Source organism: Chionomys nivalis, chromosome 11 (genome assembly GCF_950005125.1).
Source record: "Chionomys nivalis chromosome 11, mChiNiv1.1, whole genome shotgun sequence".
In the NCBI taxonomy this organism is placed as follows: domain Eukaryota; kingdom Metazoa; phylum Chordata; class Mammalia; order Rodentia; family Cricetidae; genus Chionomys; species Chionomys nivalis.
Genome location: NC_080096.1, coordinates 77,067,452 through 77,139,540, shown reverse-complemented (window position 1 = coordinate 77,139,540; position 72,089 = coordinate 77,067,452).

The window sequence follows — 72,089 nt, the reverse complement described above, 5'->3', positions numbered from 1 at the left end:
CTTTAAAGTAGGTACCACTGGGAGCAGAGAGCTGGCTTACAGCGAAAATTGTGAATTGGTCTTTTCACAGGACTCAAATTTCCCAGCACCCATGTGACTCAGCTCTTTTTATTTCCAGCCTGAGGCTTCTGAGACCACCTTCTGTCCTCTATGACACTGCATTCAAATGTGCAAAGTCATTATTCAGATACAAATAATTTTAAATGTTTTTAAAAAACCAACAGTTCTAGGTGGTGGTAGTGGTGCACACCTTGAATTCCAGCACTCTGGAGACAAAGGCAGTTGGATCTCTGAGTTTATGGCCAGCCCAGTCTACAGAAAGAGTTCTACAACAGCCAGGGATACACAAGAAATCCTATCTTGAAACTCCATCGCCCCCAAATGACCCAACTTTAGCACCACTTGAAAATGACTTTACAACATTAAGTTCTTTGTGTTTTTTTGTTCATTCTTGCACATTGACAATTTTGAAGCAGTTAAGAGTTATATAAAGTTTTTTTTTTTCTTTAAGAAAATTTACCTTAGCCGGGCGGTGGTGGCGCACGCCTTTAATCCCAGCACTTGGGAGGCAGAGGCAGGTGGATCTCTGTGAGTTCGAGACCAGCCTGGTCTACAAGAGCTAGTTCCAGGACAGGATCCAAAACCACAGAGAAACCCTGTCTCGAAAAACCAAAAAAAAAAAAAAAGAAAATTTACCTTAAAAAAACATGGGATTTGTCTTTTGGAACATACCTGTGTAATGTCGATAATAATAACCTAATGCTTGTAGCTACACACTCAAATCCAACTCCAGAACATACATCCTAAAAGACCTTGAGCAAGACATGGCTTTCATACCTCCATCTCACCATCATCTACAGTAAGTATGTGGAGAACAATATCAATTTTACAAGGTTATTTTGATGACTAAATGTGTTATGAAATAAACTTGGTAAAACTCAGCAGTGCAAAAAGCTCTTCAAGAATCTGATAACCACCATTTTTCATAGCCCATTCCTGTTAGAGATAGTATTTGATGAGTGTAATATATATGGTTATACATTTGCATTAGTCAATATGTTTCACTTTTAAACTAATATGTATTGCTTCTCGTATATCACATTAAATGTTCTCATTAGTTTTGATATTAAATGATCTAGCAAGCTTGAATTTCATTGATGAGTATATAACTATCTTTGCAAAACCTAGATTGGACCAAGAAATTCTTGATTTATAGTTGATGAAAATAATGCATACATTAACTAATTCAAAAGTTGGTGAAGCATCATCATAAAGGACTGGCTATCAATACCATTGCAAAGATGTAATGCTGCCTGAGTGGTATATTTTATTTTAATATCTGATTGTTTTCCTCAAAAGTCACCTCCTATTAAATCAGACTGGAAATACAAGTACATTTAACTTGAGGAGCTCAGAAAATTCTCTACTTGCATGCAGGAAAACATCACATTAATATATGAAGATGCAAATTCTGAAAACTTTTGCCACTCCAAGAACTTATTCACTACTGGTGTGAAAGGTCCTTCTGTCGATGTGTTGCTTTTATTGGCTAATGAATAAATAAACTGCTTTGGCTTGTTGATAGGGCAGAACTTAGGTAGGCAGGGGGAAAAAACTAAACTGAATGCTGGGAGGAAGAAGGGCAGAGTCAGGGGAGATGCCATGGAGCCGCTGGAGATAAATGTGCTAAAACTTTGCTGGTAGACCACGACCTTGTGGTGTAGTAGGAGCTGCGGGCCTCTTCCCACAGCCCGGCTCGTGGTTGCCTGGCTAGCTTATGCCCCAAAATAATGACACACAAACTGTATTCTTTTAAACACTGCTTGGCCCATTTCTGTTCATGTATGTAGCACCCCAAGGAGCGCTTACCGGGAAGATTCTAGCCTACATCCATCCTGGGTCGGAGCTTTATCGCATCTGCCGGGGAGAGGGGAGCATGGTGTCTGCTCCAGAGAGCAGAGCTGTCGAGTCTGAGCTCACTTCCTCTTCCTCCCAGCATTCTGTTCTGTTTACTCCACCTATCTAAATTCTGTCCTATCAGATGGGCCAAGGCAGTTTATTTATTAGCCAATGACCTTCCTCCATCATTTCCCCTTTTTCTGTTTAAACAAAAAGGAAAGGCTCTAACATAGCAAAATTACATATAGCAAAACAGTTATCAAGTAAGAATTACAGTTACAATATTTACATCTATTTTATCTTCATCATAACTAAAGAAAACTATAACTATCTATCTATTCTTCAACTCTATCAAAGACTCCAGAAGGATATAATATTACCTAAGCAAACAAGAAATAAGCAACTTCTAAACTCTAGAAATGACAGAGACATCTCGCTGCCTTGACAGTCACCCAAAGTTTCTCTATACGGTTGGGGCATCCATCTTCGGCCCACAGGCCCATAGTATCCAGAGACATTTCCATGAAGCAGGAAATTTCAAAGGCAGTTCAGTCACTATCTGCTGTGTCCTGCAGAATGTCTCGCAGACTCCATGAATCAGGAACCCCAAAAGATAATCTCACCTTTAGGCAAGTTCAGTAGTCCTCTCTCTGCGGGTTCTCTGTGTCCAGTTTATGCAATAGCCCAGGCAAGAGCAGTTTCTTGCCCACATGGCTATCAAACTCCATAAGGATCCTCTTCGATGCCCACCTTCTTCTTGAAGTAGATTGGTGCTGCCAGGAGCAGAGTGTCTCATTGTCTTGAAAAACCCTAAGTTATTAAAACATTTAAAATGCCATATTCTGTAATCTTTGAAAGATATGATGAATGCCCATCTGAAATATATCCATGCACATCTAGAAAATCTAACTAACATGACTACAAACTTGACTATTATAGATAACTATTCATTAACAACTTATATACATTACATTTTTAAGTGAACTACACAATCACAATACCTTAATCAATATCAGAAATACATATACATATAATAAAATTGACCTTAAATTAATATCAGTAAACCAAGATTCATATCAATGCAAATTATTCACATCTATATTATCTCCCCCTTTAAATGTAAAAGAACATTTATAAACAATATATGGGAACATGGGCGCAGTTTTTTCTCTCCAAACTGCTTCCTGCTGAATGGGGGCGCTGTTATTTGGGTCTTTTATGGGATAACCTGTCTGCTAGGTTCATCTCAGTTGGCAGTTGAGCGAAGCAATTTTTTAAGGGTGTTCACAGCAACCCTTCAGGAGGGCGTGGTCTATCATACCATATTGGGATCAAAGAAGCAATCGATAGAGTCTCATCCTCTGTGAAAACAAAAGAAGAAACTCTTTTCCAAAGTATCATATCCTTAGGTCCAAATTCTGAAGTCAAGGTATTTTGAAAATATCTATCTTGGATTAATTCAGTAGCATTTATAAACAAATATCTTTTAGCATCTGTTGCTCCTTCCTCAGCATTAAAACAATTCAAAGAGAGCATAATAGCATACAGTATCAAGATTCTCTGTGTATTTTCCATCTTTGTGCAGCTTTATTTTAACTCTATTTTGTTTACTTTTACTTTTATTTTATATTTTCTGTATATCTTCGTCCTGGAATAACTCTTTAAACCAGGCTGTCCTTGAACTCACAGAGATCTGTCTGTCTCTGCTTCCCAGGCAGTGGGATTAAAGGTATGTGCTACCACACCTTGAAGTCTCAGAGGTCAATCTCCCTCTGTCTCCCAAGTGTTGGGATTAAAGGTGTGCACTACCACACCCAACTACTCTCTTTCTTCCTTATTTTACTTTTAAGAACTTTAATTTTCAGCCTGTATATATTTTTAAACGCACTGTAAATCATTTAAAGTTTTCTTTGTCTTTGAATCTCTCTTTACTGTATCTCTCTCTTTTTCTGACCACACGAGCCTTTAAATTACTGAGCAATATCAGTAGGACAAAAGCCGTGGCTTTGATGGCTGGATCCAGCACATTCCTTAGCTTTCCAGCCTCACGGCGGAGATACCAGCTGTAGCCATGTTTATCACCACAATTCTGTGGCGTTTCAAGGTCCTTGCCAGCAAACAAGCTACAACACTCAAATGCTCTCTCTGTAGCTGACCTCCTGCCTCAAACAGTCAGAGTTTGCCCTGGCAGGATGGCCCACAAAGCCGGCATTTAAAAACAGCACAACTTTTTTCCTGCTATGGCTGAAAACCGAAAAGTATGCCTTCAGCTTTTCACCAACACCGTTTTAAGTGTTTTGTGGCAGGACCTCTTAAATGAGCTGCAAGGTTTCACAGCTGAAGCTGAGTCAGGAAGCCTCTCTTAGATGAGAGCACTTGCTTGCCTCTAGCAAGCAGAGCAGACCCGAGAAATTGTTGCTACCAAGAAAACATGCTTTACTCTATTCTTTCCCAAGCTTTCTCAGGCTTTCTGTAGATTCAGTGCCCCATGTCTGGGCGCCATCTGTAGTAGGAGCTGCGGGCCTCTTCCCACAGCCCGGCTCGTGGTCGCCTGGCTAGCTTATGCCCCAAAATAATGACACACAAACTGTATTCTTTTAAACACTGCTTGGCCCATTTCTGTTCATGTATGTAGCACCCCAAGGAGCGCTTACCGGGAAGATTCTAGCCTACGTCCATCCTGGGTCGGAGCTTTATCGCATCTGCCGGGGAGAGGGGAGCATGGCGTCTGCTCCAGAGAGCAGAGCTGTCGAGTCTGAGCTCACTTCCTCTTCCTCCCAGCATTCTATTCTGTTTACTCCACCTATCTAAATTCTGCCCTATCAGATGGGCCAAGGCAGTTTCTTTATTAGCCAATGACCTTCCTCCATCATTGTGGTGATGCACAGACTAATAGAAATTGGTTAAATTAAGATGGAAGAGTTAACCAATATGAAGCTAGAACTAAGGGGGCAAACAGTGATTTAATTAATAGAGTTTCTGTGTGATCATTTCAGGTCTAAGCTAGCCAGGCAGACAGGAAAAACATTGCCCCCTCCTCCAACACACTATTTTGTAAAGGTTCTGCAGAAGTCCTGGTTTTACTTTGCTGTTCCAAGATTAGAGCTCCCTGTGTTAGCTATAGGTGTTAAGACTTAATTACAACTTCCTTGCTCCTCCTAAGAATTCCATTTCTTGCCAACTTTTACTTTTCTTTGCTCTATCCCATAAACCTTTCATTTGATATCCTAGTCTGTTAGAGCTTCTCTCTCTGTTCTTCTCATATGAACACTACATTTTTTCTTAAGGAGATTAATGTCACAGCACTGTACTTATCTCCCGCTTTGCTTCTGGTTTATTTATTCGGAGCCTTACTGTTTGTTTAAAACATATAGCATTTAGTCTCAAAGAGACTAGTTACTTTCACAGAATCCATCTAAGTAAACAATAGGAAGAATTTCTTAAAGGCTTTTAAATATTCTTACTGAGATCCACTGAGAAGTTTTGGTATAGAATGGGGATTGTGAACACTTCAGATGAAAACCGGGGTTTATTTTCTGCCCATTGTCTGCTCACTGTTTTATTGTTTGCTTCAGTGCATGTAGCAGAATTTCCACACCACATGCCCTGGCTGCCTCTACTTGCATAAAACATGATGCTCTACCTTGAACAATGCTAGAATATATTACATAAATTTTCTTTTGATACCCAGCATGTTCTCTGCTCTAATGGAAACTGAGAAGAATCACATCTTCTTTCCTTCAGTGTTCCCGTTGTGTTTCATAACTCTCTCTTCTGTGAATCCAATAACCATCTTGAAGCTATTAGAAAGGATACTTCTCAATGAAGGGTGAAAGTTGCTCAGAGGGACAAAGACAAAGATGATCTAGCATGCAGTTAAGTGGTGGCAAAACAGAACACATTCTGAAGGCTTAGGGAGCTATGTACCCAAATTTTTCCATTAAAATTATTACAGGATGGAGATGCCTGATTAAAATGCAGGGAAACTCCCAAACTGATCATATTTCAGACCTGGTTGTAAACACTTGTAACTTGTTGGAGTTCCTTTCTGTAGAAGCTATTACAATGTGATTCACCTCCCATCACTCTCAAATATCATGCCTTTCAACCCTCAATGGAGGCACAAAGTCTTCATTCACTTTTTTGCCACTAAACAAAGCTAGTTAAGACCAAGAAGATGAAAGTAGACCTCTGCATTGAACATCTTGTAAATATTTTGTTACTCTGATACAAAGGAATAAAAAAACACCAGAGTACTACTCTTCAACATTTGGATGCTTCTGTGATGTCAGAAGTCAGAATCTATAAAATGTCCATTATTGACAATCAAAGAAGAATTGAAATTTTTACAAAAACTCCAGCACTAATAGTTTTGAGATGGCAGTCCAATTTTGCCTTCACATAATTTTTGTGCAATGACTAATAAATGAATGAAACACCTATGTTTAAGTGTTGGAAAACATTTCTGGCTGGTAGAGGCTGAAGTCTTCCTAAGGCCTTGCAGGTTGCCTCAGTAGCTTGGCATAACTTCTTGCCTCTACATGCCCTTATAAGTCCCTAGGACTAAAGAAATGACCTTATCTGAAAGCTGTCTCTAAACCCAAGATATCTGTCTCTAAAACAAATGTGACTTATTTTTTAGCTTGAAACCTGACATAGATCCCTGCTAGAAGGTTCTCTTGCTGCACATATGATAAATAAGACTTACGTTAGGAGCCTTATGATAAGAGTATGCCACTCAACACAAATTATGGTTTGTTCCCAGGTTCCTCAATCCTATATATTCCTTATACTCTGGAATAATGTTGGGCTGATTCTCGTTGTCTCTGTTCAGGAGAACTGCCTCCATTCATGCTGACGGACCATGTACAAAGTATGTTTTTACTGCTACTGCCTCATGTCCTCTGGACCCAGTAGCCAACAGACCAAGAGAGAAAGAAAACAGCCCCACATTTACGCTAGATGTATAATTTATTTGATTTGCTTTTATTAATTGCAATAAAAAGTATTATGCCTCCCAAAACACCACTAACCTGAAGTAACCTGTTTAAAAACCTGAGGATTTTTATGTTTTGAAAAAATATTGTAATAAATACCATAATTTGTTATAAAACCTGAAAATGACAATTATCAGTCCCAGTTTCTTGAAAAAAATCACATTAGAAATAGTATTATCCCAAAGTATCCTCTGTTCTCATCACTAATCATGTGATATCAGAGAAGCCAACAAAATAGTTAAATATTGAGTTTGAAATTGAGTTACTGCCTCTTTTTGAAGTTTGAGAAGTTCATCTCAATATCTATAGTGTGGAATATTCCTGTATACTGTGTGAATATATGTCACTGTTGTTGGTTTAATAAAGAAGCTAACTGGTTGATAGATGGACAGTTAGAGGATAGGTGGGATTTTCAGACAAAAAGAGAGCAAAATGAAGGAGAGTAGTTTCAGGGTTTTCAGGAGACACGAAGAGAAGCAAACTGAACTTGCCACACTGAGAAAAGGTACCAAGTCATGTGACAGAGCATAGATTAAAAAAAATGAGTTAACTTAAAATATAAGAGCTAGCTAGTAATAACACTGGGCTATTGGTTAAGCATTTATAAGTAAGAATATCTCCCTGTGGTTATTTGAGAAGTGGCTGGCCATACAGAAAAGTCCACCTACACCATATTGTACCTCCCAAGACTTAGCAGCACTCTGGTAAGGTGGTATGTGACGTTCACATTTCAGTGCTGCTGAGCCATCCATTCTATTCATTTTCTTGAGTTTTAACCACAAAGTTACAATTCCTAAAGGTTTCTTGAATCTCAATTTTCTTATGAGATCATGAGTAAATTAATAGTAACCCACATGGCTTTTACATAAATTCCTTTATAGTCACATTCCTTTTAAAGTAGTTTGACTTTCATTGTTTTGCTTCTGCTGTGTTAAAAATTAATGCAAATAATTCCAACTACATTTTTGAGCTATATTCTGCAAAAGTTATAATCATTCTATATAAAAGTACTGGGTTCGCATGCTTCATAAAGATATTCCATTGGATAGAAATTATATAACTTCACTTTATGCCAGCCTCTTTTCTGTAGTCTCCACATTGTCTGCCATCACCACTGCACTTGCTCAGGTTATGTATTTGACAACTAGTTTTATGAATGCCTTTTTATTTTTTATTGAAGATAGACTCTCATCCCAATTATAGTTTCCTATCTCTCTACTCCTCTTAGAAACTGCCCACCTTCCATTTTCACCAGATCCACTGAGAGTATTCCTAAGTCACAAATTGACCCCAGAGACATTTAACTTGTAAACTGTGTATTACATCATCAGAGGAACTGGCTTATAGCTACAGAAGTTGGTGTCTTAAGTCCATTCCAGTTTTACTATTCTAGTATTACATGACAAGCTATGTTGTTTTTGAGACTTTAAGGTATTACTTGACAAATCATTGAGTGAGCTGCCTTGAGTTGGTCTTAGAAGCCACTAAAGAGAGCAGCACTTTGCTTGTCACAGTTGATCAGAGATGAAAACATTGACAGGTTAGAATTGGGTTGCAGGGAGGCCCTTCCCTACAGATCTGAATAAACACAATCAGTCTAGCCAGTGTTAAAGCAAGAGTTTCTCAAGGCATGTTTGTGAATGTGTTTATAAAGCAAGAATTTTGAATCCATCAGCTCTCAAAGAGCTAATCAATATATTCCAAATTGATCTCAGTGAAATTTTGCTCCTGGGAAGTATAATTTATTTCAATACATGGTGATGAAAAACCGAGCATCTAAGACATTTTGACAAAAGTGAAAAAGTGGACAATGTTGTATCCAGCACCAATTCCATTTTTAATTGTCTCTTTTATCAGAACAGGTCACCCTACCCAGTGGAATGACTAGGTGTTAGTCAGGCTTGGGGTAAGTGAATTGGTGAAGATGGAAGGGAGCAAGCATCATAGTTTCAAGAGGCACTGCTACTCATAACCTCCTCTACTTTCTGTCAAAATATTTGTTCTAGAAAGGGAATATGAAGTCAGTGAAGGAATTTTGTATATAATCTACTGTATAAATTTTCTTTTAATGGTTCCTGTATCTGGAAATAATCACTTCTCATAGATAGGGTGTTTGCCCCCCACAAAATAAATTTCCAAAATGTCTCTAAAGGATGGATATCAAGTGCCATTTTCCTTTTAGAATCTGGCACAGTAATGGCATCAGCAATTCCCAGGAGAATACTTCTTATTTTTATGCACCTGAAATAGAATTCAGGTCTATCATCCACTGAAAGACAGCAACGCTTGCTAGCTGGTCCCAAGGGAAATATGCAGAGTGATAGAAATGGAAATGTGCTATCTTGGGAACCCTGCTATATTACACACAGCATCAGTGGCATGTGTTTGCATAAGTGATACACCAGTCTGTATTCTTTTTAAAAATGTGGTTTAAGTAAATAACAGTGTCTACTGTCCTTAAAAACTCAGAGATAGTATTGGAAAAGCAATACTAACTTGGATTAAGGAAGAATTTTAATGAAGAAAAGACATTTTGGAGGAATTGTCCAAGCTTCTTTATCTTAGAAATGGATACTGGAGTTAAAGAAGTCCAGATAGAGTAGTTGTCCATAAGCACTAAAAAAAGCAGATCACATTCATTCCAGAGGCAGGCATTAAGAAGTGAGTTATCCCAATTTTCTGTGGATCCTACTCAGACAACTGCTGTACTTGCAAATCTGGAGATAAAAGCTATCACCATGAAAAGCTGTTAGATGTCATTTGGTGATTCCATGGATTTAAGTTCACAACAGCAAAGACAACTTTATGGGTATTACTAAAGAGATGAGACATGGAAGACGAGATGCTAGAATTAAAGCAATACAATGTTTATGCTAGATTGTAAGGTGCCATGCACTCACAATAGTAATTACCTTTTATGCAACTGTGCCCCTTGCTTTGTTAAATAAGTCCTTGCACTGACATATTTCCAGCATCATATCTAGCTCAAAAATATCAGTTTTCACAAGTGATCTCCTCCTATTACATATCTCTTCTTTACAAATATAGAAGTAGGACAGATTACATATATATTAATTTTAGAATGACAAATACATGGGCTCACGATCATTTTATACATTTAGATCCTCATAATTCACATGTAGAGATATCTATTGTCAAAATCATGATGTACAGTCAGTTGGTACACAATGGACTTGTGACATTTGCATTTCTCACTATTGGATCATTTCATTCATAAATTCCTAAACATTTCCAACTTCATTCATAAACTGTCCAATATTAGTGGAACATGACCAGAATTGTAGGAAGAAATAAATTGCCATTGGTATAATTACAAGGTGAATGACAGTTGCCTCCTTACTTGTTTCCAAAGTCACAATTATGCTTGCCTGCTTATTATGAGAATACTGCATTGATTGTTCTGTAATTTATAGGTCCACCAGGTTTCATACAGTTAAATTATCACAAAATTCATACCACATTACAATGATACCCTGGATGGGTAAAAATAGTTAATATGACACTAAAATTTTGCACATAATGATATTTAAACATAGAGAATTACAGTCATCATTTACATTGAATCACTAAATTGTTATTCAGTAGTTTTAGTTGCTTATTGTCTCTATTCTCAAAGGAATGGTACGAAATAGAGAAGGTGAGGGATATGGAACATAATTTGGTGACTCCTGACAGACTATATTACACAAGGAAACAGTGTTAAAAAATAATAATGATAAAATCAACATAGAGTGAAAAGCAGAATGGAAAGTGTGTGCATAATCTCAAGGGCAAAAAGTAAGTAATGCTAAGATTCTGTTAAGCCAAAGAAACTTAAGATTTCTATTGTTACAGATATATAAATAAATATATACATATATATTTATATACATATATTTATTTATATATATAAATATTTATATATATACAGATATATAAATAAATCTGTATATAAATACAGATTTATTATTAGCATTTATGTGTGAGAACATCAAAGGAGGAAATATGTGAGTAGGGTGGTAGTAAACTTTAGCTCTTTTGAGCAATTCAGAGAATAATTTCATAAAACATGTACTAAGAAAGCTATTAAAGTTTTTTATTAATATATTTATTTATTTATTTATTTAAAATTTTCACCTTCTCCCATCCTCCCATTTCCCTCCCCCTCCCCCCCCTCCCCCTCCCCCTCCCCCTCACTCTTCAGTCCTAAGAGAAGTCAGGGTGCCCTGCCTTGTGGGAAGTCCAAGGCCTCCCCCTCAATCCTAGGAAGGTGTGCATCCAAACAGACTAGACTCCCAAAAAGCCAGTATATGCAGTAGAATCAAAATCCAGTGTCATTATTATTGGCTTCTCAGTCAGCTTTCATTGTCAGCAACATTCAGAGAGTTCAGTTTGATCATATGCTTGTTGAAACCCAGTCCAGTTGGAAACTATTAAAGTTTTGCAACACCATCCATAGTACAGTGGGGAGCAAGTCTGATGTAACAAATTTCAGTCACTCATCTTTTGGAGGTAAAAGACATTCTTGTAGGTGTATAAATGAATAAAAAAAAGCAAACTAACTACTAGAGACTACTTCACAAACTTATATTTTAACATACTTAAATTTAGAATAAGTAAATTGCTAGTTGCCTGTGATTTATTAAATTCAAATCCAGGAAATTAAAAAAATATGAATTTAAAGGAGTAATGAATGACTGCCAAAAGAGAAAATTTCACAACTGCATAGCCTTGTTGATGAGTTCCCCAATCATCAAATGATGACATACACCATTGCTTCTTACATTACACCATAAAGTAGAAAGGTCCCCAACATTACAAAACTCTTTCTAGGAAACCATTATTACTTTGTTCTTCATAACAGAAAAGATGCCAGAACTTTACCAGAACTATAGACCACAGTCTCATGCTGATACACAGATTAAGAGAAATGGGGTTAAAATAATACATAAAAGTTACTCAATAAGAAACTAGAGCTAGCCAGGCGCTGGTGGTGCACACCTTTAATCCCAGCACTCAAGATGCAGAGGCAGGTGGACTTTTGTGAGTTCAAGGCCAGTCTGGGCTACAAGAGCTAGTTCCAGGAAAGGCTCCAAAGCTACAAAGAAACCCTATCTCAAAAAAAAAAGAAAAGAAAAGAAAGAAAAAAAGAAAAAAGAAAAAAAAAACTAGAACTAATGGGCCAAGCAGTGATTTAATAATATAGTTTCTATGTGATTACTTTGGGTCTGAGCTGCTGGGCAACCGGGAAATAAACTAGCAGCATCCCAAACCAAATTGGCATGCCAACATGGTGTACTAAATCTATGTAAAACATGGGAAAGCTTAAAAAGAAATCCTAGACACAAAAGAACAGAGTTAAGCATATTATGGTAGTCGCATTTTCTTGGGTGGGTTTTGTTTGTTAGAAGCAAGGAGATGTGTGTCTTCATTAAGAAAGGTTTTCCTTATTCAGCAGTAGCTGTGCCATTTTGAAATCCCAGCCTTTTGGGCCATGCTGCTAGTGCAAACTCTGGTGAGGTCTGGCTATGATGCATTTAAATGAGGTTGTGACCTTCTGTAGCAATGGAATACCAAGATTAACATTCCTACAATCCCCAAAATTCATAATTCTGGGAAGGATAATATAAGGTACTATACACAAAGGTCACCAGACATTCAGGATGTATAAGAACACAAAGCAACTAGCAAATATTTAGAGGTACAAGTGACCCCACCTTTAAAATTAACTGAGAAACCAATATGGATTGAACAGTGGCCATTATCAGAAGACAAACTGTGGGCTTTAAAACAGTTAGTACAGGAGAAACTAGATGTGCACGATATAGAAGAATCAACCAGCCCTTGGAATTCTTCTATATTTGTTGCTAAAAAGAAATCTGGTTAATCCAACATATATATTTAGAATATTCCTTGACTTCAAAATTCAAGTCAAAAGGTATGTTACTTTAGAGAAGAGGTTTTGCTTCTGTTTCCACAGGAAATAAGAGGCTGTAGATTCATTCTGGGCTAAGAAAAATCAGGTTCGACCAAGGAAAGCCCACTGAAGAATCTCCAATAGGAGTAAATGGTCCAGATGATCCAACATTTCAGAGGGCCTTTGTTGGAGTTTTCTCTGAGTTCTGCATCCAGAAATCAAGCTTCATAGAATATTCCACTCAGGACATTTCCATAACACAAAATTTTCTTTAGGTTTCCATAAGATTATCAGCTCCCCTAATCAACAGGAAGTAGCCTGGAAAACTATGCCCACATTCCCAAAAAAATAAATTACGGATATTTATCTTTTATTTTATATGTTAGAGTGTTGGTTACAAGATGTTATGGATAAAGTTCTGAACAAAAAGCTAAACAAAGTTTATTAGATTCAGAGTTCTTGTTTTTCATTTTTAAAGGGGGGAAGTGCTATGGTACAATGGTTTTACCCTGTAAAGATTTGTTTCTTGTACTTGTTTAATAAAATGCTGATTGGTCAGTAGCCAGGCAGAATGTAAATGTAGGGCAACCAGGCAGAGAGTAGAGGTGGGGCAATGAGAACAGAAAAATTCTGGGAAGAGAAAGAGTCAGCCTGCAGTCATCACCCAGACACAGAGGAAGCCAAACACAGAACAAGCAAGACACAACTACCTCACCAAAAAAGATAGCAAGTTACATGGATAACACAGACAAGAATAACAAGTTAATGAAATATGTAAGAATTAATAGGAAGTCTGAGCTACTAGGCCAATCAGTTTATAATAAATGTAGGCCTCTGTGTGTTTATTTGAGACTGAATGACTGTGGGATCAGGCAGGACAGAAACCTTGGTATCAAAAATCCCACATTACCTCCCTTTTCTGTTTAAATACAAAGGAAGGTTTTAACTTTAACATAGTAAAATTACATACAAAAAACAAGTATGAAGCAATAATTATAATATGTATATCTATTTTATTTTTCATCATAATGAAAGAAAACTATAACTATATATTTTTCAACTCCATCAAAGACTCCAGACGGATATAATATTACCTAAGCCAATAGGAAGCACATTGTAAGCAACTTCTAAAACTCTAAAATTGACAGAGACATTTTGCTACCTGGACAGTTACCCAAAATCTTCTGTATCATTGCGGCACCCATAGTATCCAGCAGACTTTTGCATGAAGCAGGAAATTTCATAGACATTTCCGCCTATTTGGCAATTTGTCAGTCACATTTTCTGTGTCCTGAAGAATGTCTAGCAGAATTTTTCATGAAGAAGGATCCCCAAAGGATCATCTTACCTTAATACAAACTCAACAGTCATTTGTCCATGAGTCTTGCATGTCCAGTTAACACAGCATACCATCAAGAAGTCCAGGAAAGAGCAGCTACATGCCCAAATGAGTAGAACAGAAAATTTTCCTTAGTTATGATAAGAGATAAAGTAGATATAAATATTGTAACTGTAATTATTGCTTGATAATTGTTTTATGTAATATTGCTATGTAAAAGTTAAAACCTTCCCTTTTATTTAAACAGAAAAGGGGAGGTAATGTGGAATTTTTTCTCTGTATGCTGTGAATACCATTGGTTGATAAAGAAGCTGTGGGACCTGGGATAGGGTAGAACAGAGCTAGTCAGGGAAAACTAAACTGAATTCTGAAAGAAAGGAGGCATAGTTAAGGAGAAGCCATGGAGATTCCACCAGAGACAGACATGTGGAAACTTTGCTGGTAGGCCATGACCTCATGGTGATGCACAGACTAATGGAGATGGGTTAAATTAAGATGTAAGAGTTAGCCAATAAAAAGCTAGAGCTAATGGCCCAAGCAGTGATTTAATTAATACAGTTTCTGTGTTGTTATTTTGGGAGTCTGAGCAGCCAGGAAAAAACAAGAATCCTCCTACAACACATTATGGCCATATGTTCTCATGAATGTGTGATAACTGAATCAATCTTTTATGAGCTCAAGGCAAGTTGCCCATTGAAAAATGGAGTGTCAATTGTGTGGTGTACATATTTTAATTTTCCAAATTTTGTAAAATGGAACACATCCATCTGCTAGATTTCATTCCTTTGAATACACTTTGGAGTACTTCCTGCTAGTAGCAGTGTTTGGTTATAGAAAAAGCAAGTAGGACAGCTCTTCATAATCTCCTTAGCTTGTTGCCATGTAATGGAAACCTCTTTCTATAAACATTTGTTCTTGGAATGATGATTTTCATGAAATTCTGAGGCATTCAGCACATTTTCAGTCAAAAATCCAACAACTTCTACATTACCTTGTTCTAGAGGACCTGGCAGACCTATATGGGATCCGATGTGTGCTATGTATATGTAACAAAGACTATTCCTGATTATATCTTGACCCTGAATAAATAATGAAGTCAATTCTGTATCATCTGGTATAAATTCAGTGGTTTCAATATGTAAGATAACTCTTTCTGTATGTTGCAAATCAATAACTATATTGAAAGGTCATTTAAATCCCTTAGTACCATGAGAATACCATATAATTATGCCTTCTGGACAGAAGTATAAGAGCTTTGTTCTCCTTTACTTTAATCTTCTGTTTGTAACCTTACTTTCCTGATTTATTTGCATTAATATAGAATATATGGGCTCCAGTTATTGGTGTGTCACATACAATATGGTGAAGGAGCCAAGTCATTCTCTTTGTAAGGTTAATTCCATCACTTTTGGGATAATTGCTATTAATCTTTCCTAAACAAATAGGGCAAGCTCTTTGCAAATGTTCATTGTTTTCCTCTAATTTTTTAATTTTATCAGTAGTAAAAAGCACAATAATCTTTGCTGGGTTTATTCCTGCTAGTTGTCAGTGTTTCAATTTTCCTTTTATAACTTATTTAGAGACATTTTCTATATAAATTTTCAATTATTTACTTGGTTTATGTGGTAAAAAGATCCATTCAAGGATAATATCTTCCCTCTCTATTAAAATCTCTGTAGGGGAAATTCTGGGAGGCAATGTGGGTAGAGTGAAAATAAGATTTGTTTCACCCAATATACATGTCCCTCCTGTAATTTCTCTTCAACCACAGTTAATTCTTTCTCACCTTCAACTGTTAATTTCCTGGGATTATTTAAGTCTTTGTTACCATCTAAGGTTTTGTTTAAATGAATTATTATATCAGGTGTAATCCCAATATGGGTCATGGCAGGAAATGTCACCTAACAATCTTTGAAAGTTAAGAGTTCACAATGGGTCACTCAAATTTTGTGCCTTTTGTGTTCTAATTTTCTGTAAACCTAAATTACAACCTAGATATTTCATAGAATCTCTTCTTTGTGCTTTTTTTCAGGAGCAATTTGGAATCCCCATTTATTTAAAACTTTCTTTACTTCTTCAAATGATTTTCTATAATATCTACATCTGAATCAGATAACAAAATGCCATCCATATAATGGTAAATTATATATTTAGGAATGTTTTATCCAATGACTGACTTACAGATTTTTGGCATAATGTTGGGCTATTGAGTATTCCTTGTGTGAGAATGGTCCATTGATATCTCCTAGTAGGCTGAGAATAATTATAACAAGGTACTGTGAAGTCAAATTTTTCTCTGTTTTTTTCTTGTAAAGGTATAGTGAAAAAACAATCTTTTAAATTAATAACTATATATGTGTATATATATGTATATATATATATAGATGATGATGATAGATAGATAGATGATAGATAGATAGATAGATAGATAGATAGATAGATAGATAGATAGATAGATAGAGATACTATTTGCCAAGATAACTTAGACCAATAAGATGTAGTGAGAATTAATTTAACATGGTGGTGGGTAAAAAATTGAATATGAGCAAAATTAAATTATATATAAATATGAAAAATGAAATTAAATGTTTAGTTTTCAGACTGAAATAACTAATAAAAAGTCATTTCTTTTTGTGTGAATCAGTTCTCTCCTATGATATGTGTTTTCTGAACTGAACTCATTCTTTGATATGGCTGCTATCATCTTCTCATGCTGAATCATCTCTCTGTTTCCCCCAAATTTTCTTTAAAAATGTAAAAGTAACAGAAATATTTAGATGTTATTGATCAATAGGGTTTCACTTTGAGACTGCAATTTGCAATCCACAAACTAGTTCTGAGTCATGCACATATTGATGCAGTACCTCTGGTATTATTAATAGCACAGTTTAACTCATTTATTATATCTTATTCTAGTCATTCTCTCAAATTCTCTTAAGTTTATTCTTCTTTTCAGGTATTGTGACTCATGCCTTTTGGCTCCAAACTTGGGAGTTAGAGACAGGTGGATCCCTACGAATTCTAGGACATCTTGGTCTACATAAGTTGGAGTAGGCATGAGCTCCAAACTTTCCTTCTTCATTTCTGTCTCTCAAACACACACAGAGTTGGTGTTTTAATTTTTAATATATAAATAATAAATAAAGTCATAACAATTAATTTAAAAAGTATTTACTATAGCTGTTATTAACATTTACTTGTTCATTTCATTATCTGCTAGAACAAAAAATGAATGAATCTTGGACTTTTCTATTTTGTTTGTTATTGGATATTTGTAAAGATTTATTTTATGATACACTGAAAAACATTATTTAATTTATATCTTAGTGACAAAATAAATCCACAAGATGTGCCTTACTTGTCAATTCCTGACTGCCTTGCTATATTGATGGAGAAGTTACTTTTATTTAATAAAAAAACTGCCTTGGCCCATTTATAGGCCAGCCCTTAGGTGGGTGGAGCAAACAGACAGAATGCTGGGAGAAAGAAGCCGAGTGAGGAGTTGCCATGATTCTCCCACTCCAGACAGACGCAGGTTAAGATCCTCCCTGGTAAGCCAGCTCGTGGTACTACACAGAATATTAGAAATGGGTTAGATCAATATGTAAGAGCTAGCCAATAAGAGGCCGAAACTAATGGGCCAGGCAGTGTTTAAAAGAATACAGTTTCTGTGTAATTATTTTGGGGCATAAGCTAGCCATGTGGGCAGCCGGGTGCCGGGGACGCAGCCCCACCGCTCCTATTACAACAGAGTGGCACCCAACGTGCTAGTTCCCAAATATTGTTTATAAATGTTCTTTTACATTTAAAGGGGGATATGATATAGATATAAATCATTTACATTGGTATAGATTTTAAGGTCAATTTTGTTATATGTATATGTATTTCTGATCTTGATTAAGGTATTGTGATTGTGTAGTTCATTTAAAAATGTAATGTATAATTAAAAAATATAGGTTGCTAATGGATAATCATAAATAATAGTCAAGCTTGTAGTCATGTTAGTTAGGTTTTCTAGATGTGCATAGATATATTTCAGATAGGCATTCTTCATATCTTTCAAAGGCTACAGAATATGGCATTTAAGTGTTTTAATAACTTAGGGCTTTTCATGACAATGAGACACGTCTGCTCCTGACAGCACCAATCTACTTCAAGAGGAAGATGGGCATCGAAGAGGATCCTTAAGGAGTTTGATAGCCATTTGGGCAAGAAACTGCTCTTGCCTGGACTGTTGCATAAACTGGACACAAAGAACCCACAGAGAGAGGACTGCTGAACTTGCTTAAAGGTGAGATGGTCTTTCGGGGTTCCTGACTCATGAAAGAGTCTGTGAGACATTCTGCAGGACACAACAAAAAGTGACTAAACTGTCTTTAAAATTTCCTGCTTGATGAAAATATCTGCTAGATACTATGGGCCTGTAGGCTAAAGATGGATGCCCCAACGGTACAGAGAAACTTTAAGTGACTGTCCAGGCAACAAGATGTCTCTGTCATTTCTAGAGTTTTGGATTTCTTGTTTACTTAGGTAATACTATATCCTTTTGGAGTCTTTGATGGAGTTAAAAAATGGATAAATAGTTATAGTTTTCCTTAGTTATGATAAGAGATAAAATAGATATAAATATTGTAACTAATTCTTGCTTGATAACCATTTTGTTATATGTAATTTTACTATGTTAAAGTTAAAGCCTTTCTTTTTTGTTTAAACAAAAAAAGGGGAAATGATGGAGAAGTTACTTTCATTTAATAAAAAAACTGCCTTGGCCCATTTATAGGCCAGCCCTTAGGTGGGTGGAGCAAACAGACAGAATGCTGGGAGAAAGAAGCCGAGTGAGGAGTCGCCATGATTCTCCCACTCCAGACAGACGCAGGTTAAGATCCTCCCTGGTAAGCCAGCTCGTGGTACTACACAGAATATTAGAAATGGGTTAGATCAATATGTAAGAGCTAGCCAATAAGAGGCCGAAACTAATGGGCCAGGCAGTGTTTAAAAGAATACAGTTTCTGTGTAATTATTTTGGGGCATAAGCTAGCCATGTGGGCAGCCGGGTGCCGGGGACGCAGCCTGCCGCTCCTATTACAACACTATATATTCCAGTTTATATATCTAACCTACCCGTATGAAATTTGGGATGAGCCTCTTGCCTTCCTTTCTGTCTTTCCATGAATTGACTTAAATGTATTCTCTCATTTTCAACTATAAAGGCAACTGTGATTCTTAATGATTGATCCGGAGAACACAATTCTATGTCTGGAATATCTCTACTTAAGTAGTTGACCTGAACTCCAGAGGATGTTCAGCAGTATCCTTGCTCCTGCCCTTTAGGTAACAACTGTTCTAGCATGCTTGCTTTCTAGCACCTATGTTTAGAGCACATCCAAAGCATGGATGGTTTCAATCCATGTGTCTTGTGTCATGGTTGTCCATATATGAGAATCAATAACACATAGTTAATTTTAGCTTTAAAAAACAGCATAGTATTGCAGGGGGCTGCTTGTTCATCCTGGATGCCCAGAGCCGAAATAACCACACAGAAATTATATTAATTAAAATACTGCTTGGCCCATTAGATCTAGCTTCTTATTGGCTAACTTTTACATCTTAGTTTAACCCATTTCTACCAATCTGTATATCACCATGAGATTATGGCCTACCAGTAAAGTTTCAGCATGTCTATCTCTGGTGGTGGATCCATGGAGTCTCTTTCTGACTCTGCCCTTCTATTTCCTAGAATTCAGTCCAGTCCTCCCTGCCTCCCTAACTACTGCCCTATCAACAGGCCAAGGCGGTTTCTTTATTCTTTAATGATAATCACCGCACATAGAGAAAAGGAGACTCCTACATCTGCATAGAACAACATTTCTTTCCTGGTCTCTAATCACATAGTTTGAATATGTAGAAAAAGCTGAGAAATGGTGGCCAGGTGAGCATCTTCTGAGCTGCAAGGTAGCCAATGCAATTCTCCATCTCTGGATTTGAAACATTTTTTAATTGGGAAGAAATGAATGTTTGAGGACATGGTGTAGGTGCCGGGTATTTGGGATTATTGACCACTGTCTACAATATACTATATATCTAAAGTGTATGCTAAAAATTAAAATAAAATAAAAATCTAAATTCTAGTAAATTCTAGGATTATATTTTACCCAACCCCCAAACTGTCACTGTTTCATTAATCTCTTAAAAGATTCAGCAAAAGCATCAAACTGGCAAGCAATCCTGAGTGGGAAAAGAACCAAAAGACAGAAGTCTTTTATTTATTTCATCTTTCTTTCTTTTTTTGACCCAAACTGCCTCTGTGTGAGTATGAGTAACTATACATAACAAAAGAAAGTAATATTTGGAGAAAAAAAATTCCATTTTGAAAAATTATCCCAATATAAAAGCAGTTCAATAACCATGGAAACAGTCTAGTCATCAGAGTATATGGGTATTTTTCCAAATGAATTCTTGAGATAGCTTTTATTTCTTTGAAATTTTGTAGAAATAAGTATGCATATCATGGAAGTGAGGAATAAGCAATTTTTCCATCACTGCCATCATATCTTGTGTGTGTGTGTTTATGATATCTTTGATATATGAATGTACATATCCATCTATACCTTCTTCTCTTAAACTTTCTCACTCCAAAATGATTTTAAAAGATGTTTTCCAGGAGAGAATGGCAAAAGGTAGGAGCATGCAATACATGTTTGAAAGTGAAGATACCTTTTTTAAGACACATCTTTGTGTGAGGAAAGTGGTGGAAGTAGGTAGGAACATCTGAAAATGTCTCCATCGTGAACTGAGTTTCTATTTCAGGTCTTTGCTACTATACAAGGTGAATCTGGAGTCTATGCTGATGCCCAAAGTTCAATACCAACTCTCTTTGGATTATTTGAAAGGACTTCGAGCTTAGGTTAAAACTCTCCAGATTCCTCATTCTCAATTATTTCTCTAATGGGGCCAGAAAGGTCTTTCATAACTGTAACTTGATCATATTACTGAGACTGTTCACAGACTATCTACTATCTGAAGAATACAGTTCATGCACCTTCTCTCTCACAGTATGGTCTCTGCTAACCTCTTCAGATTTAGCAGCTCCTCTGATCCTCTTATTTTATCAACTACATCAGAACCACCATTTCCAGACTCTCTGCCTTTTCTTCAGCTTGTCATTCTCTGTCTCCTTTACACTGTGTTCTTTTCTCTCAGACTAAAAGGATCTGGACATGTCTCGCTAATGTCCATTTTTCCTTCTTGATTCTTTTTCTTGGCCACTCTCAGCTGTCTCATACTCCAGTCCTATCCTCTTTCAAACAAATCACAGTCCTTACATGCAACACAAAGTTAAATGGGGGTTCCAGTGCTTTTATAGTCTCCATGTACTTATATTTTATTGAATGTGTAGTGTTTCTTTTCCCATCACTAAATGCAAAGAGTGAAAATATATGATTTTCATCTTTCTGTAATCCTAGTTTCTATTATGAAAGTATGAAATGGACCCTTTGCCATTCTTTGTTAAACGCTAAATAGAATTTAATAAATACATATATGAGTAAGTGAATGAAACCATGCATCACTACTATTACAGACATCCTGTTTCATTCATTCATGATGCCCTGACCTTTTGCCACATCCCTATGTAATATTTACTTTTTCTGATTGAAAGCATTTGTTCACTATTAGACTAATTCCTTATTTATCTTTTTCTCTGCTTCATTTTTTTTCTTGCTGATTTTTTTTATTAAATTAATTAATTTAATTATTAAAGATTTCTGCCTCTTCCCCGCCACCACCTCCCATTCCCTCCCCCTCCCCCAATCAAGTCTTCCTTCCTCCTCATTTTTTTTGGGTGTCCTCTTTCTCTTCCTTTCCCTTTCTCTATTCCAGCCCTCTCCATCACAACCATGTTCATTGAAATTGTACTACCAGGCACCAGACTTTAAGATGAATACTTGTGAGACTAACAAATTCTCTTCCAAGAGAGTTTAATAAATGCATAATTAGCAACAGTATTTTGTGTCCCCCAAAGGTGGAAAATACTATGTTAAAGATTAAAGTACAAAGAGGATTTATATAATTTATATGCTCAGACAAGACATTTCTGTGATGAAATGACAGGGTATTTAAATTCCCCCCCCCCAAAAAAATACACAGTTTCCTGGAATGTGACAAATGGAAGCAAATGTAATTCGGATGCAAGTGGCAGTCTATGTAATACCTTCACCTAGAAGAAAGTCAATGGCATAATGCAAAAATAGAGTAAGATTGTCCATAAATTAGTCATTTACAAGAAACATGAACACTGTCTTTTTGGCTAAGACATATGGCTTTCTTACAACATGTAAATAATAGAGTTGAAAATATATCCTGTTACTTAACCTTTCCTCTGTTTGCCCATTTTTCTCAAGATTAAAACTATTGTCTTATCAGAATTCTTTCAGCAAGGTTTTCACCAGATTTAGCCAAAACACAAACAATCCAAACTTGAAGCGTATTAAAGAAATATTAAACAACCAAATTTTTAGAGGCTATGAAGCCTGACTTGATGTTTGGCATTTGTCAAATTTTGAAGTAAGTGATAAGATATCAATGATTAAGAAGAATTCCCATAAAATGTATCAACTCCCAAGAAGCAAAACAGCTATGCTTTGGAATATTTCTGGAAATCCACTACATCAATTTTCATTCTTTTATAAATGATTGTGTACAAATGAACATATTAGATATGGTTTGAACCTGAACTGATCCCAGCAGGCTCATGTTTTGAGCACTTGTTCACAGATGGTTTAGAACTCTGGGGTGGGGTATATAGGAATTCTATAAAAGTGTTACCTGGATGGAGGCAAGTGTATGAAGATTATAATTCTGGCTTATTTCTTTTTCCCAGTTTATACCAACTGCATAGCTATGCTGGAAGCTCTTGTTGCCATGACTGAGCAAACTTCCTTGATACAGCACCTCATTCCTTTCTTGTCAGCAAGTTTCCAATCTTGTTACTGAGTAACTTTAGAAGACTTCCCATTGAGTAAATGATAATATCCCATCTAAAAAGGATATAAATGTTTTCTTTATTTTTCATTTAGGGGTGATGGTTATTGCTCTTCTAGATGATTCTGACACTTAAAGACAAGAGATAATTTAGAGATGATATTTTTATATCATGAAAAATAAATAAGGTATTGGGAAGGAAAAGACACCTCTCATTCATACCAAAATAAGGAAGGCCTATTCATCATGGACACCAACATAACACATTTTGTGGACATTCCTGCTATCTATCACTGTGTACTATCACCTGTTTTATATTCCATAAAAGCAAGTAACAATCTTGGTTTCCATGTCAATGCTATTACTGTTGGAAGTCAGTGAGTACCCATCCCATCTATTTGTTGTTATGCTGTGCTTCTCTGGGATCTTAAAGCAGACATGAGCAATTTCAGATTTATAAACATGGAGGTGTAAATAAAGAATTGTTGGGAACGAATGGAATCAATTCTAAATGGCATCATCGGTCTTTCCCTGACTTCTTCAAGAAGTGGCCTATCGTGTCAGAGAAACCTGCAGAGAATTTGGAAGTTCACAATTTCCAGTCTCATGGCTTATTTCCATTTCCCAGTTTATAGTAACTGCATAGCTATGCTGGAAGCTCTTGTTGCCATGACTGAGCATTTCTGCCATTTTTTTTTCTATAAGAAGTGGACTTAAGCACACTGAACAGTGCATATATATATACATATATATACATATATATATATATATTCTCATAATCTGTTTTTGTTTGGTATATTGGTAATAGACATGAGGAAACAGCTAAGAAAACTAAGACATCCTTCAGCTTGTGGTTCATGGGAAGACAAACATTAAAAAAGAATTTCCTTTACAATAGAAAACCATTTTAAGAAAGTTCATAGAAGTTGAAAGAAAACAGTGCATCCAGACTGATGAAAGTTTGTTTTATTACACACTGTATGCATGTTCCTATAAGTTGTAAGTTATATAATGTGTGAAAAAGGAGATATGGAAAAGCAAGATTTTGTAAAATGTCACATAACTTCTAATGACAAAGATTATTCTAGAACTCATTTATTTGATTTTATGTATATTATTTTTACTTATTATTGATTATCAAAATACTGCAGTTGTGTGTATTGTACTTCATTGTAATTCATAACATAAATCATATAAGGCAATGGGCATGATGACTAAAGAACTGTTTTGAATCCATAAGATTGTGACTGATATTCTTTGCTACCAACCTGGCTGGGTTTAGAAACACCCAGGAAACATATGGTGGCTGAGTCTGTGAGGGTAGTTCCAGAGGGAAGTGAAAAGAGAATGCCTTCTGGCATGTCAGGAGATATACCCACCTACGATGGTCTTCTTGATTGAAGAAAAGGAAAGTAATTTCAATGCCAGCATTTATCTATTTTATTTGTTCTTCTCTCCTATATCACACCCCAACTGCAGTTTCCCCTCCCCAACTTCTCCCAGTCTCTCCCACCCACCTCCCTTCTCCTCTGTTTCCCTTCAGAAAAGAGAAGTCCTCCAAAAGATGTTAGCTGAGCATAACATGTTACAATAAGACTAGATATATGACCTCATAACAAGTCTGCATAAGGCAACCCAGCAGAAGGAAAAGGGTCCCTAGAGACACTGCCACTCTGATTGCTAGGAGTTAAAAAAAACCCAAATGTGTGCATAGGCCATTGTAAAGGCCTATGCAGGCTCCATGGTTGCTGTTCTGTGTCTATGAGCCCCTATGTGTCCTGTTTTGTTATTTCTGTAGGCCGTGTTCTTGTGGTATCTTCCACCTGTCTGCCACCTACTGTCTTTCTTCCCAATATTCCACAGGGTTCTCCAGATCTGTCTCATGTTTTATTGAGGATCTTTGCATGTGATTTCATCAGTTGCAAGATGTGACCTCTCTGAAACAACTGTGCTAGACTCCTGTCTATGAGTATAGCAGAATATCATTAAGAATCATTTCATTGACTCGTTTCTTTTCTCCCATCTTGTTTGATTTTGTCCTAGGTCTCTGGGCTATCCGTCTTCTGGTTCCTGGTCATTCAGTGTCAGATATGGGCTCTGTCATGGTGTGTGCTTCAAGCTGAAGCAGTCATTGGTTTGCCATCCCCACGTCAACCCAGCCACAAAACCATTGACCTAGACTGTCTTGCTTCCAAGATGTTCTGAGTTAGAATTTGTGGGAACATTTATCTTGTATTGCTTCTAACTGTGGAGGTAATGTGACCAGACATCTCAAGTTCTTTCACCATGCATATCTCTTCATGGTAATGAGCTGATGGAGGAAGGTCATTAGTTAATTAATAAAGAAACTGCTTGGCCTAATAGGTTAGAACATAGGTGAGTGGAGTAAACAGAACAGAATGCTGGGAGGAAGAGGAAGTGAGCTCAGATGCCATGCTGCTCTCTCCAGAGCAGACGCGATGAACCAAGCCACCAGGTCAGACATGCTGAATATTTCCCTGTAAGACTGGTGCTACATAGATTACTAAATATGGGCTAGGCAAGATAAGTCAACACCTCGTGGTGCTACACACATTAATAGAAATGGGCCAAGCAGTGTTTATATGAATAGAGTTTGTGTGTTGTTATTTCAGGGGCTAAACTAACCAGGTGGCTGGAGGCCGGGCGGCAGGGAGCCGGGCGGCAGGAACGCAGCCCGCAGCTCCTTCTACAATGAGCAATATGCCCTCAAATGGTAAACCAAAATAAACCGTTCTTCTGTCTTTTGTCACATGAGTGAGAAAAATAACTAACACAATGATTCTTCAGTGTTTTTGATACTTAGAGCTAATATTTGAATGAAATATTTAAATATTGGAGGTACTCATTACAATAAACAAAATAGTTTAGAATGTTTCTTTTAATTGAATCATAATTAAACCAATTTTTATATTCATAATTTATATTTTATTACTTGCAATGAACATAGAATAATGCACCATTAGTTAAAAGGCTCAATTTGTTTTCTGCAGGTATGCATTAGTGATGTAATGATCACTCAGAACAAGGAACATATCATTCCAGCATTGTACAATCTCCCAGCCTTCTTTATATGCTTCTTTCCTTCCCTACTTCCACTAGAAAGTGGCTGTTTTACTGAATTCTAACTCAATGGATGGTTTGGCAACTTTTGAATTGTTCACACATCTTATGATACATCATATCGTCCTTTGTACTTGGAAGTTTTTTATTGTTTGTGACTTTATCTTGCTGAATGTAGTAATGACCTACCAATGGCTAAAATTATTTGCAAATATTCCAAAGTATTTATTTTCTTTTTTGGGTGGATACTTAATTTATTTTAGCTGGTGTTTATAAATAGTACTATTTTCATAAATTTTCTTGTACACTTCTTCATCCAGATCATCTATATTTTCTCTTGATACTTACAGGAAGAACTGGTAGGTCCCAATTTTAAGTGGATGTTAGGTTTTCTTATGTAGCTACCAACCAGTTTTCCAGTATGGTTTTATCATCCTGAAAGTTTCCATGTTTCATCTCTAAATGTCTTTCCCACCTCTACATAACATTATACAACTCATTAATCTTATTGCTTCTTTACCATTTTATTTTAAAATCAGATGGTCATATTATGAGAACCATATAGTCTTTTATGAGTGAGTTATTTTTCTTTGAATCATACATTTACACTTTCTGTGCTTTAAGAACACAATGATTTTGTTTCCGAATAATAGTGCAATATCTCACAAAAATTATCACATCGTCTGGGTCCCACATTGCTGTTCTAGGTCAGCAGATTGCATCAGTATCTTTGTAAGCGTCTCTGCAAATTTTAATGCATGAAATTCCCTGAGATCTCAGCATTTGCCCAGGCACAATATCTTCACATGGCTTGACTTGCTCAAGCTGTATCAATATGACATGCACCACTTTCTTTGTTTTTACATAGAACTTCATTTCTTCTTGGTCTGATTTTATTTATTGTTTGTCTTAACTTCTTTATTTACCACTCTTTTTTTTTGCCATTTTATCTGTGAATATGGCATTTACTTTGAGAAGAAGTTCCTGCAAATGGAGTTTTGGGATTTCTTTCTCTGTAAGAACCTGGGTCCTCTGGTTTAGATAAATTGGCTGATCCAATATTCAATTGTTATCCTGTTAAGCTTGCTTAAACCTTTGATCTTTAGCCTTTACTTTATTTTAATAACTTTATATTTTCATATGACACCCAAGGTGACATATGCTCTAAAAGGAAATATGATTCTTAGAATTTTGGTATATAGCTTTTTGGTTACTTTGCTTCTTTAATTTTGGCTACTCACATCCTGCCTTCCTTACTTAGACTCACTGTCAATCTTGTGTTTATCTGTTTTTTTTCCTCTGTATTCTTTGTGTATGGTCCATCATAAGTCATTCAATTTTTAGCAAAAATTAGTCTCCTCAAAGTCAGTTTAGTAAAGACAGTTGCTTTCCTCATTTTAAGTACTAAACTGGATTTAAGACATGTGACAATGTGTTTAACACCATAAAGTGAGCAGGTGCCAGGGCTAGGTCAGGAAGCTACAGCTAGTTTGCATTCATTTAGTGTTCTCTATTCTTGCTCAGGAACATTTCAGTTCAACTCACCAGCAAATTTTTGACCTGTGAAAAATAAATGTATGACTCCGAATTAATACATTCAAACCATGATATTAAAATTAAATAAGAATAAATTACTTGAAATGTCATCAGCAGTCCAGTTTATATAGTTCAAATAATATAATTTTCTTCTTGTTAACATTATTCTTTCTAGAACTTTAGTATTCTTCCTCATATGTCTTTCAAACACACATACATCCTTATGTAATACTTTCAAATATATGTATAAAGTTTATATAATATTTTGTATAATGCTTAATATTCAAAGGTTTTTGAGGGGGCTGGAGAGAAGGCTCAGAGGTTAAGAGCATTGTCTGTTCTTCCAAATGTCCTGAGTTCATTCCCAGCAACCACATGTGTTCACAGCAATCTGTAATGAGATTTAGTGCCCTCTTCTGGCCTGCAGGGATACATGCAGGCAGAACACTATATACATAATAAATAAACCTTTAAAAAAGGGGCTGGAGAGATGGCTCAGAGGTTAAGAGCATTGCCTGCTCTTCCAAAGGTCCTGAGTTTAATTCCCAGCAACCACATGGTGGCTCACAGCCATCTGTAATGGGGTCTGGTGCCCTCTTGTGGCCTGCAGGCATACACACAGACAGAATATTGTATGCGTAATAAATAAATATTTTTTAAAAAGATTTTTGAAACAAAATTTATCTCTAAATTGTATATTTAAATGGGTAAATTGATCTAATTATATTATTTCAATAATATATTTATGTTTCACAGAAAATTCACACATTCACAATAAATATATGTGAGTTTTCAGCATTAACAAGATACACATAGTCAATATAATAAGGTTGTTACCACAGGTCTTTCAAAGATCTGTTATGTTGTAATATATGAGTAATATATTTAAGTAGCACCAAAGGGGACAAACTTGTATCTCGGCATTTTGAAGATATATTCTACAAAAGGATATACATTTAAATATTCATATGTCAAAACTAAGTTTATCTCCCTTCTTTATTCATGCAGCTGGTCTTTTTCTGGGCATCTTGGAAGGAAGATCCTGCTTTATTGGTTTCTTGTGTTCTCATGTGGATATTGACATTGAATAGAGAGCAAAGAAGCATGAGATTGTCAAATGTGAGATAAGACTTTCCTGTTCTCTGTTAATAAATGCTGTGGCGAACACTATTGTGAATTTACATGAAAAATTTTTTTCCTATCAAAACTTTGCTGACTAGTTGAACTTAAATTTTTCTAGCACCCAACAGAAAACATCAAGATTAACACAATATAGATACAGATTTCAACCAGGCTGGAATTCCAGAGAAATAGTAAATACTATTGTGTTCCTCAGTGGAGCCCTTCCATATCTATTGCTGACACAAGAATTCATAGAGACTTTCTTCATCTCTCTATTACTATCTCATATCACATCCGGGAAAGCTCAAAGTTCTCTCCCTCCATTCTATGTTTCTTCACATCTATGATATCATTCAGTTGTAATTCTTCCAATCTCTGCTTCCTAGAACCCTTATTGCCCATTTTCCTGTTTCCATGTCTGGCCACTTTATTCTCTTACTAAACACCTCTTAAAATACAAAGTTCTCATAGTGCTTGCCAGGGTATTTAATAACAGAGATCAGGATAGTTTTATCTCACAATTTGGCAATTTCATGCTTTTTTTATTTTTATTCTTTTTTAATTAAGATTTCCACCTGCTCTCCGTTTCCCATTTTCCTCCCCTCCTCCCAAATATTGCCCCCTCCCCCCACTCCTCTCCCCCTATCCCCACTCCTCTTCTCCTCCCCCCAATCCATTCCCCCTCCCTCTCGATACTGAAGAGCAGTACAAATTCCCTCCCCTGTGGGAAGACGAAGGTCTTCTATCTACGTCCAGGAAGGTGAGCGTCTAAACAGGCTAAGCTCCCACATAGCCAGTTCATGTATTAGGATCAAAACCTAGTGCCATTGTCCTTGGCTTCTCATCAGCCTTCATTGTCCACCATGCTCAGAGAGTCCAGTTTCAACCCATGCTTATTCAGTCCCAGTCCAGCTGGCCTTGGTGGGCTCCCAATAAATCAGTTCCACTGTCACAGTGGGTGGGTGCACCCCTCGTGGTCCTGATTTCCTTGCTCATGTTCTCCCTCCTTCTGCACCTCAATTGGACCTTAAGAACTCATACCGTTGCTCCAAATTGAGTCTCTGTCTCTACCTCGATCCATCGCCAGATGAAGGTTCTAAGGTGATATGTAAGATATTCATCAGTATAGGATAGGGTCATTTCAGGTTCCCTCTCCTCAGTTGCCCAAGGTACCAGCTGGGGACATCTCCCTGGACACCTGCGAACCCCTCTAGAGTCAAGTCTCTTGCCAACCCTAAGATGGCTCCCTTAGTTAGGATATATACTTCGCTGCTCTCGTATCCACCCTTCCTATATCCCAAACATCCCAATCCCCCAAGCTCCTCCCATCCTCCCCTTCTCATGTTTCTCATCCCATTTCCCCTTTGCCCCTTGCCACCTCACCCGCAAGTTCCCAGTTTTTGCCCTGCAATCTTGTCTACTTCCCCTATCCAGGTGGCTGACTATACGATTTTCTTTGGGTTCACTTTCTTATTTAGCTTCTCTAGGATCACAAATTATATGCTCAATGTCCTTTAGAAACTCAAGTCCAAATGGATTAAAGACCTCAATATTAGTCTGAACACACTGAACCTGATAGAAGAAAAAGTGGGAAGTACTCTACAACATATGGGTACAGGAGATCACTTCCTACGTTTATCCCCAGCAGCACAGACATTAAGGACAACATTGAATAAATGGGACCTCCTGAAAATGAGTAGCTTCTGTAAAGCAAAGGACACTGTCACTAAGACAAAAAGGCAACCCACTGACTGGGAGAAGATCTTCACCAACCCTGCAACAGACAAAGGTCTGATCTCCAAAATATATAAAGAACTAAGAAACTAGACTTTAAAATGCTAATTAACCCAATAAAAAAATGGGGCACTGATCTGAACAGAGAATTCTCAACAGAAGAAATTCAAATGGCCAAAAGACACTTAAGGTCATGCTCAACCTCCTTAGCGATCAGAGAAATGCAAATTAAAACAACTTTGAGATACCATCTTACACCTGTCAGAATGGCTAAAATCAAAAACACCAATGATAGCCTATGCTGGAGAGGTTGTGGAGAAAGGGGCACACTCATCCATGGCTGGTGGGAATGGAAACTTGTGCAACCACTTTGGAAATCAATGTGGCGATTTCTCAGGAAATTTGTGATCAACCTACCCCAAGATCCAGTAATACCACTATTGGGAATATACCCAAAAGATGCCCTATCATATGACAAAAGTATCTGTTCAACTATGTTCATAGCAGCATTGTTTGTAATAGCCAGAACCTGGAAACAACCTAGATGCCCTTCAATGGAGGAATGGATGAAGAAAGTGTGGAATATATACATATTAGAGTACTACTCAGCGGTAAAATCAATGACTTCTCGAATTTTGCGTGCAAATGGATGGAAATAGAAAACACTATCCTGAGTGAGGTATCCCAGACCCAAAAAGAGGAACATGGGATGTACTCACTCATAATCGCTTTCTAGCCATAAATTTCATGCTTTTTTATTCCCTATTCAATGTCAATGTTCACTTTTCATCATTGGAATCTAATGGAGCTAGGACTTCCTTCCAAAATGTCCACAATGAACCACTTGTATGAATAAAGAAGGAGCTAAGCTTAGTTTGGGCATATGAATATCAAAGTGTATATCATTGCCTACCTAGCATATAACTTTCAAAAATGAAGAGATTCATGCTCCCCCCTTTGGTGCTACTTAAATATATCACCCAGATATTACAACATGACACGTCCTTGAAACATCTGTGTTAACAGCCTTATTATACTAACTGAACCTTGTTTATGCTGAAAACTCATTCACATATACTCCTTATAAGAGTGAAGACAATTTTTTTTAATATGATAACAGCTCAGAAAGTATTCTATAATTTAACTATTATGTTTCCAGAGAACAGAACACTTAATAATATACAATAACTATCCTGTGACTTTTTAATACAATATCCGAGTTGATGATTTTCAGGCAATCCTGTTGGCATTGTACTGCATGACTGAAAGTGGAGGGCAAAGCATACATAGTAGGTGTTCAGAATCAAGGCAACAATGCATTTGAGGAATACAATCTCTCTAAACATTGCCATAAACATCACGGATCTATTCTATTATGAATTAGATTACTACTTAGCTTTTGGTTGGTTGTCATAAGTTAAGAAACTTTATTGTTGACCAACCTTTATGATCCTCACATTCAGTTTTACAAACCTGTATAGGACTACACGTCACAGTTGAAGAAGCTTGACTGAAAAATCAGGGTTTTAAACTCCAACATTTGTGCCATTGCTACTGTTTTACTCTACTTCCCACAGCCTGGATTTCTGCTGGATTAATTCAGGAAATATTGTTGAATAAATATGAATTAATTTTCCCTCACATATTAATAGTATTTGATTTAAGAGGAAGAACCCATGTTAAAATAGATATAAAATTTATTCAGGGTGGGAACACTTGTCTCAAAAGTTGGCAGCATGCACAAATAAATGTTCCTATTGGTATACAGTTTGCAAGACACAGTGACATTTTAGACAAGATCGAAGGAGTTAGTCAGAGTGTTGTTTTTTCTGAATATTTCATTAACGTTTCAAAGACAGTGCTATTAATAATAAAGAAATGAATAATGGAATTTTTTACAGTACTTGGAAAATTATAAATCTGTTTCAAAACAATTAAATTGCTCATGATGGAGTAGCTGCAACTCAAGTTTCTCTCTTCGTTATGCATACCAAAATCATTCAAATGCTGTGATAAACATAAAATGACACAAATAAGAAGCAATGCATTTTAAATAAGTATTTCTAAAGGTAGGATAAGAGTGTCTTCCTAGCTATACATCAGGTATATGCATGCCACAATCTAAATGCATAGTCAGCAGAGTGACTATACTTGCAAAGATTGCCAGTATCATGCATTGATGAGAGACTAGGCCTTGCAGCTATCATACATTTCCTGTGGAAATGTGAATAACTATATATATTTTATCAGTACCTGCTAATTTTGAGTAATCTGTTATCTACTTATTCTGCTTCTAGTACAAGTGTCTATGAATAAAATTGGGTATAATCAATCATGGCCACAGCAGCTATATTCATGACATCTTAGTAATTAACAGAATCCATCAGTTCTTTTAATCAACTATGTTGTATTCTAGTACACACAAAATTATGACTATGAATTTGAAGAGCATTGTCTGGAACTGAAGCATATGTAAACATAAAAAGCATACATTGTAGAATTCCTTTGACCACAGGTGACAGTTTTGCAATAGAAAGAGTTATACTTGAGGAAAATCATAATAGAATGGTTTCCAATGATGTTGTGTGTCTTTTTTTGGGAAGGCTTGAACAAATGTCTTCACTTAAAATAAAGTACCAATGACAAACCAAACAAACAATGTCAAGCAAGGCTACCTTGGAAGACCAATGAGTTTATTGGAATTATTAACATAAACATGAATGAGGGGTTACTTACATGAGCATAAGAGACCGAGACAGAGCCATAACATGAATATCCCTTCCTAGTCGAGGTGATGACTCACAGAAGTTTGAGTCATAATGCCTCCTCTACAATATACAGACTGCTTTTAAAAAACAATCTCTCCTCAGTAAATGATGTTTTATTTATAACCTTCAGGAGGGCCTAAAGAATCTTGTAACATCTGAGCTTCTACTGCCTGTTAAGTTTCATGGATTTCCTGACACTTGTATATTTCTTAACCTTCCTGAAACTCACTATCCTCCTTCCCTCCATTACAGAAAGTTTCAATTCAAAGCAACTATGTAAAGAATTAATAGCAAGTAGAGATGCAATTGCTACCAAAGAAGCAAAAAGGATTAAAATATTGCAAACAAATTTACATTAAAAATTTGTTGTCTAATTTTGCAACATTTGGAATACTTTTTAAAATTATATCAGTATTCTTTATTTTTATTTGAACAGGATTCTTTTATCTAGCTTCAATACTTTATATTGAATCCATTTAATCATACGTCCAAGAAAAACTAAAACTAAAAATTCTAAAGACTGCATTGTGTTCATTATCATTGCCATTCTTTGATATAGACACTCCATTGGTACAAAATTATCTGAAATTTCTTACATGACTTCGTTAAGGTCACATCAAAAACAGGAGAGGCTAGTCTTACATATAAGTCTTCTGATTCTGACTGTTAAGGTTGAATCTACCAGAAGGATACTTAAACTGATTTTTGACATGAGTCGCTGTCTCACATTCCTATCCTAAGTTTCCTACAATGAGGAACTTCAACATGAAATTGTAAGTCAAATAAGACCCTTCTCTCTTAAGTATCATTTTAACAGAGTATTTTACCACAAGAACAGAGATGAGAGATGGACAGTGACTTTAAAGGAGTTTGGAAGACAGTTTTCAAATTATTTTTCTATCTACTTCATTTTCTCTTTGCTATCTTTAGACTAGCTCACTTCACAAAGAGGGAGTAGTTTGGGGGAGAGGAAAGGTAGGGGAAAACTGGGAGGATGGAAGAGAGGGAGAACTGTGGTCAGGGTGTATTTTATGAAAAAAGAATCAGTTTCCAATGGGGAAAAAAACAAGCGAGGAATAATTACTGGAGGTGGGAGAAGTATTTGGGGAGTAAAAAAGAGTATGGGAAAGATGAACTGTGTAAGTTGGGGATTAGAGTAAGAAAAATACAGTTTCTTTAATAAAATAAGTAAATAAATAATGTACTTTTAAGTAGATACAATTTTTAGATTGGTAACCCACACATCAACATAAGCCTGTTATACATACTTGAATTTTGAGAATCTGTATATTAGGATTTTGGTGTGGATCTCAGAGAATTTGGGAAGATCTGTAGGGTAGATTATTTGAATATGATTGTCAATCCCTTTCATTACTACAAAATGTTCGTCATCAACATAAGAGTAACAACAATAATAGCAACAAAATAGCTAAAAGTTTCCTTTTAGCTACCTCTAATATAACTAGGGAATGAATGTCCTCCTCTGTTTTGGATATTGTTTCTTCAGGTATAAAAAGTGAAGTTGTTTAATTCTATATAGACTTTACATAGTAAAACTTACAGCTATATAAAATTAGGCAGTTATCCTATGCCATTGGGCACAGTATCAGTTACATAATGAAAATGAAGACCATCCTGCAGTCAGTTTCATGTACATGTGAAATGCTGGCACTGCCAGCTATGACAATGGTGGCATTAGGGCATCAGAGCCAGGGCAGCTTCCAAGGATCCTGTCTGAGTCCATGGTGGTACAGCAGCCAGGATTTGGGATGATGTCCATAGCCCATGTCACCACTGAGGGCCACATGGATACCCAGGTCCTGGGTTCACCATTTGTTGCCATCCTGAAGACCAAAGATACGTCACAGCTGGGACCATAAAGATTTGCATGGCATACCCTGCCACCAGTGACTATGATGTCAACTGGACCAGAGCTACTGCTGGGGAGCATGCGTGTGTTTGTGTCCATAACATAGCCAGGGTTTGTGTCGATGTTAGTGCCATGTATTACCACTGAAGGCTGTAAAGATGCTAGGGGTATGGGCCTAAACCTGAGACCATGTTAATGGCCAAAAGTCACATTGTCATGGGGGCCATACAGTGCTGCCACCTAGGACCATGGAAACATCTGCAACCAAGCTGCAGCCAAGGGCTACTCAGTGTCCATGACCCCGCCACAGCTGGGGACTGGACTGTGTTGATGTCTATGGCTCCTGTTACCTTCAAAAGCAATGTAGAAACCCTGGGTCTGGACAGAAACCTTTGGTCTCCAAAGGTCATGCAGCTTCCTTGGCCATATGGATCTAAGTCTGTGCTCAAGAACCTGGGCCATGGTGAAATCCAGGCCTGAGCTGCATCCAAGGGCAATGTCTGAGCTAATGGCCCGGCTGAAGCCATGGTCTGTGTTGATATCTATGGCTCCTGTTACTATAAAAGGCAAGGTGGTTGACTGAGGTCTGGACTCCCACATGAGGTCATGCTATTGTCTGAAAACCATGTTGCAGCTGGGGCAATGCAATTCTGAGTAACCTGAACAGTCACAGAGGATGATGTCTTGATCTCTGGTCCTATAGAAATCTGGCTCTGTGGTGATGTCCACACCCATGTTGTCATCAAAGGTCACAAGAATCTCTAGCTTCTAGACTCCATGTTGGGTTTGAGGGACATAGCTTGGGTTTGAGGGATATTTCTTCTTCAGTGGCCTGCACTGCCACCTGTGGATCTGTGGCCCTACCAGAGCCAGGGTCTGCTAGTATGTCCAAGGTCTTAGTTACCACAAAAGGTAATGCAGCTGCCTAGGGTCTGGGTAGACCCCTGAACTATCTTGGAGGGTAATGCTATTGCCAGGACCATGAAGATTAGATCAGGTGGCCTAACTTGGGACCATATTGACACCAGGGGCCAAACTGGGGCTGAGGATCATTTCTTTGTCCATTATCTTGCCATAGCAAAAGTCTATGCTGAGGTCAATGGATCCAGTTTCAAAGGCCCAGGGTCAGAACCATCATATGGGGTCAGGTTGGAGCCTAGGCATCATGCTGCTTTGGGGTTCACCCTGATCTGAGAAGTGTGTGCTTCCACCCAGGGCCATGGAGATATCAAGCCCCAACCTGCTGCCCATGACCACATCTGGGTCTGTGGTCCTGCAGCAGCTGGGATTTATGTGGATGTCTGTTGTCTCTTTCACCACAGGGACCCTTGAGGACTATGTATTGAATCATGTATTGAAGTCAAGGGCCCAACTGAATTGTCCCTACCAGTCACCAGACCAGAGTAACCACCCTTATACCCACGTGAGAGCTAACCCTGAACCACCCAGGTCTTGAGATAAAGGACATTGATGACCTCAGCATGGGAAAGACAGCCTTGCCCTTAATAGGAGAGCTGCCCCTCCATGCTTGGGAAAGCTCACCCCACCCCTTAACGTGCGCTTGGGGGAACTGACTCTGCCCCTCACCTGAAAGGAATGGACCCAGTGTCCAGATCTGACCAGCTAGGCTGCCACCCAGGCAGATCCAGAATTTGGAGTGCACACTCCAACATCTATTCCACCATAGATGCAGGGTCTCCATGACTCAGGGCAACAGCAGGACATTGCATAGGAACTTCAGTGAGGGTCCAGTACAAGGCCTCAAACCTGACTGATAACTTAGTATACAATGAACATTTGCAAGTAAAGCTGGTTCAACAAAAGTATATCACATGATGCACAGCAGCTACAAATACCACTAAGATGAATGAATGAAAGGGTGATGGAGAGAAAGCAAATAGAGGAATGAAGTGTTTTTTGTTTATGTTTTATTTTTAAAGATTTTTCAAATTAAAATTTTATTGATTCTTCCCAGATTTCACACCATGCATCCTGATCCCGCCCCTCTCCACATCTCCCCAATCTACTCTCCTCCCTTGCAACATCCCCCACAAAACAATACAAAATTTTAAAGAAAAACCAACCAATCAAGAAATAAACAAAAACACAAAATAACAACAAAGAAGAAAGCAAAAATAGAAACAAAACAAACAAAACAAAACAAGAATAATCTCATCATCATGGAGGCTGTAGTGCATGGCCTGTTGAGTTCCAGTTCACCTGTAGTCCTTTCATCTTCACTTGCAAATGTTCACTGCCATGAGTCTTTGGTCTGGTTCTAAACCAATGGCTTCTGCTACACAGTTGATAATGGGTTCCTACTGGGTTTCTTCTTGGATCCCATTGTTGTAATGAGTCATGGAGCTCTAGCAATTTTAGGCCTGTAGGTTCAGCCTCCTTCATATGCCGAAACAGTTCATAGATGACGTGGATGTTGGGGTGGGCCAAAACAGCTCTGGTTCTGGGCCTGGGTGGGTAGCTTTGCTTAGTTAGCCTGCCAGTTTTCCCCACTTGTCACTACCTGGGTGAGCTCTCCAGCACTGTCTCAGTCAGCTCACCCAACACAGCCTGAAGTAAGGAGGGGGAAAGGTTCTTGGATCTAGCTCACCCACACTCAAACCACCTAGGCCAGTTCCACTGTCTTGCCCATCTAACTCAGGCAAGGCACGAGAGGCTCTCTCCATATTGCTGTAAAAGGTATGGGGGAGGGGATGTTCATCCCCACTGTTCTTATATTTTCAGGGCCACCTCACCTGCAGCCCTGACAATAGGGACAGTTCTAGTAAACACTAGACCTGACCTGTCTAGGTGAGTTGCACATCAGTGGTGAGCAGTGGGGCCATCTGTCCTGATAGTGGGGACCAGCACTCCTGCTACCATCCTTATATCCAGCAGGGGCAGGGCCGCCTGTCCAAGAGCTAGTGAGCAGTGGAGACAGCTTAGCTAAACCCTCCAATTTCAACACACTTGGTTCCTAAGACTTACACACCTCCCCGGCCACAGACCCAGGCCACATCATGGCCATGAACCAGCCTTGGTCCTTGACAGCATCCCAGTCCTGGATGTCACCAGGACCCCAAGAGGCAGTGCAGGCCAATCAAATTAGCATAGACCCCAGGGCACCATGACCCTAGGACCCCAACCTGGTTCCAGGTGACTGGCCAGACCACAGGCCTCTGCATATCCTCAGTGGCAACAGAAGTCACAGGCATCACCTCACATGCCCTCAGCTGCTTCAGGGCCAAATACCAAGATTAGCTTTTGACAGTAGCACAGGTGGCCAGTAGTCCATTCAATTTAGTCTGTTCCTTACCACTCTCACTTCTTCAGATACTCTTCTCTCCACAGCCCATTAACTGTTCTTCATCCTCTCTCTCTTCCATCATCCACCCAGGCCCAGAACCAGAGCTCTGAATTGACCCACCCCAACATCCACTTCATATATGAACTGTTTCCGCATGTGAAAGGGAATGAACCTACAGATCCAAAATTGCTGGAACTTCATGTCCCACAACAACAACGGAATCCAAGAAGAGCCCCAGTAGAAAACCATTATCAATGTTGTAGCAGAATCCATTGGTTTAGAACCCCACAATGGTGCTGACTGCCCTTGTCAGCCTCATGTCATGACTGGGAGATATTTCTGTGTCATAGGTCTGGGCTAGAATTCCCAGGAAGCTTCTGGCTGTATCCTTCTGTCTCTCAGCCACAGGCATAGCAAGCAACTATTGCTATTGGTGTGGCATAATCCCAGGGTGGTTGCTGATTGAGTCCTGCCCTGTCAGACCCATGACATGGCCAGGTGTTTGGGGGTTTTGTTTGTTTGTATGTTTATTTTTATCTTATTTTAATTCTTTTTTAGATTTCCTTTGAAGTGCTTCAGGAGGGAGGGACTGTTGTGAGAGCTTCTTATTGGTTCCCGGCTGCTCAGTCTCAGAATTATCACACAGAAACCTTATTATTTGCAATACTATTTAGCCAATAGCTTAACGGTATTTCTGGCTAACTCTTATATCCTAAACTAGCCCATCTCTATTAAACTGTGCATCACCACGAGGTTATGGCCTATCAGTAAAATTTCAGCACATCTGTTTCCAGCAGCAGCTCCATGGCTTCTTTCTGACTCTACCCTTCTTTCTCCAAGCATTCAGTTTAGTTCTCCTTGCCTAGCTTTACCCTACCTTATCAGGCCAAGCCAGTTTTCTTTATTCATTAATGGTAATCACAGCATACAAAGGGGAAATTCACATAACCTCCCATTTCTGTTTAAATAAAAAGGAAGGCTTAAACTTTAACATAGTAAAATTATATATAACAAAACAGGTATCAAGCAAGAATTAGAGTTTTAACATTTACATCTATTTTCTATCTATTCTTCAACTCCATCAAAGACTCCAGAAAGATATATTATTACCTAAGTAAACTGGAGGTGCATTGTAAGCAGCTTTCAGAACTGTGGAATTGATTAAAAATACCTCGATACCTGGACAGTCACTCAAAGTTCTTCTGTACCATTGGGGTATCCATCTTCAGTCTATAGGCCCATAGTATCCAGCAGATTTTTCCATGAAGCAGGAAATTTCAAAGACAGTTTCACCTCTATTGGTAGTTTGTCAATCACTTTCTTCTGTGTTCTGCAGAATGTCTAGCAGACACTTTCTATTCTTTCATGAAGCAGAAACCTCAAAGGACTGTCTCACCATTTAAGGCTAGATCAGTATTCATTTTTCTATAGTCCTTCATGTCCAGTTCATCAAGTAGTCCAGGAAAGAACAGTTTCTTGCCCAAATGACTAACCAACTCCATAAGGAACCTCTTTGATGCCCATTTTCCTCTTAAAGTAATTGGTGCTTCTAGGAGCAGATGGGTCTCACTGTCATGAAAAGTCCTAAATTCTTAACAACACTTTAAATGCCATATTCTGTAGTCTTTGAAAGATTTGAAGAATCCATAACCATCTGAAATTCATCTCTGTATATCTAGAAAATCTAACTAACATGACTACATGTAACATGAAGGGCCAGGCCTGCTTGTCGGGGATTTTGTCCTGTCCAGTACCCCATAGCTGTTTATACGCAAAGAAAATCACACATAGGTCTCTATAAATTATAAGCTGATTGGCCCATTAGCTCTAGCCTCTCACTGACTAACTCTTACATCTTGATTAAGCCATTTTTCTGATCTATGTTAACCATGTGACTCAGTACCTTTTTTCAGTGGGGCAGATCACATCCTGCTGCCTCGGTGGTCTGGGCAGAAATAGGAGGAATCAACTTCCTCCTTCCCAGAATTCTCCTGTTCTCATTACATCATTACTTCCTGCTGGTTTTCCCACCTTTATTTCCTGCCTGGCCAATCAGCGTTTATTTATAACATGATTGACAGAATACAGACAATTCTCCCGCACCAACTACAAGCTTGACTATTATAGACAACAATCTATTTACTTATATTTCTTAATTATATATTTACAATACCGTAATAAAGAGCATATATATATAATATATATATATTATATATATATACACATATAACAAAATTGACCTTAAATTTTTATCAATAAACAAAGATCCATACCAATGCAAATATCTGTATCATATGCCCCTTTAAATATAAACAAACATAAACAATATTTGGGAATATGAGTGTTGCTCTTCTCCAAACAGCTTCCTGCTGTTTATTGGGTGAAATAATTTTTAGGGGTGTTCACAGATACCTTTTGGAAGGTCTTGATGCATCAGTCCACATTAGTCTGGATACTTCCACAGGTTCTAATCCTCTGTGGAAACAAAAGAAAAACCTCTTTTCCAAAGCAACATATACTTAGATCCATATTTTGAAATAAAGATATCTTTAGAGTAAATATGTTGGTTTAGCTTAGCAATCCCAGAATCAAATGTCTCTCTGCATTCAAAAAATTTAAAGAAAACACAATAATATACATAATCTAGATTCTCTGGGTATATTACATCTTTATGTGGAGGTCTTTTTTATCTGAATCTGTCTTTATTTTGTATCTGTAATTATTTTCTCTCCAGGAATGTTTCTTAAAATGCTAAGCACTTTTTAAAAACTTAAGCTGCATCATTGCCATGGGTAATACAGCACTTCCTGCTTTGCCTGCCAACCGCACCATTGTGGAGCTGTTTACTGCCTCTGGGAGCCATGTATATCGCCCCATTTTCAGATATGCATCGAGTCTATGTCAAGCCATTAAGCACTGCTTACAAATCCCATTTATTTTCCCCCTTTTTAAATTAATTTTTGATGAACTCTACGTTTTTCTCTGCTCCCCTCACTGCCACTCACCTCCCCTTCAACTCTCTCTCAAGGACCCCATTCTCCCAATTTACTCAGGAGATTTTTTTCTTTTCTACTACCCATGTAGATTAGGTATATGTATGTTGCTGTTAGGGTTCTCATTGTTGTCCAGGTTCTCTGGAATTGTGATTTTTGAGCTTGTTTTCTTTGCTTTATGCTGAAAAACCACTTATGAGTGAGTACATATGATAATTATCTTCCTGTGTCTAGGATACTTCACTCAAAATGATGTTTTCTAGCTCCATCCATTTGCCTGCAAAATTAAAGATGTTAATTTTTTCTGCAGTGTACTACTACATTATATAAATGTACCACATTTTCCTTATCCATTCTTCAGTCAAAGGTTATTTAGGGTGTGGCATGACTGAACATCCTTTGGATATATACCCCAAAGTGATCTTACTGGGTCTTGAGGAAAGTTGTTTCCTAATTTTTCTAAGAAATTGCCACACTGACATCCAAAGGGATTTTACCAGCTTGCATTCTCACCAGCAATGCAGGAGTGTTCCCTTTTCCCAACCACCTTGCCAGCATAAGTTGTCATCAGTGTTTTTGATCTTGGCCATTCTTACACGTGTAAGATAGAAACTCAGAGTTGTTCTGATTTGTATTTCTCTGATAACTAAGGATGTTGAACATTTCCTTAAGTGTTTTTCTACCATTTTAGATTCCTCTGTTGAGAGTTCTCTGTTTAGGTCTGTATTCCATTTTTTTTATTGGATTATTTGTTCTTTTGATGGCCAATTTCTTGAGTTCTTTGTATATTGTGGAGATCAGACCTCTGTCTGATGTGGGGTTAGAGAAGATTTTATTTCATCCTGTAGGCTATCATTTTGTCATGTTGACCATGTCTTTTGCTTTACAGAAGATTTTCATACCCCATTTAAATATTTGGTCTCCTGAAAAAGCCAGTTCACTTTGGCAGCACAGCCCAGAAAGCCGTCATTTTAAAATAGCACAGCTCTTTTTCTGGTGCTGCGAGTCAGGAAAACCTCTCTTAAAGGAGCTATTGCATACCACCAGCAAACAACAAGAAGCTATTAAACTCTGTATTTTTGTGTATAGAATCCCTTTTCAAGTCCTCTTAGATTTTTTTCTTTTTTTCTTTTTTTTTGAAAAAAATTTTCCACCTCCTTCCCGCCTCCCATTTCCCTCCCCCTCCTCCCGCCCCTCTCCCCCTCCCCCCACTCCTCTTCTCCTCCCCCTCCAGTCTGAAGAGCAGTCAGGGTTGCCTGCCCTGTGGAAAGTCCAAGTTCCTCCCCCGCTACATCCAGGTCTAGGAAGGTGAACATCCAAACTGGCTAGGCTCCCACAAATCTAGAACACAAAGTAGGATCAAAACCCCGTGCCATTGTCCTTGGCCTCTCATCAGCTCTCATTGTCCGCCATGTTCAGAGAGGTCAGTTTTATCCCATGCTTTTTCAGTCCCAGTCCAGCTGGCCTTGGTGAGCTCCCAATAGATCAGCCCCACTGTCTCAGGGGGTGGGTGCACCCCTCGTGGTCCTGACTTCCTTGCTCATGTTCTCCCTCCTTCTGATCCTCAATGGGACCTTGGGAGCTCAGTCTGGTGCTTCAGTGTGGGTCTCTGTCTCTATCTCCATCCATTGCTAGATGAAGGTTCTATGGTGATATGCAAGATATTCATCAGTATGGCTATAGGATAGGGTCATTTGAGGTTCCCTATCCTCAGCTGCCCAAGGAACTAACTGGGGACATTGCCCTGGGCACCTGGTAGCCACTCCAGGTTCAAGTCTCTTGCCAGCCCTTAGGTGGCTCCCTTAACTAAGATATATGCTTCCCTGCTCCCCTATCCAACCTTCAAAGGTCTGATCTCCAAAATATATAAAGAACTCAAGAAACTAGACTTTAAAATGATAATTAACCCAATTAAAAAATGGGGTTCTGAACTGAACAGAAAATTCTCAACAGAAGAAGTTCAAATGGCCAAAAGATACTTAAGGTCATGCTCAACCTCCTTAGCGATCAGAGAAATGCAAATCAAAACAACTTTGAGATATCATCTTATACCTGTCAGAATGGCTAAAATCGAAAACACCAATAATAGCCTTTGCTGGAGAGGTTGTGGAAAAAGGGGTACCCTCATCCATTGCTGGTGGGAATGCAAACTTGTGCAACCACTTTGGAAAGCAGTGTGGCAATTTCTCAGGAAATTTGGGATCAACATACCCCTGGACCCAGCAATACCACTCTTGGGAATATACCCAAGAGATGCCCTATCATATGACAAAAGCATTTGTTCAACCATGTTCATAGCAGCATTATTTGTAATAGCCAGAACCTGGAAGCATCCTAGATGTCCTTCAATGGAAGAATGGATGAAGAAAGTGTGAAATACATACACATTAGAGTACTACTCTGTGGTAAAAAATAATGACTTCTCGAATTTTGCATGCAAATGGATGGAAATAGAAAACACTATCCTGAGTGAGGTAACCCAGAACCCAAAAGAAGATCATGGGATGTACTCACTCATAGTTGGTTTCTAGCCATGGATAGGGACCATTGAGTCTATAATTTGTGATCCTAAAGAAGCCAAATAAGAGGGTGAACCCAAGGAAAAACATATAGTTATCCTCCTGGCTATGGGAAGTAGACAAGATTGCCGAGCAAAAAATTGGAATCTTGGGGGTGGGGTTGGATGGGGGTGAGGGGAGATGGGGAGAGAAAAGTGAGAAGGAGAGGATGGGCGGATCTTGGGGATACGGGATGATTGAGATAAAGTCCTCTTAGATTTTAAGTGAATTTTAGTCAACTACATTGGTGCCAATTTGTTGCAGGAGGGCCGCTTATGGGTTCCTAAATGCTCAGCTCTAAACTTATCACACAGAAACCATATTATTTATAATACTGTTTGACCAATAGCTTGAGAGTATTTCTGGCTAACTCTTATTTCCTAAACTAGTCCATCTCTATTAAATTGTGATGGAGGAGTTATTTTCATTTAATAAAGAAACTGCCTTGGCCCATTTATAGGCCAGCCCTTAGGTGGGTGGAGTAAACAGAGAGAATGCTGGGAGAAAGAAGCCGAGTCAGGAGTCGCCATGATTCTCCCACTCCAGACAGACGCAGGTTAAGATCTTCCCTGGTAAGCCAACTCGTTGTGCTACACAGAATATTAGAAATGGGTTAGATCAATATGTAAGAGCTAGCCAATAAGAGACTGGAACTAATGGGCCAGGCAGTGATTAAAAGAATACAGTTTCCGTGTAATTATTTTGGTTCATAAGCTAGCCATGTGGGCGGCCAGGTGCCGGGGACGCAGCCCCTCTGCTCATATTACAACAGAGTGGCACCCAACATCCTAATGAACTCCACGTAAAACCTGAGAGGGCTTAAAAAGGACAGAGAGAGAATTTAAGACAGCTTTATGCTGTTTGTGGGTTTCAGAATATGGGTCTAAAGATATGATGCTTTGGAGAGGGTCTTCTTTTGTTTTCACAGAGGATGAGACTCTGTGGATTGTGTCTATCCCAATGTGGTATGATAGACCAAACCCTCCTGAAAGGTTGCTGTGAACACCTTCAGAAAATTACTTCACTCAACTGCAGACTGAGATGACCCTGCCACACAGGTTACACCACGAAAGACCTAATTAACGACGCCCCCATTCAGCAGGAAGCAGTTTGGAGAGAAAAACTGCGCCCATGTTCCAAAATATGGTTTATAAATGTTCTTTTACATTTAAAGGGGGATATGATATAGATATAAATAATTTGCATTGGTGTGGATTTGAAGGTCAATTTTGTTATATGTATATGCATATTTCTAATCTTGATTAAGATATTGTGATTGTATAGTTCATTTAAAAATGTAATGTATATAGGTTGTTAATGGATAATCATCAATAATTGTCAAGGTTTTAGTCATGTTAGATTTTCTAGATGTGCATAGATATATTTCAGCTAGATAGGCATTCTTCATATCTTTCAAAGACTGCAGAATATGGCATTTAATGTTTTAATAACTTAGGGCTTTTCATGATAATGAGACACATCTGCTCCTGGCAGCACCAATCTAATTCAAGAGGAAGATGGGCATCGAAGAAGATCCTTATGGAGTTTGATAGCCACTTGGGCAAGAAACTGTTCTTGCCTGGACTATTGCATAAACTGGACACAGAGAACCCGCAGAAAGGTGAGAGGGTCTTTCGGGGTTCCTGACTCATGAAAGAGTCTGTGAGGCATTCTGCAGGACACAGCAAAAAGTGACTAAACTGTCTTTGGAATTTCCTGCTTGATGAAAATGTCTGCTGGATACTATGGGCCTGTAGGCCGAAGATGGATGCCCCAACGGTACAAAAGAACTTTGGGTGACTGTCCAGGCAATGAGATGTCTCTGTCATTTCTAGAGTTTTGGATTTCTTGTTTACTTAGGTAATATTATATCCTTCTGGAGTCTTTGATGGAGTTGAAGAATGGATAGATAGTTATAGTTTTCCTTAGTTATGATAAGAGATAAAATAGATATAAATATTGTAACTAATTCTTGCTTGATAACCATTTTGTTATATGTAATTTTACTATGTTAAAGTTAAAGCCTTTCTTTTTTGTTTAAACAAAAAAAGGGGAAATGATGGAGGAGTTATTTTCATTTAATAAAGAAACTGCCTTGGCCCATTTATAGGCCAGCCCTTAGGTGGGTGGAGTAAACAGAGAGAATGCTGGGAGAAAGAAGCCGAGTCAGGAGTCGCCATGATTCTCCCTCTCCAGACAGATGCAGGTTAAGATCTTCCCTGGTAAGCCAGCTCATGGGCTACACAGAATATTAGAAATGGGTTAGATCAATATGTAAGAGCTAGCTAATAAGAGACTGGAACTAATGGGCCAGGCAGTGATTAAAAGAATACAGTTTCCGTGTAATTATTTCGGGGCATAAGGTAGCCATGCGGGCGGCTGGGTGGCGGGGACGCAGCCCCGCCGCTCTTATTACAACAAAATTGTGCATTACCACAAGGTCATGTGTTGTAATAAGAGCGGCGGGGCTCCGTCCCCGGCACCCAGCCACCTGCATGGCTTTACCTGAAATAATTACATGGAAACTGTATTTTTTTAAACATTGTTTGGCCCATTAGTTTTAACCTTTCATTGGCTAGCTCTTACATATTGATCTAACCCATTTCTGATATTTTGTGTAGCCCCAAGAGGTGGCTTACCAGGGAGATCTTAACTTGTGTCTGTGTCCCGTGGGAGAATCATGGTGACTGCCTGATTTGGCTTCTTTCTACCAGCATTTTGTTCTGTTTACTCCGCCTATCTTAATTCTACCCTATCAAAGGCCAAGCAGTTTCTTTATTAATTAACTAAGAAAAGCAACAGATAGAAAGATGACCCTCCTCCGTCAGTCATGACCTATGAGCAAAGTTTCAGCATGTCTGTCTCTGGCAGCAGCTCCATGGCTTCTCTCTGACTCTTCTGCCCTTCTTTCTCCCCGAATTCAGTTTAGTTCTCCCTGCCTCGCTCTACTTTAACTTATCAGACCAGGCCAATTTTCTTTTTTTTTTTTTTGAGACAGGGTTTCTCTGTAGCTTTGGAGCCTGTCCTGGAACTCCCTTTGTAGACCAGGCTGGCCTCGAACTCACAGAGATCCGCCTGCCTCTGCCTCCCAAGTGCTGGGATTAAAGACGTGCGCCACCACCAATTTTCTTTATTCATTAATGATATTCACATCATACAACGGGAAATCCTAAATCAAGGGACTAATACAGAAGGACTGGAAAATAAGTAGAATTGAGGTATATGATGTAATGTTCCCAAGGAATCAATAAAAATTTTTTGAGACCTTAAAAAGACATGCAATTTGGGAAAAGGGTTCCAGGCAACAATCAGTCCAGTTCCAGGTATATAATAAAGCTGAAGTTGTGACTAAATAGAGGAGAGTGAGTTCTATAGGTAAAGGGGCAAGTATCTAGCATTAGTGCTACTCTGTCATCTATAGCATAGAGATCAGCAGCTATAAAGTACTTGTGACATCTATTCTAAGGATGGGGGATGATCAAGGAAAGAAAGATTCTGGGATAATCATTCTAGAGAATTAGGGTGAGGTCTGTCCCTTTTTTTGAGTACAAGAACCACTCTGCACTCAACAATACATATTTAAAGAAGAAGAGATTGTGGGTTTGAGAGCAGATAGTGGCATGAAAGAAGTTGAAGGGAGATGAAGGAAGAGTGGAAATACAATTTAAAAAAATAAAAATTATAAGGCCAGTTCAGGCATCCTCTCCTCTGCTGCCCAAGGAACAAGCTGGGGACATTTGCTTCAACACCTGTGAACCCCTCTAGAGTCAAGTCTCTTGCCAACCCTAAAATGGCTCCCTTAATTAAAATATCTACTTCCCTGCTCCCATATCCACCCTCCTTCATCGCAACCATCCCATTCCCTCAAGTTCTTCCCATCCTCCCCTTCTCCCTTCTCTCTCCCCATCTCCCCTTATCCCCACCTCACCCCCACCCCGTGCTCCCAACCCCTGTCTGGCAATTTTGTCCACTTCCAATATCCAGGAGGATAACTATATGTTATTCTTTGGGTTCACCTTCTTATTTAGCTTCTCTAGGATCACAAATTATAGGCTCAATGTCCTTTATTTATGGCTAGAATCTGCTTATGAGTGAGTACATACCATATTCATCCTTTTGGGTCTGGGTTACCTCACTCAGGATAGCGTTTTCTATTTCCATCCATTCGCATGCAAAATTCAAGCTGTCATTGCTTTTTACCGCTGAGTAGAACTCTAAAGTGTATATGTGCCACTGATGAATATCTTGCATATCACCATAGAACATTCATCTGGCGATGGATGGAGATAGAGACAGAGACCCACATTGGAGTACCGGACTGAACTCCCAAGGTCCATATGAAGAGCAGAAGAAGGGAGAACATGAGCAAGGAAGTCAGGACTGTGAGGGGTGCGTCGACCCACTGAGACAGTGGGACTGATCTAATGGGAGATCACCATGGCCAGTTGGACTGGAACTGATGGAGCATGTGATCAAACTGGACTCTCTGAATGTGGCTGATGGTGGAGGCTGACAGAGAAGCCAAGGACAATGGCGCTGGGTTTTGATTCTACTGCATGGACAGGTTTTGCTTAGTCTGTTTGGATGCTTACCTTCCTGGACCTGGGGGGAGCAGGGAGGACCTTGGACTTCCGATAGAGTAGAAAACCCTGACTGCTCCTTGGACTGGAGAGGGAGGAGGAGGGGGAGTGGGGGGAAGGGAAGTGGGAGGAGGGGAGGAGGTGGAAATTTTCAGTAATAGATAGATAGATAAATAAATAAATAAACAAACAAATAAATAAATAAATAAATAAGGAGGGAAATTTTCCAAAAAGTTTATTTAGGTGAGGTGGTGATGTGATGTGATTAATTTTGATTAAACAAGCTTTATTCAGAAACTGGGAGATAAATCGAAATAAAGGTACTTGCACTTTAATATCCTACCATCATCGTGTTCCCACACTGTAATTGATGGCTGTCTTAGCTGTCACCTATGATACTTACTTATATACCAAAATCATATTTATTTAGTCCTGACTTACTTACCACATTGACTTCTTGAGAATTTTGTGCACTTACGAATGGAAGCTATTATACCCTGGCAAGTAGATCTTAAATTGCTTTCATTGAGAGAATTAAAGCAACTTTTTCAATATTGATTTTATACATAAAAGGATGTGTCACATGTATAAAAGTAAGCAAGTGAAGTGATTTGCATATAGAAGTTCTACCTGTCAGCATATCAAGAATTAAAAGAGTCAAAAGAGTTTGTGTAATTTTCTTATTCTTGGCATTTCTGTACTTAAGTTCACAAAGATTTTGGAAGGAATGATGTGGTCAAGAGGAGTTTTATTCATGCATCCTTCATCAACCTTACTTGTCATAAGTGATTTCTAAAAAACTTTATAAACCCGTAATCTGCCTGAAGTCATGAGATAATCTGGGTATCTGTCAATCAATCAATCATTCTATCTATCTATCTATCTATCTATCTATCTGTCTGTCTGTCTGTCTGTCTGTCTGTCTGTCTGTCTGTCTATCTATCTATCTATCATCATTATATGTATCTACCTATCTATATCATCTATCAATCATCTATATCTACCACCTATTTATCTATTTAATAACCATCTAACATATATCAACCATCTCTTTGTCTATTATCTCTTTATCAGTATGCATCTATCTGACATCTATTTGTCATCTATCATCTGTCTGTCTGACTCTATGTAAGTATGAATAACAGAGACAAGTAATAATAAAGAAGAATACATCATAGTCACTTTGCTTTATCTTTTACATTTATTTATAAGACCTTTCAACTCAGACATTTGTATGGTCTATGGCAGAATCTGGTCAGAGGATCATCCAACATGAACAATACTGTATAAGGAAACTCCAACCTCAGAAACAGTAGGAGTTATCAACAAAAGTTATTTCCTCCCTGGATGTGATTCAAGTGCTTCCAATTCAAAGGAATCATGTCAGATTAGTGTTAGCAGTCATAAAGAAGTCTCTGAGTTTATCTGAAGAAAAAAAGAGACAGTGCTTCTTGTGCTTTGGACTGTAAAATAACGCATAACTGCTAAGTGTAATTACAGAGTTTTATGCTACAGGCTTTAGCTAAAATGCTTAGACTCATTGCCAGGCAAGCTCCTCACTTTTCCACTCTCATGTGAAAGCAAACAAATGCTATCATAGTCTAAATACATACAACCATCAAGTAGCTACTTGTTTCTGACTGTGATTGGCACTGAATGAAGTGGTTGTTAGTTATTTTTTTAAAAATGTAACCCTCATAACATATTACGAGTAGTTGGCATGAAGTTGAAGAAATTGAGGTTACAAAGACTAAGTAGCGTTTCCTAGGTACATAGTACTTTTACACATCAAACCCAGCTCTGTATAGTGCCTAAGACTGTCATTTTTCTTATAATAACATTCTTACATGACACTGTTCCTCTAAAGCTGGCTTGTTTTCAACTAAAAGGCATTCTTTTCATTCTTTAGACTCACAAAAAAATCTTTGTCTGTGGGAATTATATGATTCAAGTAATTTTTTGAATAGTTTCTGTTGTCAAGACACCTTCTGAGAGCAGATAATAGGCGCACTGCCTCTTCATTTGTCAGAATAGTCTGTGTTGCACGGTGACAGCAGAATCTCCTGATATTCTCAGTGGATTATCATACCAGCTTTTCTTTCACCATTATTTGTGTGTTACATATCCATGTGACTCTTAGTGGGTCCCTGGCTCCTTGAATTTTCTTGGGGTATCAGGAGGCAGAGACACATGATTTTAAGTTTAAGGCCAGGGAGAGGTACAGAGGAATATTTTGTCAAGAAGGAAGAGTAGGAGGGGAGTGCAAAGGAAAAAATTCAGATGATTACTTAATTTTTGGAATGATGGACGAATTCCTCCTTTTGAGGCTTTATTAGCTCTTTTGTAGTTTCCAACACCATTTTTTTTTATCCTGTTAAACCATTTAAACTTTCCAGATCCTAAACTGTGTTTTGTAAAGTTTTGCTCAACAATGAGAAGACTGGTGGTGGGAAATTATTTGTGATCAATGCACACTTCAGGGTTCATTAGTTCTTTTCTTCTGTTTCCAAAGCTGTTTTTTATATCTATCTATCTATCTATCTATCTATCTATCTATCTATCTATCTATCTATCATTTATCTATATATCGATCTCTTTCTCTCTCTCTCTCTCTCTCTCTCTCTCTATATATATATATATATATATATATATATATATATAGTAGATTGATTTTTAACCTTCATGTATGTAGTGGGAGCTGTGGTCTGTGTTCCTGGTGCCCCAGCTCCTGGACGTCTGGCTAGCTTATGCACCGAAATAGCAACACACTCACTGTATTCGTTTAAACACTGCTTGGCCGACTATATCTAGCCTCTTCTCAGCTAACTCTCGCACCTGGACTAGCCCATTTCTAATAATGTGTGTAGCACCCCAAGGTGCACTTACCGGGAAGATTCTAGCCTACATCCATCCTGGGTCAGAGCTTCATCACATCTGCCCTGGTGATGAGCTGCATGGCGTCTGTCTGAGGCATCTTACCTGACTTCCTCTTCCTCCCAGCATTCTGTTCTGTTTACTCCACCCACCTATGTTCTAACCTATGAGGGCCAAGCAGTTTCTTTATTATTTAACAAATGACCTTCCTCCATCATTTCCTCTTATTCTGTTTAAACAAAAAGGAAAGGCTTTCACTTTAACATAGCAAAATTACATATAACAAAACAGTTATCAAGCAAGAATTACAGTTACAATATTTACATCTATTTTATCTTTTATCATAACAAAGGAACACAGCTATAACTATCTATCTATTCTTCAAATCCATCAAAGACTCCAGAAAGATATAATATTACCTAAGTAAACAAGTAAGAAACTTCCGAAACTCTAGAAGTGACAGAGACATCTCGCTGCCTGGACAGTCACCCAAAGTTCTTTTGTACTGCTGGGGCATCCATCTTTGGCCTTCAGGCCCATAGTATCCAGCAGATATTTCAATGAAGCAGGAAATTTCAAAGGCAGTACAGTCACTATCTGCTGTGTCCTGCAGAATGTCTCGCAGATGAATCAGGAACCCTGAAAGATCATCTCACCTTTAGGCAAGTTCAGTAGTCTTCTCTCTGTGGGTTCTCTGTGTCCAGTTTATGCAATAGTCCAGGCAAGAGCAGTTTCTTGCCCAAATGGCTATCAAACTCAATAAGGAGCCTCTTCGATGCCCATCTTCCTCTTGAAGTAGATTGGTGCTGCCAGGAGCAGACATGTCTCATTGTCATGAAAAGCCTAAGTTATTAAAACATTAAATAGCATATTCTGTAGTCTTTGAAAGATATAAAGAATGTCTATCTAAAATATAAGTATGTACATCTAGAAAATCTGACATGACTACAAACTTGACTATTATAGATAACTATTCATTAACAACTTATATACATAACATTTTTACATGAGCTACACAATCACAATACCTTAATCAATATCAGAAATACATATACATATAACAAAATTGACCTTAAATTTAAATCGCTAAAGCAAAATCCATACCAATGCAAATTATTCATACCTATATCATACCCCCTTTAAATGTAAAAGAACATTTATAAACAATATTTGGGAATATGGACGTAGTTATTTCTCTCCAAACTGCTTCCTGCTGAATGGGGGTGCTGTTAATCAGATATTTCAGGGTATAACCTGTGTGCTAGGTTCATCTCAGTCATCAAAGGAGTGAAGTAATTTTTTTGAAGGTGTTCACAGCAACATTTCAGGAGGGCGTGGTCTATCACACCATATTGGGATGGAAGCAATCCGCAGGGTGTCATCGTCTGTGAAAACAAAAGAAGAATCTCTTTTCCAAAGTATCATATCCTTAGATCCAAATTCTGAAGTCAAAGTATTTTCAAAATATCTATGTTGTATTAGTTCAGTAGCATTTATAAACAAATATCTTTTAGCAGCTGTTGCTCCTCTCTCAGCATTCAAACAATTCAAACAGGGCATAATAGCATACAGTATCAAAATTCTCTGTGAATTTTCCATCTTTGTGCGATTTATTTTAACCTCTATTTTGTTTATTTTTACTTTTGTTTTTTGCTTTTTGAGACAGGTTCTCTGTATCTTTGACCTGGAATAACTCTGTAGACCAGGCTGTCCTTGACCTGTTGGAGATCCACTTGTCTCTGCCTCCCAGGCATTCGGATTAAAGGCATATGCTACCACACCTTGAAGTCACAGAGGTCAATCTCCCTCTGCCTCCCAAGTGTTGGTATTAAAGGATTTGTACTACCACACCCAACTACTTTTTTCTTCCTTTTTTTACTTTTAAGAACTTTAACTTTAGCCTGCATATATTTTTAAACACACTGTAAATCATTTAAAGGTTTTGTCTTTGAATCTCTCTTTACTGTATATCTCTCTTTTTTTCTGACCACATAAGTCTTTAATTTACCAAGCAATATCAGTAGGACTAAAGCCATGGCTTTGATGGCTGGATCCAGCCCATTCCTTGATTTCCAGCCTCATGGCAGAGGTACTGCTGGAGCCATTTTTATCACTACAACTCTGTAGCATTTCAAAATCCCTGCCAGCAAGCAAATTGCAGCATTCTGCTCACAGATCACACTCATTCGGACTGACTGCCTGAAAGAGTCAGAATTTGCCCTGGCAGGACAGACCAGAAAGCCAGCATTTTAAATAAAATAGCACAACTTTTTTCCTGCTACAGCTGAGAACAAACAAGCATGTAGTAAACTTTTATCAATACCATTTAAGTGTTTCATGGCAGGACCTCTTAATGAGCTGCAGGGTTTTGCAGATAAAGCTGAGTCAGGAAGCCTCTCATAGATGAGAGTGCTTGCTTGCCTCTAGCAAGCAGAGCAGACTTGAGAAATTGTTGCTACCAAGAAAACATGCTTTACTTTATTCTTTCCCAAGCTTTCTCAGGCTTTCTGTGGATTCAGTTGTCCACATGTTGGGGGTCATTCTGTAGTGGGAGCTGTGGGCTGTGTTCCTGCCGCCCCAGCTTCTGGTCGCCTGGCTAGCTTATGCCCCGAAATAACAACACACAAACTGTATTCGTTTAAACACTGCTTGGCCCACTATATCTAGCCCCTTCTCGGCTAACTCTCGCCCCTGGACTAGCCCATTTCTAATAATGTGTGTAGCACCCCAAGGTGCACTTACCGGGAAGATTCTAGCCTACATCCATCCTGGGTCGGATCTTCATCGCATCTGCCCTGGTGACGAGCTGCATGGCGTCTGTCTGAGGCATCTTACCTGACTTCCTCTTCCTCCCAGCATTCTGTTCTGTTTACTCCACCCACCTATGTTCTAACCTATGAGGGCCAAGCAGTTTCTTTATTATTTAACCAATGGTCTTCCTCCATCACATGTATTTATTTGCATCTGTACCTGTGGATGGTTGAGCCACTATATGGGTATTGGGAAATGATCCTGTGTCTTCTGGAAGAACTCTAAATGTTCTTAAATAATGAACCATCTCTCCAGCTTCTTTGTTTCTTAGCTGTCATTCTGTTGTTTCTTTGTTTGTTTGTGTGTGTGTTTGTGTGTGTGTTGGTGACAAGACCTCACTATATAACTTTGGCTTGCATGAAAATTGCTAGGTAGACAAGGTTGCCTTAAACTCAGAAATCTGACTGTCTTAGAGGTCTTCCTGCCTCTGCCTTCCAACTGCAGGATTCTTCTTTATTGTTTCAACTTAGAAGTGACATTATGCTGTCTAGTCTTATATCAACTTGACACAGAAACCAGATATTTTGAACCTATGGGACTTTAATTGAAGAAAATTCCTTTATAAGGTTCAACTGTATGTCATATTCTTAATTAGTTATTGATGGATGAAATATTGTGGGTGGGCCCATCCCTTGGCTGGTAGTCCTAGGTTTTATAAAAAAATCTCACTGAATAGGTGATGGGAGGGAAGCCAGTAAGCAACACCCTTTTATGGCCTGTATCAGTGATTACTTCTATATTCATGCCCTCTTTGAGTTCCTGTCCTGATGACTTTCAAGGTGAACAATGGTATGGAAGTTTAAGTAAAATAAACCTTTCCCTCTCCAATTTGTTCTTTGACCATGGTATTTCATCGCAGCAATATAAACCCTAACTAATGCAGACAGCAATACCTTTGCATTTCATTGATCAAGATGTATCAAATGGTGCCAACTCTATGTAATAAGACTGATAGCTTTAGGGGAAAAAGAAATTTCTCTGCTATGTGCTTGAGCTCCTAGTAGAACAGTATTTAACAGAATATGTTACAAAGATGATGTTTTCCTGGACCATGCCTGACATACAGTCAGAACTGGATACATATTTTATAGTTATCATACATATGTCATGTACATATTATCATAAGGAAGCATAGAAACAGCCACTTTTTATGTTTCCATGTATTTCATCCCAGTTAGATTTCAGAACTCTGAGGAAATCATCTTTTACCTATAATAAACTTCCCAGTCTTTTCTCTATGTGGCAAACCCTTCATACTGGAAGGAAAATTAATATGTAACTATGGATTAAGTATGCAATGCATTTGTGAGCTTCTTTGGTGACTATGACACTCATCATTGTGTGTGTGGGTTTGCATCATACCTTAAAAGATAGCATGTGATTCCATTACCACTGTTCATACTCATACTTCAGAGGTGTGCATCCAACTTCCAACTGAAGAGGATATTGTTGCAGGATATTTTGATTGCACTCTGACACTTTCAAGTCTGACAATAAAGATTTCTTTGAGGCAGAGGGTATAGCTATTTAGTAGATGACTAAAATTATTTATAGATATTTTGGAGGACACATACAGAAAGACACAAGAGGTAGTAGGATGGAACTTAGAAAGAAACTTGGCACATTTGGATTGAGGAAGGAGAAAGAAGAAGTCACTGGTCATTTCACTGATGCTTCTCTGTTCTTCATGTTCTTACCTTGATAACTGACTCCTGAGTTTTTATTTATAAAGAATAATTAAATAAATGCTTCATCTGGGGTTCAACATGGGGCCTGGGTTCTTTCAGCAGCCTGGAGCTGCTGCTGTATCAGGCATTTCCTCCCTTCTACAGGCCTTCTATGTACTACTATGGGGTTTTCCTTTTGCAGCCTCTCTACAACAGCCTCCAACTGCCACCCATCCCAGGCAACAAATGCCATTGCAGTTAGCTGCTCAATGCCTACTTATGCTGTCATTCAGGTAGCCCCATACCCTGGCTTTCTGTCATGAAGACTTCTGCACATCACCTGTGTCTTGTTTACAGGTGACTAGCTCTCTTTAACTGTGGATGAAAGATTTTCCCTGAACCCACTTCTTAGGATGCTGCCCCCCCAGGTTGTTCAACTTGACACCCACTAGGGCTTTTACTGCTGCTGCCACTGCCTTACACTTAGTTAGTTCCCAACTACACATGAGCAGGTACAACTGCTCTCAGTCAGGTAAAACAAAAAGCTAGATGAGTAAAGTGTATAGATATAGAAGGACATATAGAAAAATTAAAACCATATGTGACTAACATAGGAATGAATTTGAGAACCTGATTTGTTACAACAATGCAAAACTCGGATTAACATTCCTCCATTTGTGAAAAAAATCATAAAACAAAGAATACTTCTGAGAAAAATATTAAAAGGTCTTATAAAGAACAGTTGCCAACTTTTCAGGTTGTACATAAAAGGACACAACAGTTGTAGAATTTTCAAAGGTACCAATAACCCAGCCTTTAAAATGGTTAACTGATAAATCTGTCTTGGTGAAACAATGGCTTTTGAATAAAAAATGTTGCACACATTAGAACAGCTGATATAGGAGCACTACATGCTCAACATATTGAATAATCAACTAGTCTTTGGAAGTCAACTATATTTGTCATTAAAAAGAAATATAGAACCTGGAGAATGGTAACACACCTAAGAACTACTAAAGTGATCCAGTCAATGAGATCTTTACAGCTTGGAATTCCGTTAGAAACCTAAAGGATAAACAATTAGCATAATTGATTTAAAGATTGCTTTTATTAAACTATATCTTTACAAGAACATAGTAGAGAAAAATTTGCCTTCACAGTACCTACTTATAATAATTCTCAGCCTATTAAAAGATATCAATGAGCCAGGCGGTGGTGGCACATGCCTTTCATCCCAGCACTCGGGAGGCAGAGGCAGGCAGATCTCTGGGAGTTTGAGGCCAGCCTTGTCTACAAGAGCTAGTTCCGGGACGGGCACCAAAGCTACAGAGAAACCCTGTCTCGAAAAACAAAACAAAACAAACAAACAACAAAAAAAAAGAGATCAATGAAAAATACTTCCTCAATGGATATTAAAAAGTCACACCTCGTATCAATATTTTGTACAGTCCCTGTCATAAACTGCGCAAACAGTTTCTACAATGTTTTATTTAAGATTATATGGATGTATCTTCAGATGAGATTCAGCTTCAGTTACTTTAGAAATCTTAAATGGTAAAGGAAATTTTGCCTCGTTGGGGATTACAAATTGCTCCTGAAAATAATTACAAAGAAGAAACTCTATTAATTATTTAGAATATAAGCTAAGTTTAAAAAATTCAACCACAGAAATTATATAAATCAGTAGAGATCAATTACAAATATTAATGATTTTCAAAAATTTATGGGAGATATTAATTGGCTATGGCCCACAATTGGATTGACTACTCAATAACTAAGTAATTTTTCATACTTCAAATAGTCCAAAAAAATTATCAGCTGAGGTCAAAGATTGGAAGAAAAGAAATTACAGAAAAGGCATGTGGATAATTTGTATCCAGAGCTTGATTTTACCTTGATCATACTACCTTCCAGGCATTCTCCCAAAGGAATTCTTATGTGGAAGGAATATAATATTTTAGAATGAATATTTGTACCACACAAGCAGAGTAAAAAATTTAAATACCTATGTAGAAAAGTTTTCTAAATTGATTTTGAAAGAAAAGGTACGATTTCATCAAGCAGGAATATACACAGCAGAAATGGTGGTGCTTTATTCTAATGATAAAATTACCTCTTTATGGACAGAAAATGATTATTGATAAAATGTTTGCATTAATTTTGAAATAGATTAACATCAATATCTCAAAGGCAAGAGACTTCAATTTGTATCAAGAAAGGACTAATTGGATCTTTCCTCACATTGTATGCGGAACACCAATTTCTAGAGACTTTACATTCATACTGGTACAAATAAATTGGTAATGACAGGAAAATTAAGTGGCACAAAACCCTTGAAATTCTGTTCAAAAATCAGAATTCTATGCTATTCTCATGGTATTATTATTTTTTTCTGAACATCTTAATATAGCTATTGACATCTATTATGCAGAAAGTGTTGTTTCATATATTGTAACCACTGAACTTATCCCAAGTGACTTTGTTATTTTTTCAATTACAAGAAACAATTGTAAATAGTAATTATCCTATGTACATAATACATATCAGCTCTCAAAAAAGTCTACCAGGCCTTCTAGCACAAAGTAATGATGAAATTTATCAGTTATTTATTGAAAACGTGTTAGAAGCCTCAGAATTTCATAAGAAAAAATACATATTAATAAGAAAGGTTTGAAGAAAGATTTTTTTCTACCATTTGGTCACAAACTAAGGAAGTGTTCTATTGGTTCTTCACATAACCAAACTTCATTACATGCAGGGAGTATATCAAACAGTATTTAAAGAAATAAAATTTGACAAATGGATATGTGATGATGAAGGTGTAAATCACAAACAATTCCACACCAGTTTGGAATTATGATTAAAGGATGGTATTTATTTAAAGGGGAAAAACTTACAGATTACCGTTCCAGACAACAGCCCTCTGAACAATCAGGAAGGAGTCTAGTCGCCAGAGGCGGAGCCTGAAGCAATAGAGAGTGAGGAGGGAAGTGGCCACTTTCTTTAAAGAGAGAGACCACTGGTATCTCAGCGGCTATTGGCTGAAGGAGCTGAAGGACCTCCCGCAACAATGTATCTTTTCTGGAGTTTAGAAAATTAAACTTTGTGTACCATAACATAGATATGTATTCAAGATTTCAGTATGTGCACCATACCATAGATAAATATTTAAGATTTCAATGGACAACTACCTTAAATTCTGAAAAGGCCAACTCTGCATTTATACATTATTTAGAAGCTATATCCATCATAGGAATACCTGTAAAAATTTAGAATGACCATACTCCAGCATATTTCTCTAGAAAAATGAACAGTTATTTGCATGTTACAATGTAAAGGGTATTAGATGTATACTGTATAAACCTACAAACAGACACTTAAACAAAGATCTAATAAAACTTTAATAAATATGCTTAATAAACAGAAGGAAGTTAAAAAACAGAGATAGATATACAATCCTCTATTAACTTTAAATTTTAATGCTAATGAGAAAGGAATCACAGCTGCAGAGAGACATTCAATTATAAAACAAATCCTGCTGAATTAAATCTGCCTGTATACTTCACAGATGTGTTGACCTTAGAATGAAGAACAACATATGTGTTGCATTGGGAAAGAGGCTTTGTTTTGTTTCCATGGGTGAAAAGAGCTTTAGATACCATCAAAATTGATGAAGATTAGATTTGAGCAGGAGAGCCCAATTCACTAAAAGAGGCAAGAGTTCATTCACCAACATGACCATTTAATCTAAACTAACTTACAAGACTAAGAAATGGCTATTGTGTGAAATTTTCATTGTTTTCTGACAAATAGAACTTGCTTGGAGTCTGCAGAGCAACCCACAAGTTAACCATAGAGATTTGAAGGTCTGTACAGAGAGAAGGAGGAAGTGATAATACTCAGTGGAAACAGGATCTTGGACCTTTCAGTCTGAGAAACAGAAGAGGTAGGAAAGGACTGTGACTCCTTCTCTGCTAATTCAGGTTTTACCCTGATTTCTGACTCTGTATTTTTACTGATAAGAATAACTATATTAATGTTTCATCTGGTGCCCCATAAGGGGATCCATATGTAAACAGAAGTTTCTTTCCCATCAGCATCTCTTATTACCTAGCAGTCACTTCCCAAATTAACCCCACAGAGACTTATATCAATCATAAATACTTGGTTGGCAGCTCAGGCTTGTTACTAGCTAACTCTTATACTTAATTAACTCACATTTCTATCTATGCTTTGCCACATAGTGGTACCTTTAAATCATGTTCATTTCCTCTAGGGGTAGCCCCAGCCAATCATCTTGCTTGTAGGGTGGGGTCGCCTGAGGATATTTTTACTAATAAATATTGCTGGTGTGCTCTCCCCCGCCCCTTCTGCTTTCCTGTTCTCCGCTGGAACTTTGGTTTCTGTGAGTCTTTCCCTAATTAAAGCTGAATATTTTACTATAATTTCCATCTGCCATTCATCTACGCCGCTACAATTTCCTGTTCTTTCTGCATTTGCTGGTAACCTCTCTCACTCTGCCATTCTCCTTCCAATCATCCTTAGTTTTGTCACCCTGCATTTACCCCCTGCCTCAATACTGGATAGTTGGCACTTTTATTAAACGAATTTGAGTGGAAAATCTTTACAGTGTACAAGAGTACTATTCCACAGCAAATGACTTTCATTTGATCAAATATAACTTGCCAAAAAAGAAAACTCCCCAAAGTTATGGATGAGACAGAGTTTTCCTTTTGTCTTTCTAGGAGAATAAATACATCCAACTAAGGAATATAAAGACCACTCAACAAATGAAACATCTAAAGGAAAGGATGAATCAACCAGAGAAATATCTGAGGAAAAAGAGTACATTGGTCTCTAGCGTATTTCCAATAGAAAAAACTTTCATAAATCCTTTCAAATATTTGCTTCTGCTGTTCTCTAGAGACATTTAAAGCAAACAACCATATTGTGATCCCAGTTAATTTAAAAAGTTAAAGCTGGATTTGGAGTTGTAGCATGACTCTCTCCTTCTTTAAACACAATCATGCCTGTTAAAGGATAATACAAATTCTCAAATCAGAAGGCCACCTTGTATGGGACAGAGGAAAAAGCAAATTAAGGTACTTTTCTATTGCCACTAATGTCATCATCCTTTGTTTTAATTTTGACTTTTGAAGACTTTTCTTATGACATAAATATTGTATCAAAATCTGGAAAAAAACACATATACTTTCTGTTGTGACTTTCATGATCATATAGAATACTAATTCCAGAAACAGGTTTCATACTGCTTCTTGTATGTGATTTTGGTCTTGAGTCTGAAGCAGGTAACTAGAAATTAAGAGTATGTAGTATGTAGACCTGGATGTATTTAATAATTTATGGTCCTTTTTCCTTTCTGAGATTTGCTGCATATGACATTTAAAATGTGGAAATATTCTGCAGTAAACCATGAATATTCCTAACAATGACCTTTGAAATCTCCAAAAATGATGGGGCCCCACAACGATGATTATGGTAGTGCCTTTAAGTGGACAAACACCACTGAAAAATCAACTTTGTACTGCAAAATACAAAGGACATTTTCAAGGTGGTTAGTTAATAAGGACAATTTCAATGTGGTTAGTTAAAATGGTCCAGGACTTCAGATAAGCCATCACACCAAGGCTGAACAACAACTATCTCTCCCAGGACATGAGCATTATCTCAATTTTTGCAGAACCCACTAAAGATACCATAATTGCAAAGAGCAGGACATAATTTTAAGACAATGTTGCCAAGATTCCAAAGAGCTGAGGTGGGTGTTTTTTGGTCATTCAGTGGGTTATGAAAATTTGCTGTCTTTAGGGTATTTAGTTGCTAATTGTTACTGATCATAATAAGGGTAAAAACTAAACAAGAGAGGTCAAATTTAAGGATTTCTTTTTTAAAAAGAAAAAGGGGGATATAAGAAGTTTAGGATAAAAGGGTAGATTATTGAATCTAAACAAAAATCAGCTAATCTCAGAAATTTTACATTAGTATGCAGTTTTGTATACTGATACAAATTTAAGTATATCTTTTTGTACTGTACATATGTTTCTACTCTTGTTTAATGTATTTTATCTGTGCAGCTCATTTAAAATTGTAATGTACAATAAATACAGGTTTTCAGTTAGTCATATATAATTATCAGGCTTGTATTCATGGTGGATAGCATTTCAAGGTTAAACAGATTTATATTTTAGGTATATAGGTGGTCTTCAAACAATTCAGAGACCTACAGAATATGACATTTGATACATTTTTAAAAATCTAAGGATTTTCATGACAGTAAGACATGTCTACAGCTGGCAGTCCCGATTTGCTTCAAAAAAAGGATGGTTGGCATCAAAAATCCTCAATGGGGAGTTTCCTTTAATTGTGACAAAATTTGCCACTGTACAAGAAACTATCCTTATCTTGATTGCTGATAGTATGCTTATCAATTTGGATTAGCAGGATACAAAAGAATGTGCCTTCTGAACTTTGCCAAGACAAGATAGGATGGTCCTTAAAAAATCTTGCCTCATAGAAAAGTCTGTGAGAAATTCTAGGAATGTAGGCCAAAGATGGATGCTACAGTTTTGCAAACTAAACTTAAGGTGACTGTCCAAGCAGCCAGTAGTTTTGGTCATTTCTACAGTTTTGGAAGTTGGTTTCTCTGAACTTCCTGTTTGTTCATTTAATATTATATTCTTCTCAGAATCTGATGGAGTTAAAGACAGGATTGGTATAGATACAGTTTTTCTCATTACCAAATTCTGAAAATAAACTCACAAAAGAGATATAAATTGTCTAAGGCTGAGAGACATAAAACCATAAATATTTCATAAAAAATATTTTAAGGTCAATAAACATGCATTGGTATACACATGTTAAGATAGAGACTAGGCACAAAACAATGGACTCAGCAAAATAGGATAGATAATGGAGTATTTTCTCTGAATATTCAAAATACAAATGGACTGAACCATTGTGAATGTAATGATTTCCTGATAAATGTTTTGACTGTGTATAGTTTTACCCTGTTAGAATTAAACCATTTTTACTTATTTATACAAAAAAGGAAATGTTATGGGATGGTGCAAACACTCTGACACTCCCAAGCCTGGCAATAAAATTTTATTTTAATCAGAGGTTGGAAATAGCTACTAGTTTATCAAAATTAGTCATAGATGTTTTTAGGACGTAGCACAGATAGAGAGACACAGGAGATAGTAGGGTCAGTTTAGAAAGATTTTTTGACCCCTTTGATTGAGGAAGGTGAGCAGCAAGGTCACTAGTAACTTATTTGCCACTTCCTTGATTATTCAGGTTCTTTTCCTGATAACTGACTCCTGAGGTTTTATTGATAAAGAATAAACATGTCAGATATTCCTTCCTTTTCCTTTTTTCATCACATTTCTTTCCATATATTTCCTTTCTCTCCTCTCTCTCTCTCTTTCTCTGTGTGTCCCATTCCTTCTTTCCTTCTTTCTTTTTATTTTCCTCTTCCCTTTCCTTCTTTTTCTTTTTACTCCATGTTCTTCCATTCCATCTCTTCTCTTCTCTTTACTTCAAATCCATTTCTTTTTTTTAACATCCTCCTACTTTCCTCTTTGTTTCTCTTAACCCCTTTTCTCCTCTTTGTTTAATTTTCATTCTCCTCTTCTTCTTCCTCTCTATTTCCTGCCAGGGTATAAAGACAATATATTAATGATCTCAAATCTTAGAATGAATTATGCCTTAGTTATGGTTTCTATACAGGTGAAGAGACACCTTGAGCAAGACAATTTATATAAAGAAAATCATTTAATTAGATTGCTTACATTTTAAAGGATTAGTCCATTATTATCATAATTGGACATGGCCAAATGCAGACAGACATGGTACTGGAGAGGTAACTGAGGGTTCTATTTCTTGTGTAGGCAACAGGAAGTGAAATGTTTCACTGGATATATCTAGAGCATAGGAGACCTTGATACACTTCTTCTACAAAGGCCATACCTACTAAAAAAAGACCACACGTCCTAATAGTGCTACTCCCTTTGGGGGCAATATTCTTTCAAACAATCACAATTCCCTTTTTCTTGAATACACAAAAAATAAATATATCATAATCTCTTCCAAAAAATGAATTAAGTTTACAGGATGTAAACTTAATATCTACGAAAAGAATTCTGTGGTCATAGTGTTGTTAGGGAGCGGAGGAAGTCCTGAGTGAATTGTTATTGTTTGACGTGGTTGTGGTCATGTTCAAGACTCAACTGATTCCTTCCCCATGGTAATACCAAAGCCTTACTTTGTCAAGAGGCTAAAGACAGACAGCAAAACTCTTCTTCATAAATTGAAATATGATTTTTTATTAACAATTGAACAGTTTATGTAATGACTAACATCTTCCTACTCACAGATAAATAAAAAAAATATGACAGTTCAGAAAGAGTCTTCCTACTGAGACTAAATACCCCCTTTAAAAACCACTAAGTGGGTCCAGTTTGCTATTGGTTGTAGATGTCCTCCATCAAATATAGCAGATCCTACCTGATCCCAGTCTTTATGTACATGCCTCAATATGTGTCTTCTTTCTTTATTCTTTGCTGCTCATGGTCAGGGTTACAGAAACCAATCAGCATGGGATGCTGTATAGTATGTAAAATAAGATCATTGTGTAATGTGAGTTTAGGTCTGATATATCTGAGGCAAAAATTGTACCTCTCTTTTATAGTGGCTAATAACTGTCATTCACATTGTGTATTCGTTATGAAAAACTAAACCACAGTTCTGGCAAATGAAGATTTCAGTAATAATATTTATTTTATTCAAACAATATCAGTATATTTAAACTACTTTTTGTTTTTGTTTTTCTTAATTTTTATTTTCTTTTTTAAAAATAATTTTCATTGAGTTTTATACTTTTATTTTCAACTTCCCTCCCTTCCTTTCACCTCACCTCTCACCTTATCCCACGGTCCCCATGCTCCCAATTTACTCAAGAGATCTCGTTTTTTTACACTTCCCATGTAGATTATATCAATATATTCTCTCTCTGTGTCCTTTCTGTTGTCGATGTTCTTTGTGATTGTGAACTGTACACTTATTTTTTTTTTTGCTTTATGTCTAAAAGTCACTTATGAGTGAGTACATATGATATTTGTATTTCTGAATCTGGGTTACCTCGCTCCATATGATGCTCTCTAGATCCATTCATTTCCCCAAAATTTCAATAAATTACTTTTTCTGCCATGTAGTACTCCATTGTGAAAATGTACCACATTTCCCTTATCCATTCTTTGGTCAAGAGGCATTAAGGTTGTTTCCAGGTTCATGCTATGACAAACAATGCTGCTATGAATATAATTGAGCACATGTCCTTATGGTATGATTTAGCATTCTTTGGATAAATGCCCAGTAGTAGTATTGCTGGGTCTTGAGGTAGGTTGTTCCCTAATTTTCTTAGAAATCCTGTACTGATATTCAAAGGGGCTGTATCATTATGAGCTCCTACCAGCAATGGAGGAGTGTTCCTTTTTTCATACATCCTTTCCATCATAAGTTGTCATCAATGGTTTTGATCTTGGCCATTCTAACAGGTGTAAGATGGAATTGCAGAGTTATTTGATTTGTCTTATTCTGATGGTTAAGGATGATGACCATGTCTTTAAGTGCCTTTTATGCATTTTGGATTCCTCTATTGAGATTTTTCTGTTTAGGTTTTTATCCCATTTTTCTCTTGGATTATTTGCTCTTTTGTGTGTGTGTGTTTCTTTTTTTATATATTTTTATTTTTCCATTCAAAAATTTCCACTTCCTCCCCTCCTCCGATTCTCCTCCCACTCCCCTACTCCCCCTTCTCCCTCCCCCTCCAGTCTTAAGAGAGAACAGGATACCCTTGGGAAGTCCAAGCAGCCCCCCCTCCATCCAGGCCTAGGAAGGTGTGCATCCAAATAGACTAGGGTCCCCAAAAGCCAGTACATATAGTAGAAACAAGTCCCAGTGCCCTTATCAATGGTTTCTCAGTTAGCCCCCATTGTCAGCCACATTCAGAGAGTCCAGTTTGATCACATGCTCATTCAATCCCAGTCCAGCTGGCTTTGGTGAGCTTCCATTAGATCAGGCGTACTGTCTCATCCTCCTGGAAATTGGAAGCAGACAAGATCGCCTGGTAAAAGTTGCAATATTTGCTCTTTTAATGACTAATTTCTCAAGTTCTTTGTATATCTTGGAGATCAGTCCTGTGTCTGATGTGGATTTGGTGAAGATATTATCCCATTCTGTAGGCTGTCATTTTGTCTTGATGGTCAGGTCCTTTGCTTTACAAAAGCTTCTTGGTTTCAGGATACCCCATTTATTAAATGTTTTACTCAGGGTCTGTGCCACTGAGCTTATATTTAGGAAGGGGTCTCCTGTACAAATGCATTCAAGTGTACTTCCCACTTTCTCTTCTTTGAGGTTTACTATGATTGGTTTTATATTGAGGTCTTGAATCCATTTGGACTTGACTTTTGTGTATGGCAACAGATATGGATCTAATTTCATTATTCTACATGTTGATATTTAGTTATGGCAGCACCATTTGCTGAATATGCTTTCTTTTTTCCATTTTATATTGTTTGTTTCTTTATGAAAATCAGGCGTTCATAGGTGTGTGTATTAATATCTGGGTTTTCAATTTGCTTGCATTGGTTTTCCTCTGTTTTTATGCCAAACTAGGCTGTTTTCAGTGCGGTAGCTCTGTAATAGACTTTGAAGTCAGGGATTGTGATGATTCCAGAAGTTCTAAATTCTACAGGATTGCTTTGGCTATCCTGGTTTTTTAGTTTTTTCCATATGATGTTGATTATTGTTCTTTCAAGCTCTGTGAAGAATTATACTGGGATTTTACTGGGCATTGAATTGAATCAGTAGATTGCTTTTTATAAGATTGCTACTTTTACTGTTCTAATTCTACCTACCCAAGAGCAGGATCTTTCCATTATCTGGTGTCTTCTTCAATTTCCTTATTCAATGATTTAAAGCTCTTATTATACGGGCCATCCAGTGGTTTGGTTAGAGGTAGACTGAGACATTTTATGCTAATTGTGGCAACTGTGTAAAGGAGGGCTACTGATTTTTTCAAGTTAATCTTGTATCCTGCTACATTACTGAAGGTATTTATGAATTGTAGAAGTTCCTTCGTAGAATTTTTTGGCTTGCTGATGTAAACTATCACATCATAGCAAATAGTGAGAATTTGACTTCTTATTTTCCAATTTGTATTCCCTTCATCTTCTTTTGTTGTCTTATTGCTCTAACTAGAACGTCAAAAGGTATATTGAATAGATATGGAGAGAGTGGACAACCTTGTCTTGTTACTGATTTCAGTGAGATTGCTTTGAGTTTCTCTCCATCTATTTTATGTTGGTTGTTGACTTGCTATGTATTGCCTTTACTACGTTTAGGTATGTTCCTTGTATCCCTGCTATCTCCAAGATGTTCATCACAAAGAGATGTTTTTCAGAAACAAAGAAGATAGAAATAAAAGAGTATTGAATTTCTGTATAATAACATTGAAAGGCCTTCCTAATACTGATCATATACATTTCCTTGGTCTTTTTACCCACATGAGACAGAAAATTTAGTTTTATTTTAGTTCTTTACAAGTTTGTTTGCCCTTAATTAAGAAATTAAGAAGGGAGAATTTGACTAAATTTTGGCAATAGTAGCCAATCTCTATTCACTGAATCTGTAACTATTTACTACTGGCCATCTCCTATGGGGCACACACTGCAGTGGACTGGGAAAATTAACACTGGAAGCATAATCAGTCTTTGCTGAAAGCTAAAGAGAGTTTACAGGGCTGTCAGAGTAGGAGCCGCTGGTACATGGGATTTAGAGTATAGAGCTAGAGAGGAAATACCAGCAGGAAAATGTCAGAAGAGTCAGAGCCAATTAATTGTTAGGAACCTCATGACTTTCTAAGACAGTACAAAGTCAAGTGACTCAATAATAATATTATACCAAATTCCACAAATAATCCTGAAATCCTTCACTAATTTCTGATGTCTTGTTCCAAAGGGTGAATTGAAATCATAAACTGAATAATTTTATGGCTAGCTATATTCTATTACCCTCTAGGTTTAATTTTATAGTAGAGTAGGTTCATGCTATGAATTCTTTTTTCCTCCTTTCTAGTAATATTACATAACAAAAACCCACTCCAAGAAATTTTTCCATGCCCTGCAACAGAAATAATAGTTGCAGTTCTTATTACAGTGAAATAATAATAATGCTTTTCTTATTACAGTGAAAAGCTTGGTCATGTGATTTGATTTGGCCTATGGCATGCCATCATACTATGCTGCAGAGCCATTAAGAGTGGTTATGTGGTTTCCTTTCTTCTCTTATGTTCCTGCCATCTGCTGTAGAAACATACTCTGGATTGCTGCAGGTCACAGAATGGGGAAACATGTTGAGCAGATGTAAGCACACATATAACCAAGAGCCAAACTCAATCAATCAGAGAAGCATTACTGCCAACCCAGAGAGATGAGAAATAAGCTTGTAAGGTACTGAAATTGGAAATTCTTTATTACACATGACTATTATTGCAAACTACACAGCTCTGCTTTCCTCATTTATATCTTATTTAATGCCTTCACAATTGTACATGTCATACTTAGTTTGGAAATAAAGAATTGTGATAATTGAAAATTATATGACTGAGCTGAAACATAGAGCTACAAGAGAAAGAAGAGACAAATATGTCAGGATATCTCTAATACATACCTTTCTAGTTTCCTTGGCTACCATTTTTTAAGTCTTATGACACATTTTCGCATGGATTTAAAGCTCTAATTATACAAACTTGTATATTAAAAGTAGCATTATCTGGAAAAGGAGATACCCAATTTTCCATCTGTGATTTTCAGTAGATCCACTTCCATGGTTGTTTTTTTGACATGAGGAAAAATACAACGCAGGTATAAGCAGAATGGAGAATATTATTTTAAAATATTAGTTTAGGGACTGGTGAGAAGGCTTAACAGGTTAAGACACTTGTTACTGCCCTAATGACCTTAATTTCATCACTAAAAGTCATGGGATAAAGGAGAGAATCAAATTCTATACGTGGTTCTCTGTCTTCCATACTGACACATGTTATTTCTCTACCATTGTACAAACACAAACACACACACACACACACACAGAGAGAGAGAGAGAGAGAGAGAGAGAGAGAGAGAAGCCTTCTGCACTCATATAAAAAATTAAAAAAAATGGTTTACAGAAAGAAAAAGGCAAAAATCAGATGGATTGAAATCATAAATCCACCTATAGACAACAGTTCTCCCTTTCTGAGATCAGAAGCTCAGAAGCTAAGTGAAATCAAAGGCTGACAATGGCCATTTAACAAAATTGAATTGGACAAAGACTGAATTGGAAAAATAAAAAAACTTTTTCAAAAAGAAACCTTATCGAAGAGAGTCCGTCAGAGGAGCGAGGATACAAAATCCAAGTGGTGATGGTCACAGTTTGAGCTTTGAAGGAGTCCACTCTATCTTGTTTGTCCTCATGTTTGTATATGAAAGCTGTTATATAAATTTCTAATTGTATACAAATTACAATTCAGAAAAATCATATGATACTGACAATGTTAATTTAAATATAGCTTTAAGTTAAATTTATTATTACTTTTTTGACAAAATCAATAAAACATAGAAGGACAATGTTAGCAGATTTAAAGTATTATAGAAATCTGATGAAGCCTAAATTATAACACTGAGTTAAGGGAAAGATTCTGGGACAAACATAGTGTCACATATTTAGAATCACAAACTTTTTTGGTGTAAGAGGATCAAGCATTAAAACCTAGCCTGGAATCACAGTAGGACTCAGTCACAAGTGAAAAAAAGAAAAACAAAATGTCTTTAAATCATACCTTTTAGCTATCACATTGAATGTCTTTTTTTCTGAAATTCCCTGTTAGAAATATATCCAGGTCAATCAAAGGTTGATATTTCTAGAGTCGGACAAATTAAAAACTCTTTTATCACAGTTTCTAGTTTTCATTTATGTTGTAAAAGGCAATTGATGTTATTTATAGCAAAGTTAGTCTCTAGCACAATATTCCCTCCGTATTCCTAGAATAGTAAATCATGACTCTCCTTTCCTGGAAAACTACAAACAGAAAACTTGGGAACTTTGATATTTTAAACTTTTTGCTGTTTGAAACCCTGTTACTATCTCTTGTCTCTTCTCTTAAAATTCTTTCTCCTCTCTCTCTCTCTCTCTCTCTCTCTCTCTCTCTCTCTGTGTGTGTGTGTATGTGTGTGTTTGTGTGTGTGTGTGTGTGAGAGAGAGAGAGAGAGAGAAATGTACAGTATCATGGTAATACTTTCCCTACTTTTTTTAATTTCACATATCATAGAGCTGGTCATAACAGAATAGCTTGAAGATTTGATGCTTTTTGTCTTAGTTATTTTTCTATTGCTGTGATAAGAAACCATGACCAAGGCAATTTATACAAGAAAGCATTTAAATGGGATTATAGATCCAAAGGGATAGATTCAACGGTCATCCACAGCAGGAATCATGACAGAAAGCAGGCAGGCATGATGCTGGAGCAGCAATTGAGAGCTTTCTTCTAGACTTAGAAGGTAAGAGAGAAAGAGAGAGAAAGAGAGAGACAGAGAAACAGAGATAGCCGGAAACAGACAGAGACACAGATAATGAGAAAGCTAACTGGGAATAAGTGCTTTTGAAACCTCAAACCCCAACAGTCATATCTGCCAGAACACAAGGTAGTCTGACCTGAAATTTCTCCAATCTTTCTGTATCCCCAAGAGATTACCAGAACAACAGTAGCAACATCCCTTTACACCTGTCCATTTCTTTTATGGATCCCACATATCATCTCTCCCATGCCTACACCACTTTATCTCTATGTCCCATCTCTCAACTCAGGCAGAAAACCCTGCTAATCCACAAGATATACATTATTTATCCTCTTTCAAAATTGTTGACAACAGATATGGCTACAAATCTAGATATCCTTACCAAGGGTGGAGTTACTTGGTGTTTTGGACATTAAGATGGCCCACAGAGGAAAATCTACTCCGCCCTGAGCAAAGTCAGATAATTCAGGCATACTTCCGCTCCTTCTTTTGAAATAGGTTTGATGTAGGGAGTGGCTATCTGTAGGATACTTGGTCTAGGGTTTTTTCACTGCCACAAATATCAAATGCTTTGTTCAGGAATCAATGCCTTGATGTCTCAAGTATTGGAGCAAATAATTGTTCTTGTTGTTATTGTTGTTTTATCATGTTAAAGTAGTATTTTGCTTTCTACCCCCTGTTGTATTGGGATATAAATGTGTATGGAAAATACATGTGGGAAGCTCAAATTGAGGATCTACTGAGTTGCCCTCCTGGCATTACCCTTTGTATATGTGTTTTTTTTATTATTATTATCTCTTTTCTTCCTACCTAACATTTCTAGTCCTTTCTCCCTACCCTGGAATGTCCAAATCAACCATGGCAAGGATCACAGCAGAAGTCACCCTAAAAAGGTGGCTCATGACACCTCAGTCCCAATCCTCAGAATCACCCATAGTGCTATAACAGACTACCTCCCCCTGTCCTCTTCTCTCAACCTCCAGCATTCCCCCCTGAACATACCAACTGAGCAGCCCAGTAAAACTGGCAACATTCAGCCAACACACTCTCTGAAAATCAAAAGGGAAAACAGAAACAAAGAAACAAAACCACAGAAATGAGTAAATAGATGTATAATTATTCCAAACACATATATCTCAATGCCAGCTTAAGAACACAATTAATAAAAGCTATGGATGGTAATATGTGTCCAGCTAAGCTAACACAGTAGGTCCTGAATATTCCAACATACCTGGAGCATAATAAAAAGACCTTAAAACCATCTTTATGAAGATGATAAAGGTCCTTAAAAAGTACATAAATAAATTGTATAAAAAAATCAAGGAAAACAAACAAACAATTTGAGAAAATGAAAATATCCCTTAAATAAAGCCAATGATAAATAAAAGTTGAAGGAAATAAATCAAATGGTTGAAGACAAGAAA